Genomic DNA, 67,381 nt, shown 5'->3' on the forward strand with positions numbered 1-67,381 from the left:
CCCGGCCTATAGTTAGGGTTCCTAGGCGTAGGGCACTAGGAGTTAGGGTTAGGGTTCCTATGGGTAGGTGTGACATTATTGATATGAACTGTGCCCATATAGACCATTGTTGCAACCAAGGTCCTATAGTGGTGTTGCCAGCACAGAGTGCCCGAGGCAAGCAACAGCAGGGTTCGTTGCCCAGCGTGCGTCGTCCAATAACCACAACGGGGTTGAGAAGAGGAAAAGTTTATTTGAAGCTTCAAGTGGTGCAGGAAGACATTAATCTCAAATCCTGCAAACCGAGCAGGAAGTTACACAGACTTTTATACATCCTTTCTTCAGCATACTTATCTGTCAAGGTTCCTTCCCCACTCTGAACTCTAGGGTACAGATGTGGGGACCTGCATGAAAACCTCCTAAACTTACTTTTACCAGCTTAGGTTAAAACTTCCCCAAGGTACAAATTATTTTTCCCTTTGCCCTTGGACTTCCACTACCACCACCAACCTTTATCTGGGTTCCTGAAAAAACAGAGTTTGGACACGTCTTTCCCCCCAAAATCTTCCCAACCCTTGCACCCCACTTCTTGGGGAAGGTTTGGCAAAAATCCTCACCAATTTGCATAGATGACCACAGACCCAAACCCTTGGATCTTAGAACAATGAAAAAGCATTCAGTTTTCTTACAAGAAGACTTTTAATAGAAGTAGAAAAGGAATCACCTCTGTAAAATCAGGATAGTAGATACCTTACAGGGTAATTAGATTCAAAACATAGAGAATCCCTCTAGGCAAAACCTTAAGTTACAAAAAAGACACACAGACAGGAATATTCATTCTATTCAGCACAGCTATTTTCTCAGCCATTTAAAGAAATTATAATCTAACGAATCTCTAGCTAGATTACTTACTAAATTGTAAGACTCCATTCCTGTTCTGTTCACGGCAAAAGCATCATACAGACAGACACAGACCCTTTGTTTTCTCCCTCCTCCCAGCTTTTGAAAGTATCTTGTCTCCTCATTGGTCATTTTGGTCAGGTGCCAGCTAGGTTACCTTAGCTTCTTAACCCTTTACAGGTGAGAGGATTTTTCCTCTGGCCAGGAGGGATTTTAAAGGGGTTTTACCCTTCCCTTTATTTTTATGACAACAGACTTTTATACATCCTTTTTCCTTCAGCATACTTATCCAGGAGCAAGCTGCCCTAAGCATCCATACAGCCAGCCAATCCGGTATACCAGTTAGTGCCCTTTTTCTTTGTACCATCTGTTAAACTATATATGGAGTTGTTTTGTTCAGCATTGTTTTGCCATATCTGCCCTGTCTGTCCAGTTTCAGACAGTCTGCGCTTGCAACATGTTGTTGCAAAATCCTCAGCATGACTGTTGCGAGTGCCTCTGGGTGGGGGGGCCAAGGTCACTTGGGCCTAGTGTGAGGGGGCTTCATTGACATTCGTGGTCTTCCATCCCCTCAAGTTACCTAGTGTCCCCGCCTAGTGTCCCCAACAACTCCCTCCTTTGAGAACACTCAACAGCCTTGGCTCTGAGTTTTCTCACTTGGGCTACTTAATTCTTTACAATAGGACTTTGCATAAGCACTTTGTGATAGCCCTGAAGAGAATGACTTATTAAATTTTGCAAAAGGGCCCTGACACATGAGACTGCACAGCATAATACCATTAATACAAGCAATACAGGAAAGAGAAGTTTCAATAACAGGCTAAATAAACCACGAAGCCAAAACGACAAACCCCAGCCTGAAAACAAGGTTTGCAACCAATCGCTCTCAGGGGGCAATATAGGGAACCTGTGCTCCAGCTCGGGCATGGGCCTCAGCCTGTACCACCTTGTCATAGACCTCATAACTGCTATCATTTACATATACACAACATCGGGGCCCAACGAGGACACAAACCCCGCATTGGGATGCCAAGAGATAGTCCAAAGCCAGCCTGTTTTGGAAGGAAAACGTCCTGAGCTGCTGTACCTCTTTATTTAATGTTTTTACTGCTGACCCTAAATCACTAATTGAGTCCTCTAACTGGAAGGCAACTTTCTCAAGTACCATTTGCAGCCTTACAGTATAGCGGCCTATGCATGCCATGGCTGGCCCGGTAAACAGTGGCGCTATTCCCAGTACAGAGCACCCTACAAGCTTTTCGGTTGTGAGGGGATTCTTTATATTGCCCTCCAATGCCGCAGTTAGTCACCGCAGGGTCTCTTCTCGTGACTCAACAGAGGTATCTCGGGCATTTCTAATCTTTCCTTTGGGCAGTGTGGTAGTTATGGAAAGATGAGGAACATCTCAGGGGGGGAAAGATAGCTCAGTGGTTTGAGCATTGGCCTGCTAAAGCCAGGGTTGTGAGCTCAATCCTTGAGGGGGCCATTTGGGATCTAGGGCAAAAATTGGGAATTGGTCCTGCTTTGCGCAGGGGGTTGGACTAGATGATCTCCTGAGGTCCCTTCCAACCCTGATATTCTATGATTCCATGAGCTATATAACAGCTACCTGTCCAATTGGCTGGCAGCACCTGGTAAGCCTTTCGGCCACATACGAAATAGTGACCCTATAGGGCCCAGTAAGGACTGTTTCTTAAGGGGATTTCTGGGATATTTAAGGCTGCTTTTCCAAACAGTTCATATGCCCCAAAGGGGGCTTCCCATCCTCCTGATTGGGTACAAGTGGGAGTGTTTCTAATTGTGCCATTCAAATTACACTCGCCATAGGGACCACTACAAACCCACCATTGGCTTGCTACATTAGAGATATTAACTGGGCGGCAAGTTATGTTTCCAAACTCTCCTTTTGTGGTAAGATTATTCGTAAGAGTTTCCCCAAAAGGGGAGGAACCATTACACCCACACTGCTGACCTCCCCTCTTGGTCATACCCATCAGCCCACTGTGTAATAACACAGAAGCTCTTTCCCACAGGCCGCCCATAGTAATCAGATTGGTTTTAGGTAAAACATAACACTTCCTCAGTCAGTACTGCAACTGAATACTCCTGGTCCTGGCAAGTGGCTTGCTGCAAAGAGGTCTTGTTCCAGAACGGTGAGTCCGTTCTTTCCTGCTCTTTGGTGGTGGCTAATTCTGCTAGGGTCAAGGGCAGCATGTCAAGGGGCATTCCCGTTTTGGGGACAGTGGAGTCGGAGCACATACCCAGCAATCAGTCTGGTTTGTTAAAGTAGCAACATGGTGCGCAAGCGAAACAAAGGAGTTATGCTCCCGATATGCACAGTTTGGAAATACCAATACAGAGAATAACAATGTTACCCAATTAATTATGACCAGAGTCTTCCCAGCCCAGGGTCTCCAGTACCTGGGTGGGCCCATTTTAGCATTAAGGTGCCCGCTATTTGTGTCTCTTAAACAGTAGCTTTAGCCCGAGATTGTCACTAGATGAGGAGTCAGCAGGCTGGACGGTCCACTGTTCTGCTGACGAGGGGGCGGGTACTGCCTTCAGATGAGAGTGATGGATCCAGTTTTTGTGTCCCTCGACCTTTGCCGCCGTATGGGAGATCAGCAGGACAGTATAGGGTCCTTTCCACTTTTCCTGGAGAGGCTCGTCTTTCCAGGTACGAACCAGCACGGAGTCGATGGGAGAGTCCAAAGGCAGAGGCTGGGAATCCTTAGTATACATGTGAAGAGACAAGAGAACAGCAGACAGGGAACACATATACTGAGACAAAAAACCATTACCCAACTCCCATTCCCCTGATAGAACCGGGGTGCCTTTCACAGGCCATGCCCTTCCAAACATAATTTCAAAGGGACTAAGCCCTAATCTACCCTTCGGGAGAACGCAGACACAGAGCAGGACGAGGGGCAAAGCATCAGGCCACCGTAGGGAGGCTTCTTGGTGCACTTTTGAGAGATGCCGTTTAAGGGTCTGATTGGTCCGCTCCACTACCCCACTGGCTTGCGGTCTCCAGGGCGTATGGAGTTTCCAGGGGACCTGTAAGGCATGTGAGATGCTTTGAATGATTTTTGACGTGAAGTGTGTCCCGTTGTCAGATTCCATCCACAGGGGGAGTCCAAAGCGAGGAATGATCTCCTTAACAAACTTGAGGGCCACTGTTCTGGCAGTGCAGTTACGGCATGGGAAGGCTTCTGGCCATCCGCTGAACCGATCCACTATGACAAGGAGATATTTGAACCCTTGGGTCCGGGGAAACTCAGTAAAGTCTATTTGCCACACTTGTCTGGGGCCCGGAGTGGGTTCTAGGGCAGCTGGTGGCACAGGATGTCCCGGTCGGGGGTTATTCTTTTGGCAGACTAAGCAGTCCGCTTGTACCTGGGCAGCCAGGGGTCGGAGTCCGGAAGTGATAAAGTATTTTCCCATTAGCTGGATAAGTGCTTCCCTGCCAGCATGAGTGGTTTGATGTAGTTTCTGCAGCACTGGCCGGATTAGGCCCTTTGGTAAGAGGACCTTCCCTTCCGGGGAATGGAGCCATCCCTCCTTTTCCCGGAGACTGAGTTTGTCAGTTAGCTGTCTCTCCTCCCCAGAGTACTGAGGGGTTGGAAGCTCCCCTACTGATGGGATAAGGGCATGCATATGGGCGTTCTCAGTCTGAGGGGATGGCAGGGTGGCAGCATGCTTAGCCTCTCTATCTGCCCGGGCGATACCCCTGGCCACATCTTGATCTTCCCTTTGATGGGCTTTACAGTGTACCGCTGCCACTTCCGAGGGGAGTTGTACGGCTTCTAGGAGCCGGAGGATTTGGGGCCCGTACTTGACTGGGGAGCCTTGGGCTGTCAGCATTCCCCTTTGCTTCCATAGGCCAGCATGAGCATGGAGCACCCCAAAAGCATATTTTGAATTGGTAAAAATGTTGACCCGCTTTCCTTTGGACAGTTCGAGTGCACGGGTCAGGGCTACTAGTTCGGCAAACTGGGCAGAGGTCCCTGCGGGCAAACCTTCGGCTTCCACAGTGTCATGGAGGGTCACAACAGCATAACCCGCCCTCCTTTGCCCATCTATTACAGTACTGCTACCATCAGTGTACCACTCATAATCTGCATTTGGGAGGGGTACATCCTTTAAATCCGGACGGCTGGAGTACTGGACATCTATGATCTCTAAACAGTCATGTTTCTGTTCCTCTGTTTCTGGCAAGAGAGTGGCTGGGTTAAGGGAGGGGCAAGGCTGTAAGGTGACTTCAGAGTTCTCTAACACCTTAGCCTGGTACCGAGCAATCGGAGCCTGGGTGAGCCAGAGCCCTCGCTTTGTATCCAATAAGGCTCAGACCATATGGGGAGTATAGATTTGCATAACCCCTCCCAATGTTAGCTTCTCGGCTTCCTCAAGCACTAGGGCAGTAGCTGCGACCGCCCGTAAACATGCCGGCCAACCCTTTGCAACCTGATCCAGTTGCTTAGAAAAATAAGCCACGGGACGTTTCCAGGTCCCCAACAACTGGGTTAACACTCCCAGGGCCACCCCTTTTCGTTCGTGTATATACAATTGAAATGGCTTAGAGAGATCCGGCAGACCCAGGGCTGGAGCTTCCATCAGCTTCCTTTTTAAGATTTTAAATGCCCTGTCGGCTCCTGGGGACCAGTGAAAGGGGTCGCGATCCGTTCCCTTGACACAGTCATATAACGGTTTAGCCCACAGTCCAAACTCTGGGATCCAGATTCTGCAAAAGCCTGCCATACCCAGAAAAACTCTGAGCCGTTTACAAGTGTTTGGGGTAAGGACTTGACAGATAGCTTCCTTTCTTTCGCTTGAAAGCTGATGCTCCCCTTGCCTTAGCTGTAACCTGATCCCGCTCCACCTCAGACAACAGGGTTCTCAGGAGGATATTACAGTCGTCCCAATCCGGCTTGTGACTACTGATCTCCTTGATAGCTGCTTTCAACTACCTGAAAGGGGGTTCCAAAGAGGATGGCTCTAGACTGTTCTCAATGGTAGCAGATGACAGAACGAGGAGTAATGGTCTCAAGTTGCAGTGGGGGAGGTTTAGATTGGATATTAGGAAAAACTTTTTCACTAAGAGGGTGGTGAAACAGTGGAATGCGTTACCTAGGGAGGTGGTAGAATCTCCTTCCTTAGAGGTTTTTAAGGTCAGGCTTGACAAAGCCCTGGCTGGGATGATTTAACTGGGAATTGGTCCTGCTTTGAGCAGGGGGTTGGACTAGATGACCTTCTGGGGTCCCTTCCAACCCTGATATTCTATGATTCTATGATACTGAGGCACCCCTCGAAGACTGAAATAAACCAGCATGGGTTTGTGGAGAATTCCCCAGCCTGTGTTTTAAAAGCTGCTAGGTCTATTGGATTGAATGGCACATGGGTGTAAACTTGCATGGTGGTAGCCTGACGTCCGTGTGCCCCTGGGCAAGCCACAACAGTCTCGGTAATCAAAGGATAGAATCCCACAGAGGGGGCAATCTCTGTAACCCGAGGCATCCTACCCTTATAAGGTGGGGGTGTGGGGGCCAAAGGGGACACCGGCTCTGCCATTGCAGTGGGGGTGGGGGTCTGGGGACTAACAGTAGCTGCTACCAAACCAGTCGGAGTCAGATTACAGCGCTGTAAAATATCTGGTCGAGTACATAAAGCCAGAAACAAATGTGCATTCATATGTTCATTCCATTTCCTTGTTCTCTGACAAAACAGGAGTAACTGGAGGATCGTGTTGTAATTAATTGACCCTCCCGGTGGCCACCGCTCCTGGTCCTCTAGTTGATATTGAGGCCAGTCAACTGTACAGAATTGTTTTAATTGACTCTTAGTCATCGGATCCGAACCAAATACCTTCCAGTTTGCTAGGATACACTCTAAGGGCGTACACTGTGCCCTACCTCCCGAGCTCTGTCCCTGTCCCATGCCTACAGGGTAACCCTGGGCGTCCCCAGGTTCCAACAGAGCATACAATCCAGATTTCAAGAGGTTCCTACCTTATCCAAGGTACCGGTTCCCCACCGTCGCCCGCAGCTGCTTCTCCACTATATGAGTGCGTTGCACCGTTGTGCCCTCCGGGGTCGATCAAATCGCGTCTCCTCCGAGGCCCCCGATGAACTCACCGGCGTGTACTGGGCGTTGGTTGTCGCCGTAATCCTCAACCGCTGGGAGGGGTCCAGGAAGGCTAAATAGCAGCCTCGAGCCCACCCAGGGACGCCAAAAGCTGTTGCCGGCGCAGAGTGCCCGAGGCAAGCAACAGCAGGGTTCGTTGCCAGGTATGCATTGCCCAATAATCACAATGGGGTAGAGAAGCGGAAAAGTTTATTTGAAGCTTCAAGTGGTACAGGGAGATATTCACCTCAAATCCTGTACACAGAGCAGGAAGTTACACAGACTTTTATACATCCTTTCTTCAACATACTTATCCAGTAGCAAGCTGCCCTAAGTATCCATATAGCCAGCCAATCCAGTTACCAGCTAGTGCCCTTTTTCTTTGTACCATCTGTTAAACTGTATATGGAGTTGTTTTGTTCAGCATTGTTTTACCATATCTGCCCTGTCTGGCCTTGTTCAGTTTCAGACAGTCTGCGCTTGCAGCATGTTGTTGCAAAATCCTCAGCATGACTGTTGCGAGTGCCCCCGGGCGGGGGGGCCAAGGTCACTTGGGCCTAGTGCAAGGGGGCTTCATTGACACTCGTGGTCTTCCATCCCCTCGAATTACCTAGTGGCCATGCCCAGTGTCCCCAACAGTGGCACCAAATCTTGTACAAAGGAGGTCAAGTGTGGTGTCCATGGAAAGGTTATGATCTGCTAGTTATGATTATGCTGACTGTATGCATGTATCATTTTTGTTTTTAAAGTTATAAATATTGGCTCGATACTGTCTGTATATCAAACTTGTGCTGTGCTTCTGGGTGATACCCCAGACAATTTGGGGTCAGCACTGCCTAGCCTGCTTGATGGCCCATTAAGGACCATCAGCTATACAACTGACCCATTGAGAGAAGGCAGATACACGTTGTAACTCAGCAAGACATGCAGGGACATGCCTATGGACAGAACTCTAAGGTTTTTCCAAACCATGTGCTGGGTAGCTTGTTTTTGGAACAAAGGAAGCACAGGCCGCATGCCAAGTGACTAGAAAAGGCAGCTGCATCTCCTCCATCTTGTCTTCAGTCCTGCTCCTTACCTCTGGAGGAACTTTGCTACAAACTGAAGCTCTGAACAATGGACTGAATGACCCATCCCAGCTGTGGATGTTCTCCAGAGACTTGATTTGAACCTGCAGTTTATTCCATCACTGCTACAAGCCTGAACCAAAAACTTTGCCATGACTGTATGTAATTGATTCCATTTAACCAACTCTTGCGCTCATCTATATTTCTTTCTTTTTATGAATAAACCTTTGGATTTTAGATTCTAAAGGATTGGCAACAGCATGATTTGTGGGTAAGATCTGATTGGTATATTGACCTGGGTCTGGGGCTTGGTCTTTTGGGATTGGGAGAACCTTTCTTCTTTCACTGGGGTATTGGTTTTCATAACCAGTCATCCCCATAAGGAGTGGCACTGGTGGTGATCCTGGGAAACTGGAGTGTCTGAGGGAATTGCTTGTATGACTTTTGGTTAGCCAGTGGGGTAAAACTGAAGTTCTCTCTGTTTGGCGGGTTTGAAGTAAAGGAACCCCAGCCTTGTGCTGTGGCTGCCCTGCTCTAAACAATTTGTCCTGAAGTGATACTCTCAGTAGCGTCCCACCAAAGGCCACTTTGTTACAGTTGCGTAGTCGTGCTAGGATCCACAGAACCAGATCAATTAAGCTTTGGATCAGAACTGCACGCTATCCAAATTGGAATTTTGGTATTGAGAGTTTGGTTGGTTAAAGAGCAGTTGCAATGGGTGAGCAGAGAGCATATGAGGGCCTTGACAAAAAAAAGCCCTGGAAGATTTGTGTTCAGAAAATTTGTGAGCAGCTTTAAAAAGAAAGCTACAAATCAAGAACTGAGAGATCTGTTAATGGCCAGTGATCAGAAAGCAGGAGCACAGCCCCTACCTGGTACTACAGAAACTGCAAAAGGAATTAGAATGCAAAAGGCAGCAAATAAACTGCAACTTGAGCATGAACAGAAACAAGCAGATCTTCAATTGCTGGAAAAGCAGAAGACAGCTGATATGGAACAGGAAGCTAATGTAAGTGGGGGAACAGTTCCGCTCTTGTGGGGAACTTTCCTGGTTTCTGTACTACCCCCGGTGAAGTGGGCTAGCAAAAGGATCTGAGTCCTCGCTCCCACTTCCTTTACCCAGTGGCCTCCCTGCCCTTGAGGACTCCCCTTCCACTCTCCTGTCTGGCAGAATCCTCGCAACCCCAACAAGGCTGGGCCCAGGATTCCCGGGGGGCTCAACCCCCAACCCTGCTCTGGTCACCTAGGACAGGGGCTAGGGTGTCCCCACTCCAGGGTACTCTCTCAGCGCTGGGCATTTCTCTGACCCACTGACCATTACATGTATTTGCTTTAACTTGTAAGTTATCTAATCAACAATTAATTTTAAAAAGAATAAGGAATAATGGGAAAGGTTAAAGGAAACACATCACCCCGCTCTGTGGCAGGGAACATCACAAACAGCATCTCTGGAACATCAGGGCAGTTCCCAGTCTGTTCCTTGTACGTCCCAGGCCTCCTGCTCAGGCCCTGGCTGTGCTGCAGGGATGCTGTGGGTTGGACACTCGCTCTGGTGGTGGCCACACGCTCTCAGGCTCTAAGTGGTAGGACCCTTCTGCCCAGTGTCGCCCCCGCCCTGGCGGGGTTACGATCCAAGCCTGGCCTGCAGAGCCTCTTGGCTGAGGCGTCTCCCTGTGCTGGGCCCACTGCCCAGGGTCCCCCTCGCTCTCCCCAGCTGCTCTCCGCACCCGGCTCCGGACGGCTCCAGCCCCAGCTCCACCGCTCGGCCTCAGCACGGCTGCTGCTGCTGCCTCCAGCTTCCTGGGCTGCTTCTCTGGCCCCTCTGGCTCTGGTTGCTGCAGCTCCGCTCCCAGGACAGGTCTGCTCCACAGGCTGCTTCTGTGACTCTGCTCCCAGCACTGACCTGCTTCCTGGGCTGCTTCTCTGGCCCCTCGGGCTCTGGTTGCTACAGCTCCGCTCCCAGGGCAAGTCTGCTCTCTCTGGGCTGGGCCTCTGCCTTTGGGGCTGCAGCTCTGCTCCCAGGACAGGGTCTGATCTCTCTGGGCTGCTTTTCTGGTTCCTCTGGATCCGACCCAGCTCTGCTCCCCAGCTTCGCTTGGGCCCCTGCTCTCTCCTGAGCTCGGCCCCACTCTGTCTGACCCAGGCAAATCCAGCTCACACGGAGGACGAGGACGGGGCCTCCCTGGCCTCCTGACTCCCTGATTAGCCTGCTCGCCCTGTCATTCAGGCTGACCTGGAGCATTGGCCTCTCCCCATTGCCCCTGGGGACTGTCGGTCTCAGGGTCCTGATTCCCCATCGACCCTTCCCCCCTTTTTAGTGCTGGGAGCTAGGAACCAAAACACCCCCACTGACTGTTAGTAAGGGGGCAACAGTCCCCTTGCACTAAGGAAAGGGCCGCTGAAAGATAGAGAGAAGCTGCTGAGAGAACGGCTGAATTGGAGGAAAAGGCTCCTAGAAGGCACATGGCGCGTATAGCTGCTGAGGAGAAGGCTCACCAGATGCAACAGGAGACTGCCAGACTTCAGCTATGAGTATTGGAAGAGCAGAGAAAGTCCCCACCGCCTGGTGCTCCAGTTCCCCACCACCAGGAGAAAAACTGGGGAAGTATTTACAATGATACTGAGGATATAGAGGAGTTTTTGCCAACCTTTGAACGCCTCTGCAAGCTGCACAAGATCCCCGATGGTCAGCGAATGCCTGTCCTGATGAGCAGACTGACTGGAAAAGCCAGGGAGGTATTTAATGAATTGGGGGAACAAGAAGCCTTAGATTATGAGCTGTTTAAAGATTCTGTGTTAAGGCAGTTCAAGGTTACTCCTGATTCTTACAGAATTAAATTTGGAAAGTTTAGAATGTCTAATGATTGTACTTTTGTGGAATGTGCCCATAAACTGATGGGTTTTCTTAAAAAGTGGGTTGTGGGAGCGAAAGCGCAAGGGAGCTTTGAAAAACTGCTGGATTTAATAACTTTGGAACAGTTCTTAGACGTTGTGCCTAACCAGGGGAGAGCAGCTGTGTGTGATAGGGACCCTGAGTCAGTCCTGCAGGCCGCAGAGATTGCGGATGCCCATACTCAAAATAGGGCTCGAGAAGGGTGTAAACCCCAGGGGAAAGTTAATCACCATTCGCCCCAGTTTAAGAGGCGAGGAGGATTTAAAAGTGGGACCAGTCCCACTTCTGTGAGAAAAGCTCATGGGGGCCCAGAGCAGAAAAACTCCTACTCCAAGTGGTATGTCATTTGTGTGGTACACCTGGGCACATCAAACCAGAGCATCCAAACGTAAAAAATAAAACCCCAAACCCAGTAAATGCTTAATCCTGTTATTATAAACTCACAGGCAAGCCAACAGAGCCCACCACTGGTGCCCTGTGTACAAATGCTGTTTCTGTGGTCTCTGGAGAATTTGACCTTAAAACTCTTATTAAAGCTAAATACGGGGGAAATAATATAGAGTTTGTTAGCAGTGCAGAAGTGAATGGAGTAAGGTGTATGGCATGGAGGGACCCCACAGCAGATATTACTTTGGTTAAAGCAAGTCTTGTCAGGGAGGAAGATTATTTGCCAGGTGAAAGTGTAACTGTTGTAGCCTTATATGAGTATTTTGTCAGGGTGCCTTTGGCTAAAATCCGCCTTACATGGAAGGGATTTGATGGCACCATAATTGTGGGAGTGAAAAACACAATCCTTAAGGATCTTATGATGGGAAATGATATTAAAATTATGTTCAGTCAAATTAACATAAACCGGGCACAGGGGAGGATTAATCCTGAGGCTCTGTCTATGGAGGGTTTTGCCAAAAGTTTGTCTTTGGGAAATAGCTGTTTGTCTGTGCAAAAAAGCAGTTTGTCTGTGAATGAAGTTGCTGAATGTCTGTCTGCTGTCTCAGAAGTGACTCTCTGAAATTAGATCAAGCACAGAAAAAACTCATTGGTCAGGAAAATGTTTCTCAGGAGCAGATTAAAGTGGATGGTCAGGTTAAAGCCCTGTCTGAGGAAGGAAAGGGTAGATTTTTGATGGATTGTTGGCTAGTACAGCTTGTAAAAGCGAACCTGGAAAAGGTAGCAGTGATTTGCTGGAAGTAGCTCAGTGTAATGTGAAGAGCAGCAGATTATCTGTTGGCTCGCCCAGCCCTGGGATGCAGCCTCCTCTGGGGCAGGGCAGCTGGGGAACAGCCACACATAACGATGCACAGAAACAGCTTGCCCAGCCCTGGGATGCAGCCACCTCTGGGGCAGGGCAGGGCAGGTGGGGAACAGCCACACAGCGATGCCACATAAGGATGGGTTGCCTGGTGTGAGGTGCAGTCAGGATTTCTGGCTTCTGTTGCCAGCTCTGGGAGGGGAGTGGGGTCTGGTGGGGAAGGGGCAGGGGGAGCTGGGAGTCAGGACTCCTGGGTTCTATCCTAGCTCTGGGATAGGAGTGGTGCCTAGTGGTTAGAGAGCTGGGAGCGGGGAAGGGGGCTGAGAGCCAGGACTCCTGGGTTTTATTCCCAGCGCACTTTCAGTGACTCACCTCAAAGAAATTGTTGTAATGCTCCTGCACTTCCGCATCGCTGACATGACCTGGAGGAGAGAGACACAGACTCACTCTGCTGTCGGACAATGGGAAAACTGCATGCAGTACCCCCCATGCCTCCTGTCGCCAGGAGTGAGGGGCGTCTCCGGAGGCTGCGAGCTTCCTCACAAGCAAGGCAGAGCCGAGGCTCATGAATAGAGGCCCAACCAGGGCGTTAAGGGACAGGAAGGGCTGGGAGGCTGAGCACTTCCCCAGACAGTGTCCCATGCAGCTGGGCCAGGAGGGGGTATCGGGTACTCACAGTGCGAGCCGTCTGCCAGCTGGGCTGTGTTCTGGGGGTTCCGGTACAGATTCAGCAACATGACGGTCTACAAAGGGATATGCAGACACAGTGAGGTGTCCGTGTTCCCCAGCTGCCCCACCCCAGAGCGGGCTGCATCTCAACGCCGAACGAACCCTCCCCATGCAGCGTTATGTGAGGCTGTTCCCCAGCGGCCCCGCCCCAGAGGTTGGCTGCATCCAGATCCCCCAGACTCTGCGCCCCGGAGCTCCCCTGCCTGAAGGTGGGTCTGTTCTGGAGGTGGGAACGCCTGTCTCCGAGGGTTGCTGTGCACTGGCCAGCACTGCTGACCAGACTGTTAAAAGTCTGGTTGGTGGGGCTAAGGCAGGCTCCCTGCCCGCCCTGGCTCCTTGCAGCTCCTGGAAGTGGCCGGCATGTCCCTGGGGCCACTGGGTGGGAATCTATGTATCTATCTATGCTCCACGCACTGACAATGAAGCTGTTACCCATCGGGGTGACGGGCAGGCAGGCGAATCAGTGGGGCAGGGTCCATGGATGGGGCACGATCCATTCACTGGCCAGGTGCTGAGTCATCAATAGCGACTCACCCCATCACTGGGGAATCTGCGACAGACAAATCATTGGGGTATTTCCCCCACCCCATACCCCTCTTCTGGGCACAGGGTGTTATGAAGGTGGGGCTCTGTGTGCTCTGGGCGGGGAGTGGGAGCTAGTGGGTGATAGCGGGGGTAGTGGGGAGCCAGGACTCCTGGGTTCTATCCCCAGCCCTGGCTGGCAGGAGTGGGGTCTGGTGGGTCAGAGCAGGGGGAGCAGCTGGGAGCAGAACGCCTGGGTTCTATTAACTACTCTGCCTCTGAAGACATAGAATCATAGAATATCAGGGTTGGAAGGGACCTCAGGAGGTCATCTAGTCCAACCCCCTGCTCAAAGCAGGACCAATCCCCAACTAAATCATCCCAGCCAGGGCTTTGTCAAGCCTGACCTTAAAAACTTCTAAGGAAGGAGATTCCACCACCTCCCTAGGTAACCCATTCCAGTTACCACCTCACCACCCTCCTAGTGAAAAAGTTTTTCCTAATATCCAACCTAAACCTCCCCCACTGCAACTTGAGACCATCACTCCTTGTTCTGTCAGCTACCACTGAGAACAGTCTAGATCCATCCTCTTTGGAACCCCCTTCCAGGTAGTTGAAAGCAGCTATCAAATCCCCCCTCATTCTTCTCTTCTACAGACTAAACCATCCCAGTTCCCTCAGCCTTTCCTCATACGTCATGTGTTCCAGTCCCCTAATCATTTTTGTTGCCCTCCGCTGGACTCTTTCCAATTTTTCCACATCCTTCTTGTAGTTTGGGGCCCAAAACTGGACACAGGACTCCAGATGAGGCCTCACCAATGTCGAATAGAGGGGAATGATCACGTCCCTCGATCTGCTGGCAATGCCCCTACTTATACAGCCCAAAATGCCATTGGCCTTCTTGGCAACAAGGGCACACTGTTGACTCATATCCAGCTTCTCGTCCACTGTAACCCCTAAGTCCTTTTCTGCAGAACTGCTGCCGAGCCATTCGGTCACTAGTCTGTAGCTGTGCATTGGGTTCTTCCGTCCTAAGTGCAGGACTCTGCACTTGTCCTTGTTGAACCTCATCAGATTTCTTTTGGCCCAATCCTCCAATTTGTCTAGGTCCCTCTGTATCCTATCTCTGCCCTCCAGCGTATCTACCACTCCTCCCAGTTTAGTATCATCCGCAAATTTGCTGAGAGTGCAATCCACACCATCCTCCAGATCATTTTTGAAGATATTGAACAAAACCGGCCCCAGGACCAACCCTTGGGGCACTCCACTTGATACCGGCTGCCAACTAGACATGGAGCCATTGATCACTACCCGTTGAGCCCGACAATCTAGCCAACTTTCTATCCACCTTATAGTCCATTCATCCAGCCCATACTTCTTTAACTTGCTGGCAAGAATACTGTGGGAGACCGTGTCAAAAGCTTTGCTAAAGTCAAGGAACAACACGTCCACTGCTTTCCCTTCATCCACAGAGCCAGTTATCTTGTCATAGAAGGCAATTAGATTAGTCAGGCATGACTTGCCCTTGGTGAATCCATGCTGACTGTTCCTGATCCCTTTCCTCCCCTCTAAGTGCTTCAGAATTGATTCCTTAAGGACCTGCTCCATGATTTTACCCCACACACACACACACACTAACCTTTAGACCCCACTCCCCTCCTAGAACTGGGATAGAATCCAGGAATCCTAGATCCTAGCCTGCCACTGTAACCACGAGACCCCACTCTGCTCTGAGAGCTGAGAATAGAACCCAGGAGTCCTGGGTCCTGGTCTGGTCTCCCCACTCCCCGCCTCTCACCACTGGCTTTTCTTGACATGTGAAGATCAGGACTGGTGCCATTAAGAGCCAGGAAGTCTTTATCACAGTTCCTTTTCCTCCCCTGAGCCCCAGCCCCTGCCAGCCCAGCACACAGGCTCGTGGGTTACAAATACTTGAGCAGGGATGTTTGTCTCTCTGCCGTAGCCCACTGCCTCCCTGGTTACTGTCCTCGGTGAGATCGGAAGGGGCTCCCAGTGTCTAACGCAGCCCCAGGACCAGGGTAAGTGCTGTGCTCCTGAGATCTCACACTCCCGGGAACTTCCATGATATTGTGTGTGTGTGTGTGTGTGTTTTGGGAAAGAGTCTGTGTTTAGAGTCTCAAAGCAGCTTAAATTGAAATGGAAGGTGTTGCTCTTAGTTTAGTATCAGTTGCCCCACCCCAGAGGTGGCTGCATCTTAGCGCTGGGTGAGCTATCCCCATGGGGCATTATGTGCAACTGCTCCTCGGCTGCCCTGTGCCAGAGGCGGCTGCATTTCAGCACCCGGTGAGTCATCCCTGTGTGGTATTATGTGTGGCTCTTACCCAGTTGCCCTGCCCCAGAGGTGGCTGCATCTTAGCCCTGGGTGAGCCATCCCTGCCTGGTGTTATGTGCGGCTGTTTCCCGGCTGCTCCACCCCAGAGGAGGCTGCATCTCAATGCCAGGGGAGCTGTTCCCGTGCAGCATCTTCTGCAGCTGGTAACTGGGTTATATGGTGTTTGGATGAAGGAGTAATTGAAATTTTAAATAGAGGATCTTGTAGGTTTATTATTAGTTATTATTTGCACTGTAGTAGTGCTGAGAGCCAAGCCTGGGCAAGCACCCCAGTGTGCTAGGCGCTGCACAAACACGGGAATATCGCTGCCCCTCTGGGGAGTGGGAGCAGAATCCAGGGCTTTGTAGGTCAGTCACCTGAAGGAGGAGAAACTAGCGCCATGGAGGCTGGGTATATTCTCAGTGCAACTTGCGTGTTTGCTGTACGTGCACCAGTCCTGGACAGACGTGGTCGTAAACAGCATCCAGGGAACTCCCTCTGTAGGGACTCTCGGCAGAAACCACCAAGGCTGGGTTCCCAGGGGGCCAATAACTCTCCACAGACTGAGGGATTGAGGCAGCAAGCACCCCGGAGAGAACTAAAGTGCAAAAATGAGTGAAAAACAAATTTCTTCCAAACCCTGAACAGTTGCTTGCACACTAAGGGCAAATTGTAACAGCACCACCTGGAGGCTGCTGGCAGAACAAAGATAAGGCCCAGCTCATGTGCCAGGGAGACTGAATTCCCTTGGGGTCTTTGCTGAGCCGTTCTGTACCCCATACTCATGCTCCCGCTCCCCCTCCCCCGTTAATGCCCACCTCTCCTCTAGGGGGCAGAGGAGAGCTCAATCCCCATGGTCTGTTCAGCCAGCGAGGGGCTGGTTAACGCCATCTGGGGTGTCGATTTGGTGCTTCAGACACATGTTTGCTAGGAACAGGTCTGAGATGCTCACAGCACCCAGCCGCCTACCAGGGAAAAGCCCCTGTTGATCTAACCATTAGATCCCACAACCCTCCCCAAGCCAAGACTGGAACCCAGGAGTCCTGATTCCCAGTCCCCCCTGCTCTAACCCACTGGACCCCCACTTTCATCCCAAAGCCAGAGATAGAACCCAAAGTCCTGACTATCCATCCCCCTGCTCTAACTACTAGACCCCACTCCCCTCCCAGAGCCAGGGAGAGAACCCAGGAGTCCTGGCTCCCAGCCCCCACCCCTGCTCTAACCTGTAGACCCCACTCCCCTCCCAAAGCTGGATAAAGAACCCAGGAGGGCTGCTTTCACCACTAGCCTTGGCGCAGCAAGCTGCAGACTGCAGATAATCGCTGGCCCCTTCCGCCTTCTCTATGAGATCCTGTGTCACATCACACATCACACGAGATGAGATCTCACACGAGGTCATTGTGTCACATCAGATCTTCCGAGACACAAACTCAGCATCTCTGGCCCCAGTGGGGCAGAGGGAAGGGCCCAGCTAGAGGAACTGTGTAGAGGAAGCGTTGTGCCAGGCGCTGCCCATGGGACACTGGTGAGCCCATCATGACGAGGCTGGGGGGGCTGAACCTGCTCAGCAGTGACCCAGGTGTCCTGGTGGAGCCAACTGTCCATGAGCTCCCCAGGCAATGCTCTGGCTAAGAGGGCGAGTGTGACCCTGGGCTGGAGACACAGGGGAATAGCAAGTAGGAGCTGGGATCCCCACTGGACGTGACATTGGGGAGATTGTGCCTAGCTCTGGGGGGCCACATGGCAAACAAGGTATCCAGAAATGGGGGAGGGGTCAGAGAAGAGCAGCAGGGACAATCCGAGGGCTGGAAAACCTGCCCGACAGCCAAGCACTGAAGGAGCTCAATCTAGTGAGTTTAACCTGGGGAAGGCTCAAAGGGGACTAGATCCCTGACTGTCAGCACCTCCCTGGTGGGCGGGCGGGGGAGGTTTCAGAGGGCTTGTTAACCCAACAGACACGGACAACGTGAGAGCCGACAGCTGGGGGATGGAGCCAGACAAATCAAGACTGGGAATAAGGGGCAGATTTTCCCCACGGAGGGGAAGTGACCCTGGGAAGGACTGCCCCAGAGACAGGGCAGAGTGTCCAGCCCTTGGAGTCTTTCTATGGAGATCAGATGTCCCTAAAAGCACTGCTCTAGCTCGACCATCAGATCTGGGCTGGAGGTCGGGATCCCTGGGGCGGTCACTGGGCTGGGCAGACTGTGTGGGCATAAAGGTCCCTTCTGACATTAAGATGGGTAGATCAGTGAACTCAGCAGTAAGCGGCTGGGCTGGTAGCTTCTCAGGTCTCCTCAGTGTCACGGAGTGTGGGGGAGTCCAGGCCCTGCACCCCTCTTCCTGGGATCCACTGAGACTCTCAGCCAGCCAGTAAAACAGAAGGTTTATTGGACAACAGGAACAGTCCCAAACCGAGCTTGTGGGTACAACCAGGACCCCTCAATCACGTCCTTCTGGGGGAGCAGGGAGCTTAGACCCCAGCCCTGGGGTTCCCTGTGTTCCTCCACCCAGCCCCAAACTGAAAAACTAAACCCACCCAGCAGGTTCCCTGCTGCAGCCTCTGTTCACATTCCTGGGCGGAGGTGTCACCTCCCCCTCCCCCTCCTGGCTCAGGTGACAGGCTCTCAGGTCTCCCCTCCCCAGGGCACATTCCCAGGTCAACACTCCCCCCTCCCTGCTGAGTCACATCGTCACATCTCTCCCCCCTTCGAGACTGAACTGAGCGGGGTCACGCTGACCAGTGACCTGGGGAAGTTCGGGGCCCCCTCTCCGGGACAGCGCATCCGCTATCAGGTTGGCACTTCCCTTCACGTGGACCACGTCCATGTCGTAATCCTGCAGGAGCAGGCTCCATCTCAGGAGCTTGGCGTTGGCTCCTTTCATCTGGTGCAGCCAGGTCAGGGGAGAGTGGTCGGTGTAGACGGTGAAGTGCTGCCCGAAGAGATAGGGCTCTAGTTTCTTGAGGGCCCACACCATGGCCAGGCACTCCTTCTCGATGGCCGCGTAGTGTTGCTCCCGGGGTAGCAACTTCTTGCTCAGGTACACGATGGGGTGTCTCTCCCCCTTTTCATCCTCCTGCATTAAGACCGCCCCCAGTCCCGTGTCTGAGGCGTCGGTGAACACCACAAAGGGCTTGTCAAAGTCTGGGTTTGCCAGAACTGGGCCACTGACCAGAGCCTCCTTCAGCGCCCGGAAAGCCTCCTGGCACTGCTCGGTCCAGACCACCTTGTCTGGCTTTCCCTTCTTGCATAGCTCAGTGATGGGGGTGGCTATGGCGCTAAAGTGGGGCACAAATCTTCGGTAGTATCCTGCCATCCCAATAAAGGCTTGGACCTGCTTTTTGGTGTGGGGAGCGGGCCAGTCTCTGATCACCTCCACCTTGGCTGGTTCCGGCTTTAGGCGGCCGCTCCCCACCCGATGGCCCAGGTAAGATACTTCCGCCATCCCCACCTTGCACTTCTCCGCTTTTACAGTCAGCCCAGCCCCCTGGAGTCGGTCCAGCACTTGTCTAACCTGGGACACGTGGTCCTCCCAGGTCTGGCTAAAGACACAGATGTCATCAATATACGCCACGGCAAAACTCTCCATCCCCCTCAGGAGCTGGTCCACTAGGCGCTGGAAGGTGGCCGGCGCTCCCTTGAGGCCGAAAGGCAGGGTCAGGAACTCATAGAGCCCCAGAGGGGTGATAAAGGCCGATTTCAGTCGGGCATCTGCATCCAGCGGCACTTGCCAGTAGCCCTTTGTAAGGTCCATGGTGGTGAGGTACCGAGCTCCTCCCAGCTTGTCTAGGAGCTCGTCCGGCCTGGGCATGGGGTAGGCATCAGATACAGTGATGGCATTGAGCTTCCGATAGTCCACACAGAACCGGACCGACCCGTCCTTTTTGGGGACCAGCACCACCGGCGAGGCCCAAGGGCTGGCAGATGGCTGGATCACCCCCAAAGCCAGCATGTCCCGGACCTCTCTTTCCAGGTCCTGAGCAGTTTTCCCTGTGACTCGGAAGGGGGAGCATCTTATCGGCGGGTGTGACCCTGTCTGCACCCGGTGGACAGTCAGATTAGTGCGTCCAGGCTGGTTGGAAAACAGCTGTCGGTACGGATGCAGCACCTCCCTGACCTCAGCTTGCTGGGCAGGGGTTAGCTGATCCGAGAGGGGAATTGTTTCCAGGGGGAAACCAGCTCTGGTCCCAGGGAATAGATCTACTAAAGGGTCATCTCCCTGCTCTTCCCACTGTCCACACACGGCCAACACCACATTCCCCCTGGCATAATATGGCTTCATCATATTCACATGGTACACCCGGCGGTGGTGCGCCCGGTTTGACAGCTCCACCACATAGTTTACCTCATTGAGCTGCTTGACGACCTTGAAAGGGCCCTCCCAGGCGGCCTGTAGTTTGTTCTTTCTCACTGGGATGAGAACCATCACCTGATCCCCAGTGGCGTAGGCACGGGCCCGTGCCGTGCGGTCATACCAGACCTTCTGCTTCCTCTGGGCTCTGGCCAGATTCTCCCTGGCCAGGCCCATGAGTTCAGCCAGTCTCTCTCGGAAGATCAGGACATACTCCACCACTGACTCTCCATCGGGAGTGGCCTTCCCCTCCCACTCGTCTCTCATCAGGTCCAGGGGGCCCCTCACCCTCCTGCCATATAACAGTTCGAAAGGCGAAAATCCGGTAGACTCCTGGGGCACCTCCCTGTACGCGAACAGCAGGTGAGGTAAGTACTTGTCCCAGTCCTGCGGGTGCTGGTTCATAAAGGTTTTCAGCATCATCTTTAGCGTCCCATTGAACCTCTCCACCAGCCCATTGGACTGGGGGTGATACGCTGAGGCCCAGTCGTGCCGGACCCCACATTTCTCCCACAAGCACCGGAGCAGGGCCGACATGAAGTTGGAGCCTTGGTCTGTCAAGACTTCCTTGGGGAACCCCACTCGGCTGAAAATGGTCAGGAGCGCATCGGCCACGGTGTCGGCTTCAATGGAAGCTAAGGGCACTGCCTCGGGGTAGCGGGTGGCAAAATCTACCACCACCAGAATGTATTTCTTCCCCGACCGGGTCGTCTTGCTGAGAGGCCCCACGATGTCCATGGCCACCTTCTGGAAAGGCTCCTCTATGATGGGCAAAGGTCTCAAAGCCGCTTTCCCCTTGTCCCGGGCCTTCCCCACCCTCTGACAGGGGTCACAGGATCGGCAATACTGCCGGACCGTGGTAAAGACCCCGGGCCAGTAAAAGTTCTGTAGCAACCTCTGCCGGGTGCGCCGGATTCCCTGGTGCCCTGCGAGGGGGATGTCATGGGCCAGGTGCAGGAGCCTGCGGCGATACTTCTGGGGGACCACCAGCTGCCTCCTGATCCCACAGGACTCTACTTCCCTTGTGGGAGCCCATTCTCGGTACAGGAACCCCTTCTCCCACAGGAACCTCTCCTGGCAGCCTCTCCTCATGGTCCGTACCACCCTGAGGTCGGCCAGGTCCCTGAGCTTCCGCAAGGAGGGGTCTTTCCTCAACTCGGCCTGGAACTCAGCAGCTGGGGCAGGGACGGGGCCCGGTTCCCTCTCGCTGGCCAGGTCTGAGGCCTCCGCCTCTCTAAGCCGTGCCCCTCGGCCCTCCCTCCCCACCAGGGTAGGGTCCTGCGCCTCCGGTGTGATACCCTCCCCGAGGTCAGGGCGCAGTGCCCCTCGCCGGCTCTGGCTACGCGTCACAACCAGGGCGGCCTGGGGCTTGCTTGGCCAGTCCTCTAGGTCTCCCCCCATCAAAACTTCAGTGGGCAAATGGTGGTGTACCCCCACATCCTTGGGGCCCTCCTTGGCCCCCCATTTCAGGTGTACCCTTGCCACGGGCACCTTAAATGGGGTCCCGCCCACCCCTGTCAGGGTCAGATAGGTGTTGGGCACCACCCGATCTGGGGCCACCACCTCGGGCCGGGCCAGCGTCACCTCCGCGCCCGTATCCCAGTATCCATTGACCTTCCTCCCATCCACCTCCAGGGGAACAAGGCACTCTCTCCGGAGGGACAGCCCCGCGCCCACCCTGTAAACTGAGCACCCTGAGTCCAGAGCCCCCAGCCCTCTGGTGGAGCTGGCCTGGGGTACTCTTCCCTCCGGGGCAGGTGGTAAACTGGTAGGCCCCCTTTCCTGGGTCGTCTGCCCCTCGTCCAGCTGGGTCCCTACCCAGTTAACCCTGGGTAGGTTGGGTCTGCTCAGTCTGTCCCTGAGCCCGGGGCACTGGGACCGTACGTGGCCTCTCTGGCCACAGTGATAGCAGCTCAGGTCACGTTGGTCCCCTCGAGCAGGTCGGAGGGGCCCGACGCCAGGCGTTCCCCTTGGGAGGGGGTTCTCCCTATTTCCCCGCTGGGAGGCCCCCTGGTGACTCTCTCTCTGCATCGGGGGGGGCCTGTTCTTTTGGGACTCCTCCCGGCTACCCCCTGACCGACTGTTCACAAACTCGTCGGCCAGCTGCCCTGCGTGCTGGGGGTTCTCGAGCTTTTTGTCCACCAACCACAGCCTCAGGTCGGAAGGGCACTGTTCATACAGCTGCTCCAGTACGATTAGGTCCAGCAGGTCCTCTTTAGCTTGGGCCCCAGCTGTCCACTTGCGGGCATACCCCTGCATCCGGTTGGCCAGTTGTAGGTAGGTGACCTCAGGCGTTTTACGCTGACTCCGGAACCTTCTCCGGTACATCTCGGGGGTCAGCCCAAACTCACGGAGCAGGGCCTGCTTGAACAGTTCATAGTCCCCTGCCTCCGGCCCTGTCATTCGGCTGTACACCTCCACGGCTTTGGGGTCCAGTAAGGGGGTGAGAAACTGGAGCCTGTCTGCAGGGTCAACCCTGTGCAGCTCACAGGCATTCTCAAAGGCCGTCAGGAAGCTATCCATGTCCTCCCCCTCCTTCCGCTGGGCCAGGAAGCACTTATCAAAGCTCCTTGCAGTCTTGGGTCCCCCCGCACTCACCGCAGCCGGGGCCCCACTGCTCCTCAGCCTGGCCAGCTCCAGTTCATGCTGCCTTTGTTTCTCCTTCTCCTGACGTTCCCTCTCCTTCTCCTCCTGCTCATGTTGACGTTGTTTCTCCTTCTCCTCCTGCTCATGTTGACGTTGTTTCTCCTTCTCCTCCTGCTCATGTTGACGTTGTTTCTCCTTCTCCTCCTGCTCATGTTGACGTTGTTTCTCCTCATGTTGACGTTGTTTTTCATGATCCTCCAGCTCCCTCATTTTCATCTCCCTCTCCCATTCCAGCCGCCTCCGCTCCAGGGATGGGGAGCTCCGCTGGGAGGATCCCCTGCTGGGTGCCGGGGTCAGGGTGCCCTCGGTATTCGCTGGGCTTCCCCCAACCCCTCCCCCGGACATAGGTAGGAAGGGTCTCGGGATGTCCTCAGCAGCAGTCTGACCCCTCCCAGCCCGGTCAGGCCCCAGGGCCCACGCTGCGTCCCCCGGGCAGCTTCCCTCAGGGACAGGGATCGGGTCATCCAAGCGATCCCTCTCCTCCAGCTGGGCAATCAGCTGTTCCTTGGTGGACCTCCCGATGCGCAGCCCCCTCTGCCTGCACAGCTCCACCAGGTCGCTCTTCAGGTGTTTAGCGTACATCTCCCTGCTGGCCACTCGCAGGCCGGGCAGCTTCCCACGGTTTCCAGGAAAAGCCCCTCGTGTGCCCGTCCTTCTTGAGGTCACCGACTCTTTGCCAGGGTCGAGCTGCAGACTCCTCCGCCCCTGGGACCGCTCGCTGCAATCCCCTGGGGGACCCTGTTACTGCAAAAGTCTTTCTCTCTGGTCACACATTCCCAGGGGTTAACCGCCCCCCGAAACCGTCTCTCTCTGAATCTTCAGCACGCCTGGTCCCCGTCAATTCCCCTTCGTTTTACTGCTCCCCAGTCACTTACTGCAGGAAGCGCCGTTCACGGGGTGCAGTACATCCCACCGCTGCCACCAGTTGTCACGGAGTGTGGGGGAGTCCAGGCCCTGCACCCCTCTTCCTGGGATCCACTGAGACTCTCAGCCAGCCAGTAAAACAGAAGGTTTATTGGACAACAGGAACAGTCCCAAACCGAGCTTGTGGGTACAACCAGGACCCCTCAATCACGTCCTTCTGGGGGAGCAGGGAGCTTAGACCCCAGCCCTGGGGTTCCCTGTGTTCCTCCACCCAGCCCCAAACTGAAAAACTAAACCCACCCAGCAGGTTCCCTGCTGCAGCCTCTGTTCACATTCCTGGGCGGAGGTGTCACCTCCCCCTCCCCCTCCTGGCTCAGGTGACAGGCTCTCAGGTCTCCCCTCCCCAGGGCACATTCCCAGGTCAACACTCCCCCCTCCCTGCTGAGTCACATCGTCACACTCAGCAAGGCAGGAAGCTGGGATGCTGAATAAAGCTGAACACTGCGAAGTCGTTATCACTATTTCCCACATGTGTTATGGTCACGTCTAATGGCCCAGCTGAGATCAGGGCCCCGTTGTGACAGGCGCTGCCCAGACACAAAGCGAGAGACAGTCCCTGCCACAAAGCATTTGAAGTCTAAAGAGACAAAAGTAAGATTTTTATCCTCCTTGTACAGGTGGGGAAACTGAGGCACGGAGCGGCGTGGCTTGCTCATGGTCACATGGGGCCCTGTGGCAGCATTGTGTAGCCCATAAAGCTGGCTTTAGCATTTATTTTATGTGGCAGCAATGCAAGGAACCCACAGGCCTGTCACCTGTGAGACGCTGGCATCAGCAGTTAGCATAAGGCTTGGGGCTGTGGACTTTGGCACAGAGAAATGGCCTAACGGTGACCCCTACGTTTTGGGACGTGGGAACAGAGCGTTTAAGGGGGAGCTTTGTCCACAACGACACTAGAAACATGAGCTAACACCAGCTTGCGGATATTTTAGGATGGGCCCATCAGCAGCTGTCTGACCACCAGAGAGCCATGACCTACCTATAGGAGAAGGGCCCCCATCACTGGTAGGGGGAGGAGATACACATAAGGAAGAGGGGAGACACCCCTATGGAACAGGCATTAGGCAGGGTGGCGTCAGCGTAACATCAAGTACAAGTCGCATCCCAGCCTGCGGGCAGGAGAGCGTCGTGTAGCCCTTGGGGGCTGCCAGGGTGACAGCGAGGAAGGTGATGGTGAGGAGGAAGATACTGGCTGACAGTCCGGGTTGTTCTGCATGGGACGGTTCAGAGGGACCCGCTGCCGTCTCTCTGTCTACCTCGCTGGGCTGGAGCCTTTGTGACTTTGTTAAATGTGCTAAGAATTCCTCAAGTGCGAGTGTCACGGCTGTGCCCAAGGGGCTCCCAGCTGAACCCCAGTTTCCATAATCCTGGGCCTGACCTGGGGACACGAACCTGTCAAACCCCCGCGGGATCACTGGGAATTCTGAAGGAATCCAGAGAATGACTATGTGACTCCTACATCGGGCTCCAGCCGTGACTAGAGCCAAGATCTCCTGCCTCAGCCCCAAGCCCGGCATCACTATGGAGCTCGTGGCCTTTCTGGGACACCCTCTGTGCTGAAAATGTTTTCGTAGGAACCTTTCCTGGGCCCAAATCCGGTTTCCCTTTCTTGTAGGCCCTACATCAACGTTCACCCTGGAGGAGATGGAGGCCCTGCTGCTGCTGGCCCTCTCCATCCTGACCGGTACGTGGTGCTGGTTGCGCTGGGGCTGGGATGCGGTAACGGGGAGGCGGGAATGTGGGAGACTCTGCCATGGAGACAGCTCCACCTGCCAATGCTTGAAATCCAGCAGGGGGCATCTGGAATTTCTGGGGTTCAGTTGCAAACTCTAGGGGGCGCTGCGCTGCAGGGGGCAGCGTCGGGACTCTCCCCTGGCAGTCAAGGCTGGCCCCGATGCCCCAGGGCAGCACCAGGGGGCGCTGCGCTGCAGGGAGCAGTGTGGGGACTCTCCCCTGGCAGTCAGGGCTAGGACTAGGGGGCTCTGTGCTGCAGGGGGCAGCGTCGGGACTCTCCCCGGCAGTCAGGGCTGGCCCCGATGCCCCAGGGCAGCACCAGGGGCTCTGTGCTGCAGGGAGCAGGGTGGGGACTCTCCCCTGGCAGTCAGGGCTGGCCCCGATGCCCCAGGGCAGCACCAGGGGGCTCTGTGCTGCAGGGAGCAGGGTGGGGACTCTCCCCTGGCAGTCAGGGCTGGCCCCGATGCCCCAGGGCAGCACCAGGGGGCTCTGTGCTGCAGGGAGCAGGGTGGGGACTCTCCCCTGGCAGTCAGGGCTGGCCCCGATGCCCCAGGGCAGCACCAGGGGGCGCTGCGCTGCAGGGAGCAGGGTGGGGACTCTCCCCTGGCAGTCAGGGCTGGCCCCGATGCCCCAGGGCAGCACCAGGGGGCTCTGTGCTGCAGGGAGCAGGGTGGGGACTCTCCCCTGGCAGTCAGGGCTGGCCCCGATGCCCCAGGGCAGCACCAAGGGGCGCTGCGCTGCAGGGAGCAGGATGCTGCTTCCCCTCCAGGTGCAGGCTGCCAGGACTGGGGAGTGACCCTGCCCGTGGACCCCCTGGCTGGATGGAGCGGCTCCTGTGTGACAGTCCCTTGCTCCTACACCTACCCCGAGGGGCAGCTCGTCAGGGCCGTGACCTGGAGCCGGAACAAGGAGAGAATTGTGCGGCTCACTGCAGCAGCGGGGCAGGGCTATGGCAAGGCCGAGCGCGCCCAGTTCCTGGGCGACCTGCAGCACAACTGCACCCTGCGCCTCAACCCGCTGGCACTCGGAGACGGGGGCGCCTACTCCTTTGAGTTCCAGACCCAGAGCCAAAGCTGGAGAAGCCCCCGAGCCCTGTGCCTCACGGTGTCAGGTAATCCCCAGCTCCTCTTCCAGAAACATTTCCCCAGCAACCCAGCCCGGCCCCGTGCAGCGTTATGTGCGGCTGCTCCCCAGCTGCCCCGCCCCAGAAGTGGCTGCACCTCAGCGCCCATCAAGCTGTCCCCAAGGACGGTTGCTGTACCCCGCTCTTAACATTTCACTCAAATCAGATGGCCACATTCTGCAGAGCTGTGAAGAAACAGTGGAGTCTGGTGGTTAGAGGAAGCCAAACTTGGAGTCAGGACTCCTGGGTTCTCTCCCAGCTCTGGGAGGGGAGCGGGATCTAGTGGTCACAGCAAGGGGGGCTGGGAGCCAGAACTCCTGGGTTCTCTCCCAGCTCTGGGAGGGGAGCCTGGTACAGGTCACACCCCCACCTGGGCTTGAGGAAGCTCTCAAAGAAGGGACAGTGGGTGGTGACTGGAGGTGGCTGGGCCCATGGCCGTGCCCCCAGCAGTGACTGGTTCTCCCCCTCACCCACCCTGTGCAGAACATCCCTGCAGGGTCAATTATGGCATGGCCAGGACCGGGGGAGCCCTGAGCGGCAGCTTGTTCTGCTCCATCTCCGAGCGCTGCTCCTCCTCCGGCCTGCATTGGTACGACAGAGCCGGCGCGCGGATCCTGACGGAAACCGCAGCTGGCCAACGCGAGAGCTGGCTGAGCATGCGCATCGTCTGGCAGCACCGGGGGGCGGCGCTGGAGTGCCGGGTGCGGGGCTACCAGAATAGGTGCCTCCCCAAAGGGTCCCAGCCCCCAGCCACAGGTGAGTAGCATTATGTATGGGGATTTTCCTTTGTAGGGGGCACCGGCTCCCATCAGACCCCAGGGCACGAACTGGGGCGGGGTGGGAAACGGGGCACGGGGCCTTTCCCCTCTAGCAGGCTCTGGCTCTAATCCAGTCCTAGGGCAGGGGTCTGGCTGGCACAAGGGGTGGGGAATGGGACACGGGACCTTTCCCCTCTAGCTGGCCCAGCTCCCATCCGGCCCCAGGATGAGGGACTGGCTGGCTCATGGGTGCAGGGAATGGGGCATTGGGCCTTCCCCTCAATAGAGCGCCGGTTCTGACCCATCCCCAATGGCTTTTTCAGGCTGGACCCCCCACCTGAAGGTCCTGGTGGACACGGACGGCCCGGGCCCGATCAGGGAGGGTGACTCGTTCACACTGAGATGCGTGGAGGACAGCAGGTCGCTGGACGAGTTCTACTTCTGGATTCACAACTATGAGGATCTGCCCGGGGGCCCCTCTGTGCAGATCAAAGGGGCAACCTTGTCTCACGGGGGCAATTACACCTGCATGAAGTGGGTCTCCGGCACCGGGCGTGGCTACCTGGCTATATCCCCCACCACCTATGTGGCCATCCTTGGTGAGTAGCCAGTGCCAGGGTGGGGCCAGAGCTCTGGGGGTGGGGGCCAAGGAGCACAGATGGGAGGGGCCCTTCAGTCACTGACATGTCAATTGGGGGCGGGGCCACAGCCCTGGGGGTGGGGCCAAGGAGCACAGATGGGAGGGATCCTTGTCTCACCTACATTCCAAATGGGGGCGGGACCACAGCCCTGGGGGCGGAGCAGGAGAGCACAGATTGGAGGGGGGGCCTTTCTGTCACTGACATTCCAGTTGGGGGCAGGGCCACAGCCATGGGGGTAGAACCAGGTTCACAAATGGGAGGGTCCAGGGGCCCTCCTTATGCCATCACTTGGATATGGGAGTGGGGCTAGAGCATTGGGGACGGAGCCATGGAGCCCCTCCACCCCATGCCATGCAGCGCCTAAGCCCCCAACTGCCATCCCACAGGGGTGTCATTAGCTCATATCTCATTCGCTTCCTCTGCAGCCCCCCCCGTGGTGCATGTGGTGGCCACCCCAGGCCCTCATCGCAGCACGGGAGAACCCCTGTCCCTGATGTGCCAGCTGGACACCAGCGCCTATGGCGGAGTGGGCTTCTCCTGGTACAAGGATGGCGAGCGGCTGGGGTGGGCACAGCCAGAACTGGCTTTCCTGGGCGTCCAGGTGGCTGATGGGGGAGAATATCAGTGTGAGGTGTACAACACCCTAGGGAAATCCACCTCCCTGCCACTCACCATCACTGTTGTGTGTAAGTACTGGGCGCATTTGACTCCACGTTACGCATTACGTTGCCAGGGAATGGCTTAGAGTCCCCCATGCACCATGGCTGAACCCCGCACCGTCCTTCTGCAGGGCCAACCAAAATAAACAAGCTCCCAGCTCATGCTCCAGCTGGGTCCGCTTTGTTGACCAGGCTCCAGTATCCCTGTCCAGCGCACAGAGCCACCTAGCAGCCAAATGACATTACCAGTCAACCTGTCATCAGGCCGAGAAACACCCATTCAAATGACGTACATGTGGTTGAAATTTAATATTTTTTAATCATCAGGAAAAATGTCTGGTTTGCCACCCTCAAAATTAGCTCTTTGCCGGACTTTTCATTACATTTTTCATCTCAGTTTTTACTTACAGTGTTTTGAAGGAGCAATTCGTGGGCGCTGGGTGAACGAGCTGTTGGGGGAGCCTAGCCCCTGGCCCCTCCCTCTCTGCCCGAGGCCACACCCCTCCCCTTCCACCTCCCCTTCCCCACCGGAGCCCTGGTGGGTGGTTGGGGGGTGTCCCTGCGGCCCCCTGCTGTAGGAGCTGAGCCCTGCTCTGTGTCTGTGTGTCCCTGCCCACCCCCTGCGGCCGCCACCCCCCCCATGTACCCCCAGTTCCAGAGTGCTCCCAACCCCAGTGCCTGGCGGCGTGGCGTGGCCACAACCCCAGGCCTCACGAGCACCGGCCCCAGCCTGCCCGCCCCAGGCTCTCAGCCACGGAAGAGCGGGAAGGGAACTGGGGGCGGAGCGTGGGTGGGGCCATGCCTGGCTGTTTGGGGAGGCACCGCCTTCCCCATCCTACGCTACCCGCCACCCATGGGGCAATTGTTGAAAATTATAATCAATTAAAATTAAAGTTAAATAATCTTTTAAACAGAAAATGCTGGGGCGGGGGGGGGAGGTTGGCAAACAAAATTGTTGAGGATTTTGGGAAACAGACAATTATGATGACTGAACAGAATCATATTTGATCAAAATGCCGATAAAAGAATGGTTGAAAAGTTGGAGGAAGCGTTTGCTCAAAGTCAGATTCAATCTTTGGCGAAAGGGTAGATTCAAAGTTTAGCAAAAGTTTCAATGCCAAATTCCCAAAACTCTGGGGGGAAAGTGGGGGAAATGGCTCCATTTTGTACCCAGCGAAACAGCAACACACACAGGTTTGTGATTGTTCACATTTTTTCTTCCATTGGCCTATGCAGCTGCCGGCACAAGGGGGCTCTGGTCGCACTTGGGGCAGGGTCTGTCTCTTGCTCTGAGTCTGTGGTCTCAGCAGGGACAGGGCCTGTCTCTGGTTGTGTGTCTGGGCAGCGCCTGGCACAACAGGGCCCTGATCCCAGCTGGGGCAGGGCCTGCCTCTGTCTCTGTGTCCAGGCAGTGCTCAGCACAGCGGGGCTCTGATCTCAGCAGAGGCTTCTAGGTGCTATTGTAATAAGAGGAGACTGGAGGTTTGAGGAACCTGGAAAAAAACTCCAATGTCCAATAATCTCTTGGGAGGAAAATTCTCCTGGTTAAAAACCCAGCTTCCTTCCTGCCCCCTCCACTGACACTTGCCTTCATTGTCCCCCCTAGGACTATGCTGCCCCCTCAACCAGCTCCCACCTCCCCATTTCCCCTGGCCTGCCCCACTGCACCCTGCATGACATTGGAGCTAATGACCCTATTCTCCATCTCTCCCCACCACAGACGGCAGTGACTGGTACCAGCTGAGCCCTGGCCCCATGGCAGGCTTCGGAGCAGGGGTCCTGCTGCTCTTCCTCCTGAGCAACCTCGGGGTTTATTGTCTGGCCAGGAGAATCCACCAACGGAAAGAACCAGGGGGGAGTCTGCAGGGTAAGGGACCCCCCTGGGTGGGAATTGGGGGAGTGGCAGGAAAAGGGGGGGCCTCTGGCTGCATTGTGGAAAACCTGGAGTGTGGGCATGTGAAGGAAATCAGCCCACTGCTGTGTGTGTGTGTGTGTGTGTGTCCCTGCCGCCCCCTGCTGGAGGGACTGAGCCCTACACTGTTTGTATGAGGGTTGGCGGAAGCGGCCTGCTTTGTGGGGGGGTTGCCAGAGGGGGGAAACGATCGAATTGGGCGAAAATGTTTAAAGAAGGAAAATAAACAGTGAAAGGGGATAATTGTGTCTCCTTCCCCAGAGGGCAGCAGAGAGGACCCCAGCAAGCCACAGAGAGACTCGCTCTATGAGGTCAGTTGCGGGGGTCTGTTAGCCCCTGGGTCCCCACTGCCCCCATATACTGGCTGGGGTTGAGTATGCAGCTGCAGCCTGTGTACCCCCCCACCATCCCCAGCTGGATGGAATCAGCACTACCTGACCATGCATCATAGACCCCGTCCTGCTAATGGCTATGGGGAGATTCTCCTTCACATCCAATAGCCAGGACTTGCATTGGCACAGGAGGCTGGGAGATCTCTGCCCAAATACAACTGGGGATGCTCGTTAGTCTGCCAGATAACTGCAGTTCACAGCTCTGCAGGGCCATAAAGGTGGGCATGGAACCCAGGAGTCCGGGCTACCAGACCCTCCCCTGCTCGAACCACTAGACCCCACTCCCCTCCCAAAGCTGGGGATAGAACACAGGAATCCTGGATCCCAGCCTCCCCTCCCCCAGCCACTAGACCCCACTCCCCGAGCCAGGGAGAGAACCCAGGCGTCCTGGATCCCACTCCCCCGCCCCGCCCCCATTACTGAAGTTACAGGCAGACATCACACAGAGGTCTCCTGCTCAGGGAGTGTCCCCTCTTTCACACAATCTGTCTCTCTTCCTGTGTCCCCGGCAGGAAATCCCATGTGCCGGGGAGATTCCCTGCCCCTCAGATGACAACGGCGACTATTATAACAGCACCAAGGACTATTGTAACTGAGCACGGCCAAGGCCCCTGCCGACCGTCCATGGTCCCCTCCGTGCCGCCGCAACCCGGATCTCGATGACAGTCCACCGCTCACACCCCAGGCAGCATTTACCCTCCTCCATGAGCTGGGGAAACCCAGGAGAACCCAGGTGTCCTGACTCCCAGCCCTCCTCCCACCCCGCAGCAGAGCCCTGGGGCAAGGTCCCACTTGGGCCACTGGAACTGGGCATTTCTGGGGCAGTTTAATTTGTAGTTCCTATTTTCCAGGCTGTGTTGACTTTCGGGAGGCAGGCTGGCCTAGCAGACAGAGAACAGGACTGGGAGGGAGGTGATCCGGGGTCTGCCTGCCTACAGGCAACTCACAGCCCTGCTCTGTGCCTCAGTTTCCCTGAAATGATCCTGCCCTCCTGTGTATAGTGCTTGGAGATCTCTGGCCGGAAAGCACTAGACATGGACAAGGTGTCATTACCCACCAGGCTGCTGTTTCCCTCCAGGTCCAGCCCCTTTCTCAGCTTTAACACAGTTTTCGTCAGGGAATTGCCTTTGTTTTGTTTATTGTTACTGGATAATAAAGTGGGTTTACAAACCCATCAGCTTGGGTGACTGCCGCGGGACAGGGAGGCTTTGCCGAGGGCAGGGGGCTCCGAGGCTCAAAAGGGAAAAATGACGCAGCAAGCAGCCTTTCGAAAGGGAAAAATGACGCAGCAAGCAGCCTTTCAAAGGTGGATTTTTAGCAGATTGTGCAACCGGGAGCCAGTCGCTCTCCGGCGGGAAATTAAAAACAAACAAAAAACAGAAAAGCAGCAGAAGTCCCTCCCCCCCACACACACCCCCAGAGCAGCAAGGCGCTACTTAATGAAATGAATTGGCAATTACAAATGCATCCGATGAAGTGAGCTGTAGCTCGCCAAAGCTCATGCTCAAATAAATTGGTTAGTCTCTAAGGTGCCACAAGTACTCCTGTTCTTTTTGCGGATACAGACTAACACGGCTGCTACTCTGAAAGAAGCCAATGTACGCTTGCTGGGGGCGGCCTGGGCAGCTGGCCCCCACCCGGCTCCGGCTTCCAGCCTCCCTAGGGGGCGGAGTCGGGGGGAGGGAGAGGAGGGGCAGGGTCACAGAGAGGGGCAGGGCCTTGTGGCGAGAGGGGGGAAGCACCCCACAATTTTCTGTCTAACCCACCTTACCCACCCCCGCAGTGGGAATAGGCGGGCGCCACCCCTGGTCTCCCCCCATCGCAGCCAATCACAGAACACAATCCCACTCATTCATGTGCCAGGCTCTAGTTTCCATCCTCCCGGCTCCTCCGTTCTTCGCAATGAGCCACGCCACGCACCCAGGGGTGCGGACTGGGGGCCAGGATCCCTCACTTTATACCTGCTATAAGGGAGGAGCGATGAGGGGAGGGGCGGAGAGGAGCAAGGGGGGGGCGGGATCTTGGGCGAAAGAAATGGCATGAGGGCGGGGACTCAGGGTGAGGGGGCGGCACGAGGGCGGGGTCTGAGGGGAGGACGCAGGCTGGGGGCGTGGCCTGGGGAAGGGGTGGTGCAGGGGCAGAGTCTCTAGGAGAAGGTAAATGCAAGGGCAGGAACTCGGGGGAGGGGCTGAGGCAAGGGCGGAGCCTCAGGGAAAGGGACAGTGCAAGGGCGGAGCCTGAGGTGAAGGGGTGGGGCAGGGGACGGGGCCTCAGGTGAAGGGGCGGGGCGTCGGAGGAAGGGGCTGACTGGTTACCTCACATTCACACCTGTAAACGTATTTTTATAAAGCATATGCAATGACACCGGGGCAGTGCGTGTGTGTGTGGCTGTGCAGGGGGATGTGTTTGTGTTTGTGTAGCTGGATTTGTGCCTGTGTTTGCATCTGTTAGCAGTTGCGGCGGCTGGATTTGTGCGGGTGTTTGTGTATGTTAGTAAGAATGTGTGTGTGTGGCTGGATTCATGCAGGTGTTTGTGTACGTTTGCAGTTATGTTTGTGTGTGTGCATCTCTGCTGCCCTCTGCCGGCTACAGCGACAACTGCTTCTCCATGTGTCACAGCCCCCATACCGTCAACCTAGGTGGCGATTCCCCCATCTTACAAGGGCTGGCTGGCCTGACCCTTAGCCTGTCTGCGGAGTGTGGTGGAGGCTGCAGCTCACCCCCCCGTGGCGCAGGAGGGCGCAGGTGCGGGGCGCTGGGCTCCGATGCACCTGCCCAGCTGCTTACAGTACATTCATTGATCTGCCCATCTTCATGCCAGAAGGGATCGTTGTGCCCATGCAGTCTGCCCAGCCTGGAGACCGCCACCCAGGGATCCCAGATTCCAGCCCAGATCTGACGGTCGAGCTAGAGCGGTGCTTTTAGGGACGTCTGATCTCCATAGAAAAACTCCAAGAGCTGGAGACTCTGCCCTGTCCCTGGGGCAGTGATTCCCAGAGTCAATTCCCCTTACTGGGGAAAATCTGCCCCTTATTCCCAGTCTTGATTTGTCTGGCTTCATCCACCAGCAATCAGCTCTTGCTCTGCCCTGTCTGTTGAGTTGATGAGTTCTCTGCTCCCCGAAAGCTCCTCCCCAGGGAGGTGCTCACAGACCAGGATCTAATCAGCTTGTCTCCTTCTCTGGGAGAAACTCACAAGATCGAGCTCCTTCAGTCCTTGGTTCTTGGGCAGGTTTTCCAGCCTTCGGATAGTTCCAGTTGCTCTTCTCTGACCCCTCCCCGATTCCCCAAAGTCCTGCTGCACAAAGACCAGTGGTAAAAGCCAGCCACCTGGGTTCTTTATCCAGCTCTGGGAAGGGAGCGGGTGTGACGCTCTGTACCTCAGGGGAACACCCAGCACCCCCATGTTCATCCTTGTAAAATGATTCTGTGATCTCCAATGCAAAGTTTGTCATGTTGGGTGTCTTCGGAAGGCTCATGATGCACTGGGCAGTGTTGTTACAGTAGTGTTATAGTAAAGTTATAGGTTATAATGTCATGTATGTAGTTATGAGCCTGAAAATGTATCCTCATGGCTTAAAATAAGAGCAGAGAGGCAGTTCACACCTCATCAGGGCAGGTATGGGACAAACGCAGCCCAGCCTCACAGGAACAAAGGAAACTGGCCTGGGCAGCAGGTCTGATGGACTCTCGATTGAGTCACCCCGTTTCCTTCAGCCAGTTTGGGACTGCGATGAGGTAATGCTCACCTGACTCTGAAGGGGGGGGGCAAAGCCAAGAGGAAAGAAAGGACATGATAAAAGGGAGAGACATTTGCCACGCTCTTCCTCTCTCTTCCACCTACATCTACAGACACTACACCACGCGACTGAAGCGCTGATCAAAGGGGAGAGGCTGGCTGAAGAGCAACTAGTCAGCCTGTGGTGAGACGCATCGTTAGTCTCTAAGGTGCCACAAGTACGCCTGTTCTTTTTGCTGATACAGACAAACACAGCTGCTACTCTGAAACCTAAGTTTGTAAGGACATTGAAAGTGTTCAGATCAGCTTAGAACGTGTTTTGCTTTTATTTCATTTGACCAAATCTGATTTGTTATGTTTTGACTTATAATCACTTAAAATCTATCTTTATAGTTAATAAATCTGTTCGTTTATTCTACCTGAAGCCGTGTGTTTGGTTTGAAGCGTGTCAGAGACTCCCCTTGGGAGAACAAGCCTGGTACATATCAATTTCTTTTTTAAATTGATGAACTCATATAAGCTTGCAATGTCCAGCAGGCATAACTGGACACTGCAAGACGGAGGTTCCTAGGGTTGTGTCTGGGACCAGAGATATTGGCTAGTGTCATTCAGTTGCACAATCCAAGGAGCAGCTTACATGCCAGAGGCTGTGCATGAACAGCCCAGGAGTGGGGTTCTCACAGCAGAGCAGGGTAAGTCTGGCTCCCAGAGTCAAGGATTGGAGTGACCGAGCAGATCACCAGTCCGGATAACACCAGAGGGGAATGTCACAGCAGGGTCTACAGGTTAGAGCGGGGAGCTGGGAACCAGGACTCCCGGGTTCTCTCCCTCGCTCTGGGAGGGGAGTGGGGTCTCCAGGTGCAGCAGCTTTCATCCAACAGACCCAGACCTTCCAAGGCATTTTGGTGCCTTGCTGCCACTGATTTCCAGGAATGACAGTGGATCAATCTTCATAGCCCTTGTGATGTCCTTGCTGGCTCTGGGACCCCCGCTTCTAGCCCCACTTTTGCTCCCCGCTGTACAAACCGGCTTTAAGCCCCAGCTCTCCCTACTGAGAAACAAATGTAGTAGCCCAGCACGATCCCAAAGCACTAAAATCCTGGAGACAATCAAAGTGGCTCTGAGCCCGAGAAACGTCTTCCCTGCCCCTCCTCTAAGTATTGAAGGCCACCACCAAAATCCAACTGGGTCTTGGCCACGGATCTTGTTCCCTTGACGCCAATGGGTTTTCAGTTTGATGGAGTGCACGAAATTCCCGGCTTTCAGAGTCAGCCGCGCTCCAGTCAGTGGAGCTGCTGCGTAACCCATAATATGGTCCTGTGGTGTGTTTAATCCACTCAGTGGTCAGGAGGGAAACCTGCCCCGAAATCTGTGTGCAAGAAGAACCCACTTGGCTCAGAAGGGAGCGAGGAAAAAGAGCGAGTGAAAAAAATAACCAGCAAGAGAAAAAAGAGCATGAAAGGCAGAGAAACTGACTAAATACACATGCAGGTCTATGGCGGGGACTGGGACATGAGGCCTTTCCCTTCTGGGGGACCCCATCTCCGACCTGCCCCAGGGCAGGGACTGGCAGGCTAAGGTGGGTGGGGAATGGTCCCCTGCTAGGGGGCACCAGCTCTATCTGGCTGCTCCAGGCTGGTGGCCTGTGGTTCTGCCTGGACCATCCCACCCTCCCTTGTGCCCTGCCCTAGGGGCCAGTAAAGACGGCCCTGTCCCGGGCACCTGAGCCCAGGGGTTTATTCCTGTGCTGAGGTAGCAACAGCCCCTGCTGCATCTTCCTTGCTTGTCCTACCCAGCGCAGCCCCCCTTGGAGCAGGGATCCCACCCCTGAGCTCACAGCCCTGGCTGCGGCCATCCCCTCCTTGGCAGAACCACCTCTGAAACCTTTGGGGGGCTTTGGGGGCAACTTTGTCCTTATCCCTCTTCCATGGAGAAACTGAGGGATGGAACAGGGAGAGGTGAGTGGCTTGAACCCAGGAGCCCTGGCTCCCAGACTCACCCCCTCCCCCTTCCTATTGGAAATCAAGTGGAGGGAAGCTTTGCTGGGGGGGGGGGATCCCCAGCTAGGAAGTGGAGGTAGACAGCACCTATCAGTGGGTGGTGGGGGGCCCCCTCTCAGGCTGATCCCTCTGACTCCCTCAGACCGGGCCCTGGGAGTATCTCAGAGCTGGCCACCACCTGGGTGATTTGCGGGGGGAAGGAGGGTGCCAGCACTCTACCCATCTCCTGGGAGCTGAGGGGGTCTGGAGTACCCTCAGCTGGTTGGGGTGACACGGGCTCCCGCTGCCCAACGCTGCCTGATGGCATATACAGGCTTTGGCTGATCCCCAGGGCACCACCCCAACAAAGCCCCGCAGCACCCTGTAAATCAAACAATCCTCCTGGGCACAGCCAAGATGCCGCTGGCCAGGGAGCCAACGAGACCCCACTGTCATTGCCAAGGCTGCTAATTCCCCTCAGCTCAGTCGCAGCCCGGCTGGTTAAAACATCCTCTTGCCGGACTGTGCTTAACGTGGCCGCAGAACCGAGGAGGACCGAGCATTCTCTGGGTGCAGCAGCTTTCATCCAGCAGGCCCAGACCTTCCCAGGCATTTTGGTGCCTCGCTGCCCCTGATTTCCAGGAATGACGGTGGATCAATATTAATAGCCCTCGTGATTTCCTTGCTGGCTCTGGGACCCCCCTTTCAGCCCTGCTTTTGCTCCCCAATGTACAAACTGGCTTTAAGCCCCGGCTCTCCCTACTAAGGAACAAATGCAGTAGCCCAGCACGATCGCAAAGCCCTAGAATCCTGGAGATGATCAAAGTGGCTCTGAGCCCGAGAAACGTCTTCCCTGCCCCTCCTCTAAATATCGAAGGCCGACCCCAAAATCCAACTGGGTCTCGGCCACGGATCTTGTTCCCTTGATGCCAGCGGGTTTTCGGTTTGATGCAGGTTCCCAGCTTCCCGGGCCAGCCGTGGTCCTGTCAGTGGAGCTGCTGGGTAACCCATAATACGCTCCTGGGGTGTGTTTAATCCACTCGGTGGTCAGGAGGGAAACCTGCCCCGAAATCTGTGCGCGAGGAGAACCTGCTTGACTCAGAAGGGAGCGAGGAAAAAGATCAAGTGAAAAAAAATAACCAGCGAGAGAGAAAAGTGTGTGAAAGACAGAGAAAGAAATAAAGGGAGAGGAAAAACATTAGAAAATGAAGGACAGAAAGAGTGTGAAAGGTAGAGGGGGAAAAAAGCAAGGAAGAACCTGCAAGCTAAAGAAGGAAAGGAATGAAAAAGAACAAATGAACAAACACAGCAGCACTGAGAGTAGAACCCAGGAGTCCTGGCTCCTCCTGCTCTAACCAGCAGCCTCCACTCCCCTCCCAGAGCCCGGATAGAACCCAGGTGTCCTGGCTCCCAAAATGGGCGGGAGTGGGGTTTAGTGGTTAGAGGAAGGGAGGCTGGGCATCAGGACTCCTGGGTTCCTTTCCCAGCTCTGGGGTTAGAGTGGGGTCTGGTACGTTAGCACAGCTGGGGCTGGGAGCCAGGACTCCTGGGTTCTTCCCATCCCCCCCTTAACCATCTCACACAGCAGGAGCGGGCTGGGCAGGAAGTGGTGATGGGGTGAAAACTACCAAGAAATGCAAATTCTCCAAAGAGCCTGTGCCAGGAACCATGTGGTGCAGAAACCACGGCCCCCTCCCCACCTCGAACCCCCCCTTGGCTGACATTGGATTGTGCCCCCTCGGTCCCCAATCCGCCCCCTATGAGCCCTAGGGGGGCAGAGAATAGCCACAACATAGTGTGCCCCGGCCACACCCCCAATCCTCCCCCTATGGGCCCTGGGAGACAGAGAATAGACACCCCCGTCCAACTGAAGTGTCGCAGTGACCCAAAGTGTGGGTATAGGAGGGGAAGGGGGGGGTGAGTGTATGGATTTGTGCACATGTTTGTGTGTGAATCGGGTTCTGCAGGGGTTTTGTGTGTGGGCGGGTGTTTGTGTAGCTGTAAGGCGGGGGGTTGTGTGTGTGGCTGTGCAGGTGTGTGTGTTGATGTGGCTGGATTTGGGTGGGTGTTTGTGTACGTTAGTAATAATGTGTGTGTGTGGCTGGATTCATGCATGTTTGTGTATGTTTGCAATTGTGTACATGCATGCTCTGCTGCCCTCTGCCGGCTGCAGCAACAACCGCTTCTCCACGCATCACAGCCCCCATAGCGTCAATTCCAGTGCCGATTCCCTCATCCTAGAAGGGCTGGCTGGCCTGACCCTTCGCCCATCTGCGGAGTGTGGTGGGGGCTTCAGCTCGCCCCCTGTGGCTCAGCAGGGTGGAGGTGCGGGGCGCTGGACTCCGGTGCACCTGGAGGGCAAATCAGGCGGGGCAGGGCCTGTGGTTTCCGTGCCGCGTTGCCTGGTGCTGGGTCATTGCACCATCCCCAGCCACGCCGCACAGCGCGCCCCGAGAGGGAGTGGGGGGCCTAGCAGATGATCCAGTACCAGGGGGGAGGGGATATGTGGTTGCGGGGAGGGAAGGCCTTGGGCTGCACTGGAGGAGCGCAGAGTAGGGGTGACACCCCAAAAACCTGCAGCAAAGGGATGGACAGATGGAGAGGGATAGAAGAGGCAGCGAGCCTAACATCTAAAAGGGGAGTGGGGTCTAGTGGTTGGGGGTGGGGGCTGGTGGTCAGAATTCCTGGGTTCTATCCCAAGCCCTGGGAGGGGAGTGGGGTCTAGTGATTAGAGTGGGGGCACGGAGAGGGGCAAGCCAGGACTCCTGGGTTCTCCCCCTGGCTCTGACTCTCTCCTGTGTAATCCCTCAGCTGTCGGTGGGCGGGGTTATGCAGATCAGCGCGCTGAGTGACCGCATCGGAGTCACTCCGGGGCAGTGATTGCCACTTAGCTACGAAGTTATCAGAGTAGCTCCTGGGGACGTGAACAGCTGTGGGGGCGAGAGGGCAGCGCGGTGTCCCAGGCTCCCGGTATCGCTTCTCGGTCTCTATGGCTCAGATCAAGTGTAGTGTCTGGTCTTCTCCGTTTAATCTCCGGTGTGTTCTCCAGGCGAGAGCTTCATATTAAATGGAGTTTTGGAACAGGGAGCGGGATGAGGAGCTCGCTCCCTCCGCTCCACGCATCAGCCCGGTGTTGCGTTGCTGCCGGGCGCGGTGCCCTTCCCCGGGGCGGGGGAGAACCTGCTGCTAGAAAAAAACCAGCTGCCTCGTGCGGCTGCGGGTCTGTTCCCGGGAGCTGGGGGGTCAGCGCGTCAATCCCCGCCCCCGGCGCCCGCTGCTTTCTCCGTCCGCACGAGCTGCCTCGCTCCTCTCGCCGCTGCCGCCGGACGCGGCTGATCTGCATAACCCCGCCCCCCGACAGGGGCCCCGCCCCGCCCCCTCGTCTCCCCGCCCCAGGCGCTGGGTGCCGCGCTCCGCCGCAGCCCCGCTGCCCCTCTCGGCCCCGGCCCCGGGGGGAGCCTCCGGCCGCCACTGGTCCAGCCACCGCCCCGTCCCTGCCCTGAGCTCCCCCAGCTTCCGCACTCGGCTCGGGGAGCCCGGCAGCGAGAGCCGGGCTGTGCATGGAGGGGAGTTTCTGGGGGTGCGGGGCGCGCGGGGGCGACGGAATTTCCGGTCCCTAAAAGGGGGGGGCCACCAGCGCCGGAACGTGGCCACCCCCCTCCCGCGGCTCCCCTTCCTCCGAGCCCCCACCCTTGCCCCTCCCCATCGCTCGAGGCCCCGCCCCTTCCCCCCGAGTTCCCCCCTTCACTTTCTCCCCGATCTCCTGCTCTCATGCCGCCTCTTCCCCGCAATCCCCGCCCCCGCACCGCCCCTTCCCCCAAGGCTCTGCCCGGTGCCACCCCTTTCCCCAGTTCTCCAACCCCGCAATGCCCCTTCCCCCTTGTGCTTCCCCTTCTTCCTGCAACCCTGGCCCGCCCCGCCCCTTCCCCAAGATTCCCCCCCCACACCGCCCCTTTCCCCAAACCCCGCCCCCACACCGCCCCTTTTCCCCATCGCCGCTCCCGCACGGTCCCACCCCTCCAAGGCCCGCCCATGCCCCGCCCGTTCCTGCAAGGCCCCGCCCTCGCACCGCCCCTTCACTCTAGGCTCCGCCCCAGACGGCCCCTTCTCCCCAGGCCCCGCCCCTGCATCACCCAGCGGCCCAGGAGCAGGGCAGAGTGGGGAGGCGGGAGGGCAGAAACTTCCTGAGGAAAAAGAATCCGGTCCCAGCCCCCTGTTCTGCCCCACACTTCCCGGGTGCCCTCGGGCACATCACTCAGTCTCTCTGGGCCTCAGTTCTCCCATCCGGGAAATGGGGCTGGTGGCGCTTCCCGCCCTCGCCGGAGCCTGGGAGGAGAACTACCCTGCGGGTTGGGAAGAGGCTCGGACCCTGGGGTAATGGGCGAGGGGCGCAGGGGGAGTGTCTTAGCACCATCGTTTGGTATCTGGAGTCTGTCTGGAAACAAAATATTTCCCGAAAGTCATTCCAAAAACCTGTATCCAGCCACAGCCTTGGGAAATATTAAACAAAGCCACACGTTTTTCCCTCGTGTAGCCTGCCCCCGACCTGGCACCAGCCCCCAGTTCTGCCCCCTTCCTGCCACCGCAGCCCCATCTCACCTCCTGACCCTCTCTGGGTGCCCTGGGCCCCTCGTAACAGGGGGCTGTCCAGGGGGGTGCAGGGGGGGTCTCTCCTTGCAGCCATGGGGGGGGGGGGCTGGTGGATGTCCAGCCCCTCTGGTTTCCTCCACATCTGGGGAGGGGTTCCTACTTTCTGACTTGGGCTAGAGATATGGAGAGGGGTGTTTCCGTGATGTCAGAGCTCCAGGGCTCAAATCATGACTCTGAAGTGGCAGGGCAACCTCCCTCCCGCCCCCCAACCCCGCTCACATTCGGCTAGGGGGCTGGGCTGGGATCTCTACTGCGGGAGACACATGAAAAAACAGCTGCCACTATGGAACCCAGGAGTCCTGGATCCCAGTCCCCCTGCTCTAACCTCTAGATCCCACTCCGCTCCCAGAGCCAGGGAGAGAACCCAGGGGTCCTGGCGCCCAGCCCCCACCCCGCTGTGACCACTAGTCCCCACTCCCCTGCCTGGCTGCTCCAGGGGTAACTGTGTCTGTGTCCCAGCTCTGCTCAGGGCCTTGACTGATTTTCCCAAAATGCTTCCTTCTGAATCTATCACATCTGCCCCCCCACCCCTGGCCTGTCACTGCCCACCCGTGTATGGGGGCACCAGCACCGAGCTGCTTCGTGATGGGAAATCATGCAAGCTGGCCCTAGGGAGACGTCTGTGCCCCGACACACCCGGGGCACACACTAGCCCACCCCCGAAAGAGAGGGACAATCACCCCCCACACACCGCAATATTCACAATCGTTCTCAGAGACATAACCGCACACAGTTCACTCCCACTGCTCCCAACACAAGGACCTCTTGCCCCATGCAGCATGTGCTGAGGCCTGTGGAACTCACTGCCACTGGACAGCTACTTATGGGAATGGACCTTTCCAGGAGACCCATAGACATAGCCGTGGTGACAGATGAGGATGGACTCCCAGGGTCTGACCCAGGCTGAGACTGGGCTAGAGGGGTCCATGGCTCTGATCTAGAGGGGTCTATCCAGCAGGGGGCAGCGTGACCCACACAAAAACCTACTGGAAGCACCTTTCTTAGCGGATCTCCCAGGCCATCTCCCACCCTGCCCCTGGTTGAGTAACTAAGGGGGCCGCACGGGACTCTGGGCTGTGTTGCAACCCGGCCCCACCACTCGCTGAAACCCAGCCTCCCTTCCTCTAACCCCTAGACCCCACTCCCGCCCATTTTGGGAGCCAGGACGCCTGGGTTCTATCCAGGCTCTGGGAGGGGAGTGGAGGCTACTAGTTAGAGCAGGAGGAGCCAGGACTCCTGGGTTCTACTCTCAGTGCTGCTGTGTGACACCGAGCCTCTCTTTTCCTCCCACTTTTTGGGTATGGAGACTGCAAGCTCTTTGGGGCAGGGCCTGTCTCTCGCCTCGCCCAACAGGGCCCTGATCTCAGCTGGGGCAGGGACTGTCCTTCTGTCTGTGCAGCCCCCAGCACAACGGGGGCCCTGCTTCTGCCCCGGTCTCTTTAGATGCTGCTATGTACGGATCAATAGACCTGAATACTAAAAGCCATGGCACCGCCATTGCCCTGCAAGGGCTAAATGGGATTCTTACCCCTGTGACCCTCCGTACATCCCCCCCGCGACAAGTTCCCCGAGTCTCTGCCCTGAGGCCCTTGTGCTGCTCAATGGCAGTGAAGAAAGCCGCCCAGCCCTAGCAACGAAAGAAAACGGGGATGGAAAAAAAAAAAAAGGCTTTACAAAAATTGGTCACACCAATAGGAAACCGGCCGCAGCGGTTTGCGACTACACCCACCCCCCTGCGCTTATCCGTCCCCCTGGGCGAGCAGCAATGGACGACACCATCCAAGTAGGTTCTGGAGATGTTCCTCCAGCTGCCGGCGTCTGGGCTCCAGCCGGTGCTGGGCTGCATTCAGTTCCTCTCTGTGGTGCGTGCCCCGGCTCCACACACGCCACCCCCCCACATACACACACACACACAGACGCTCAGGACTGAGCTTAAATAACCCAACCCAACCCAAACCGCCCCAGGGAGAGACACCCACGGCGCTGCTCAGCCGGAGTCCCACAAAGGAAGATGCCTCCCCCTACCCATTCCTGAGCGTGTGGGAAGGGGGTCAGGATTGGGAAGCATGGGGCACCTATGGATGGTCAACCCAAGCAGGGGAGAAAGGGTCTCAAGCCAGAAGGGATGTGGGAGGGCCTGTGCCCCCAACATGGAGAATCTGGGGTGGAACCTTGCTTAATAGGTCAGTCTGTCCTTTCTGTTACTGTCCCCTTCTAGCTTTATCTAGCGCTCCTGTTTGTTCATTTGTTCTTTTTTGTTCCTTTCCTTCCGTAGTTTGCAGGTTCTTGCTTCCTTTCCCCCCCCCCCACCTTTCATGCTCTTTCTTTCCTTCACTTTCTAATGTTTTTCCTCTCCCTTTATTTCTTTCTCTGTCTTTCACACACTTTTCTCTCTAGCTGATCATTTTTTTTCACTTGCTCTTTTTCCTCGCTCCCTTCCGAGCCCAGAGACCCAGGAAGCTGGGAATCTCGTGCCCTGCATCAAACCAAAAACCCGTTGGCATCAAGGGAACAAGATCCATGGCCAAGACCCAGTTGGATTTTGGGGGCAGCCTTTGATATTTAGAGGAGGGGCAGGGAAAACGTTTTTCGGGCTCAGAGCCACTTTGATCGTCTCCAGGATTCTAGGGCTTTGCGATCATGCTGGGCTACTACATTTGTTCCTCAGTAGGGAAAGCCGGGGTTTAAAGCCGGTTTGTACAGCGGGGTGCAAAAGGGGGGCTGAAGGGGGGGTCCCAGAGCCAGCAAAGAAATCGCAAGGGCTATTAAGATTGATCCACCATCATTCCTGGAAATCGGGGGCAGCGAGACACCAAAATGCCTAGGAAGGTCTGGGCCTGCTGGACGAAAGCTGCTGCACCCAGAGAATGCTCGGTCCTCCGCACTCGGTTCTACAGCCACGTTAAGCACAGTCCGGCAAGAGGATGTTTTAACCAGCTGGGCTGCAACTGAGCTGAGGGGAATTAGCAGCCCTGGCAATGACAGTGGGGTCTTGGCTCCCTGGCCAGCAGCATCTTAGCTGTGGCCAGGGGAATTGTTTGATTTGCAGGGTGCTGCGGGGCTTGTCCTGGGGATCAGCCAAAGCCTGCATATGCTATCAGCCAGCACGGAGCAGCAGGAGCCCATGTCCCCCCAACCAGCTGAGGGTACTCCAGACCCCCTCAGCTCCCAGGGGATGGGTACAATGCTGGCACCCTCCTTCCCCCCTGCAAATCACCCAGGTGGTGGCCAGCTCTGGGACACTCCCAGGGCCCAGTCTGAGGAAGTCAGAGGGATCAGCCTGAGAGGGGCCTCCCGCCCCCCACCGATAGGTGCTGTCTACCCCCACTTCCTAGCTGGGGGTCCCCCCAGCAAAGCTTCCCTCCACTTGATTTCCAATAGGAAGGGGGAGGGGGTGAGTCTGGGAGCCAGGGCTCCTGGGTTCAAGCCACTCACCTCTCCCTGTTCCATCCTTCAGTTTCTCCACGGAAGAGGGATAAGGACAAAGTTGCCCCCAAAGGCTTCAGAGGTGGTTCTGCCAAGGAGGGGATGGCCGCAGCCGAGCTCAGGGAAGGGATGGCCGCAGCCAGGGCGGCGAGCTCAGGGAGGGGATCCCTGCCTGCCCCAAGTGGGCTGCGCTGGGTAGGACAGGCAAGGAAGATGCAGCAGGGGCTGTTGCTACCTCAGCACAGGATTAACCCCTGGGCTCAGGTGCCCGGGACAGGGCCGTCTTTACTGGCCCCTAGGGCAGGGCACAAGGGAGGGTGGGATGGTCCAGGCAGAACCACAGGCCAAGCCAGCCTGGAGCAGCCAGATAGAGCTGGTGCCCCCTAGCAGGGGACCATTCCCCACCCACCTGAGCCTGCCAGTCCCTGCCCTGGGGCAAGTCGGAGCTGGCGTCCCCCAGAGGGGAAAGGCCCCATGTCCCAGTCCCTGCCATAGACCTGGATGCGCATTAGTCAGTTTATTCAGAACAATGGGAATTACAGAACGCCACAAAACCCACGTGGGATCCCCCCCACACCTGACACTGCTCCCCCACCTCCGCTCAGCCCCACCAACCCTCCCACCACCAGCATCTGGGTCACCCCCCTTACACTGACCCCCCACCTTGCGGAAGAGGGGACAGCTGGGTTAGGCCCCCAATAACTGCACCCCAGATAGGCGCGTCCCATCCACACTCCTTCCCTAACATGGGTGTGGCTACCTACAACTGCACCCCTTTGGGGGCGGGGCTCCCCGAGCCCCTCTCAGGCAGGACGGGGCCATCAGGCCCAGCTGTGCTGCTGGAGGGTCTTGAGGGCCAAGGTCCAGCGCTCCAGCCACTGCTGCAAGGTGAGGCCCTGGCGGTGCTCCGCCGGCAGGGAGAACTGCCCCGGCTGCTCCCACCTGAACCCAGGGACGGGGAGAGAGAGGGCAGCAGGTGAGATGGCTCCTTCCCGCCCCCCGCCCCAGTTCCCCCCCCAGCAGACACCACCACGTCCACACTCAAAATCTGCCCCCCCCCACATCATCCATTATGGCATATGCCCCCCCCCCCCGGCCACTCCCTAGGTACACCCATTCTCCAGAGGCACCAGACCACCCCCTTCCTTCCCACCCCAGCCTCCAACCCCCCCCCAATCAGTCCCTCCTGTGCCCCCCCTCCACTTGGGCAAGCCCCCTTCTTCCTCACAGCCCCCACCCCACCCCTGGCAGGAGAGAACCAACCCTGGACCCCCTCCCAGCACAGGATGGGCAGGGCCTCCCCCCTCTGGAGAACAAGGCGTCCCATAAACCAGGTGGGCGGGGGCTCCTCACCAGGCGTCGATCGTGGCCTGCACCTCGGGCCAGCGCTCCATGTGGCGCTCGCACTGCTCGGTCACCAGCTGGATCCGCGGCCCCAGGGCTCCGGCCTGCTCCCGGTCGTGGTCCCGCAGGGCCTGCAGCAGGACTGGGGGAAGGAGACATTGGTGAGGCCCGGAGGAGTTATGGCTGGGGGGGGTGCTGAGTTGTGCTGGGCGGATGCCATGGTCCTGCCACCCTTCAGGCCGGCTCGTGTGCCAGTAGGGTGCCCCTCGCAGACCCTGGGAAGGGGCCGCAGGCTGGGGGTCGCCCCCCTGGAGCCATGGGGAGAGCTCACCTTGCACGTCGGTCCCCTGGCGCTGCTGCAGGCTGGCTAGCGCCTGGCTCTTGTAACTCAGCTGGGCACGCAGGGCCAGCAGCTCCTTCTTCAGCTCAGCCATGTGGGGCAGGAGGTGCTCAGGGGCCTGGGGCAGAGACAGATAGACACAGGGACTGCCCCCTCTCCCCCAAGATCACCCCCCAGGGAGCTCTGAGGAGGTTTAATGCAGAATAAACTTGGGGGATGCTCCTGCCCCACCCCCTCCCTGGGGCCCCCCATCCCATCTCTCCCCAGAAGAGGGTCTCAGAGGAGGGGTTCACTCCCACCCTGTGGGGAGACATTCCTGCTCCCTGCCCCATTGCTCCACCAAGTGTGCGTCTCACCTTGAAGAGAGGGAAGCCGGCAGCCTGGCACACAGTGAGGAAGGCCCGGTGCTGGGCGAGCCCCGTCCGGTCCAGCCGATGGATGGAGAGCTCGTGGGCCTGGACCTGCTGGGACCTGGAGGCGGGGGACGACCGGGTCAGGGCAGCTGAGGATCAGCCCCTGAACCCCTCACCCTCAGGCATCCCCCATCCCCACCGGGCACCCCAGCCCACATCCCTCCCGCTCCCCAGGAAGGGCTGGCGGGGCCCTGTCCTCACAGCAGCCTGCCGGCATAGTACAGCATTGGTACCCCCAGGAGAGCAGGTACCAGTGTTCCCAGAGTATTAATACCCCAGAGAGTATCAATGCTCCTCTCACCGCTATAGGCTACCGACGCTCCTAGAGCATTATCAGCCCAGAAAGTATTAATCCTCTTACCACAGATCTGGGATACCAAGGCTCTCAGAGCATTACCCTCCCCCCGCCCCCGGAAAGAGTATTCATGCTCCCACCAGAGTATTAAAGCCCCTGCCCTATTCTCAGGGTATTAGCTCTCCGCCCAGAGAATACGGGGTTTTCATTAGTATTCCCCAGCACCAACGCTCCTGCTTGTCTCCGTGCCCCGACTGCAGCATTAATCCCACTGCCTAAGTACTCCCAGAGGACCAGCGCCCCCAGCTTGGGGCAGAGGAGCAGAGTACCAGTACTGCTCTGCGGGCATCTCCCTCCCTCCCTCCAACCGGCAGATCTCAGGGTGCTTTTCCCAAGGTGGGTCTCAGCCCCGTTTCAGTGGGACACAGGTGGGGAAGGAAGGGGGGGAGAAAATCCCAGGAATCCTGCATACCCCAAGTCCAGTAGTGCAGGAGGGGGAGCACAGGTACACCCCCAAGGCCAAGGGGCGCCCCCCCATATGGGGACCCAGCCCCTGGGGCAGCCTAAGAGGGGACAGTTGGCCCCAGGACCCTGCTCGCTGTGGGGGAGAGCAATCAGACAGAGCAGGAGGGTGGGGGGAGACTCACCCAGGGAGGCTGCGGTGCAGCAGGCAGGGGAGGGCGATGGCCCCCAGCTGCCGGACCTCGCGCTCCACCCCCCCGTGCAGCCGCTGCGACTCCAGGGTCACGTCCTGTTCCGGGCCCAGCAGCTTCCTCTGCACGAAGGCCTGGACCTGAGAGAGAGAGCGGGGTTTGGGGGAGATCATGCTGGTGCCCCGCCCTCCCAGCCCTGGGCCCCACTCCCCCAGCCCTGCCGGTGCCCCTCAGGTCCGACCCACAGCCTCCTGGTATCCCAGCCCTGGACTCCCCCATCCTCTGTCAGTGCCCCTTGATCCCGCCCCATGGCATGGGAGGGTGTCTCACCTCGGCCTGGTCCTTGCGGAGCTGGCATTTGATGTAGGAGGTGCCTTTGATCAGCGCCCGGACGTGCTGCTGCTTTTCGCGCTGGGGGCGAAGGAGGGAGAGAAAGTGTCAGTCCTGGGGATGCTTCAAGACAGTGTCCCTGCTCCCCCCGGGGCAGCAAGGCACCCCATATTCAACCCCGCAATCGCTCCCTTTCCCACAGAAGGAACCCCCCCAACCCCCAACTTGTTCACTCCTTCCTTTCCCTGTCTCCCCTCCCCCCCATCATCCCCAAACCCATATACTCCCCCCAGCATGCACCCCCTCTACTTCCTTCCCCCCAGCCAGGTACCCTGTGGATCCCCCTCCATGAAACCCCACCCACGGGCACCCTCCCAGCCAACCCCACCTCATCCTCCTGTGTGCCCTACTGCCTCCCCACCCCCCAGGCAGGTCCCACGTCCAGAGGTTGCCCTGCTCTGGCCCCCAGATTCCCCCCCGCGCTTCCCGCACTCACCACCAGGTGGCGGAAGTCCAGGATGCGCTGACGCTTGCTCTGCAAGGCCTGCAGCTCCGCATGGCGGGCACTTGCCTCCTGCTCCAGTTCCTGGCAGCCTCGACGCAGCCCATCCCGCAGCCCTGCCAGCCGCACAGCCCGCAGCTCCAGCTCCAGCACCGCCCTGGGGGCCAGGCGGGACAGGCCAGTTCAGTGGGGGGGTGGGGGGGAGTCTCCCCAGCAGGGGGTGCTCACCACAGGGCCCCGAGAGCGCAGGGGGACCCCACAGGACAGGGAAGTCTCCCCAGCAGGGAGCGTGCTCCAGGGGGCCCTGACAGAGCCGGGTTACCCCTGGGGTGGGAAGTCCCGCCAGCAGGGAGCGCTCTCCCAGCGGTGGGTGGTCACGAACTGTGCAGGGCTGAGTCCAGGGGGCGGGGTGTCTCCCAGGGCCTGCGGCAGCTACCTAGCAAGGATCGCGTGCTCCGAGCCGTCCGCCACCAGCCGGTGCATCTCCTGCAGGAGGGAGGCCAGCTGGGCCGTGCTGCGCTGCTCTCGGGCCTGTAGGGGGAGCCGCTTCACCCACAGCTCCTCACACCTGCTCCAGCCTTCCTGCAGCCGGGGGAGGGAGCAGGTAAGGAGGGGCCAGGGGACTCTGCCCCCTCCCCCCACTATAACCCAGCTGGAGATATGGGCCCTGTTGTCCCTGGGACCCCCCAGCACCGAGATGCAGCCCCTTCCCCCTGGTATATCCCACACTCCCGGAGCCCCGGATGTGGCTCCCTCCCCCCCACTATATCCTAGCCACTGGCACTGCCCAGCCCCCACATGCGGCCCTGCCTGCCCCTCCCCATGCCCCCACTCACCTGTATGAGGCCCCGGACTGAGGGCAGGGCTGCTGGTGGCCCCGCCAGGTCTTCCAGACGGGAGCTCTCGTAGCGGAACCTGCAGGTCAGAGGGCAGAGATACAGGTCCCAGCATTGCTGCCATGGGTCACTGCAGCACCACTGGGGTGACAGGCCCCAGAGCCCCGACTCTGCCCCCTGCAGTACAAGCTGACACCACCAGGGGGCCAAAGACCCACAGCACCCCTCTCTCTCGAGCTCTGACTCTGCCCCCACCCCCAAGTACAAGCCACCACCACTGGGGGGCGATAGCTCCGTACAGCACCACACCCCCACACTGTCAGCCCCTTAGCGGTACCCACTTGAGGGCCTCTACGTCGCGGGGAATGTCAATGCGGCTGGTGAGCTCCTGCATCTGCAGGGTGTTCTCCAGGGCCAGGTGCTCCAGGGCTGCCAGGACATGGTTGGGAGGGTGGGAACCCACGATGGCCTGCGTGAGCAGAGAGGTGGGATGAGCCACAGTGGGCCAGTGATGCTGTACCTTCCCTCACGGCTGGCTCCAATGCCCCATACGGGGCTAGAGGGCGCTGCGCTGCAGGGAGCAGGGCAGGGGGCTCTCCCCTGGCAGTCAGGGCTGCCCCAATGCCCCAGTCCAGCGCTAAGGGGCTCCCAGCTGCCCCTTCCAGAGGTGGCTGCATCCCTGCAGCAGGCGAGCCGTCCCCAGGGTCCCTACCCCATTGCTCCTCCCTCCCCCCCCGTTACCTCCACGGTGCTCAGCCAGTGCTGGTAGGACGTGTCCAGCAGCTCCTCGCTTGTCCCGCTGCTAAGAGAGAGACACATGAGGCGGGTCAGAAACAGAGCACGGGGGAAGGAGAGGGCAGGGGAGCTCACAGGGTCTTACGGGACGGCCGCAGATGTGCTGTGCTCGAAGAGTGACTTCAAGAAGTGGAAGCGCAGCTGGCAGGCCGACCGCACGTCCCGCTGCGGAGACAGGGACAGACACGCGGACGGGTTACTGGGGTGGGGAAGACACGACGGCCCTCAAGAAAGCTGCAGATCACCAGGATCTACTGGATCCTCCCCCCTTATTGGGATCCAGGCACCAGGCTCAGGGAGATCCCTCAGGATACCAAGACCTGATTGCCAATGGCCCGACAGACTCTCCCCGGGGCCCAGTCCAATTCCCTCCTCCTTCCCAACCAAACCCCATCGCCAGATCCCACAGGGAGATCTCCAGAGCCCCATGCTGGCATTCACAGGGCTCAGATTACCGTGTACCCCTTGCCACTAGATCCTGCCTTGGCATCTCCAGATCCCCCCCCATGAGATCTAGGACTGGGATCCCCAGATCACCACCCCCAACTAGCACAGGGGAGCAGGATTCTCAAATTCCTCTCCCCCTGCCCAGGATCTACCCACTATCCTCTCCCCAACTCACCAGTACTTCAGGCTCCAAGCCAGCAAATCCGAGGGCAGGCAGCTTCCCTCCCACCGTCAGCTCCACCTTGGCCTTTCTGCAGAGACCAGAGGAGGCTGTGAAAATTGGCGGGGGGGGGGGCGGGGGACAGGGGGTGTGAGGGGCAGGAGAGGAAGGGGGAGCACAGTTCAGGACATCCCACCACCCACCCCCCCATCCCCAGCAGGACCCTGCCATGGAGCAAAGGCTACTGAGAGATGCTACCCAGGATAGGCAATCCCCAATCCCTAATGCCACCTGCCATGGAACCCCCTACCAAGGAGCAAAAGATTCTGGGAGCTACTGCCCAGCAGAGATGTCCACCGGATAGTGCTTCAGAAGCAAAGGATTCCGGGGGACGCGACCAGGAGCAGTGGGGACCCCACGCTAAGGACGGAACCACCCCCCCCACACCTGCTGATGTCCTTCAGCTGCTCCAGCCGCCCCCTCAGCTGTGCTACGCTGCCCTGCAGCTGCTGGCGTTCCTCGGCCAGGCGGGCCGCATAGGCCTTGAGCAGCAGGGAGCGGCGCTGGGCGTCACGGATCCGCTCCTGGGCCGCCTCCAGGGAGACCTCTGCGGGGTGGGAGCAGAAAGACCATCAGGGAAACCTCACCGCAAGCCCCAGACGCTAACTACAAAGGCCCCACTCCCCTCCCAGAGCTGGGGATAGAACCCAGGAGTCCTGGCTCCCAGCCTCTCCCACTCCCCTGCCCCGCTCCCAGAACCCAAGGAGTCCTGAGCTGACGGGTGTGAACCCCACAGGTGATTGTCTGGGGAGGGACCATAGGGGGAAATCAGCAGCCCCAGGGGCCACGGGAACTTTGCGGATGGAGAAGAGACCACATGGGGGGATGCTGCCCCCAAGGACGGCAGGGCAGTGTAACAATCCTACCCTGCCCCCCACAAAGAAGTGGGGGGAAATGGATTTGGGCTGCAGGGGGACGATCCCACTGGGTGTTGGGGGAGAACAGATGGGAGGACTGGGGTGGACTTTGTACCCCCCAGCCCCAGAGCAATGGCCTGGGGTAGAGCGCTGGAGGCACAGACTACGCCGCCTCCCAGATCCTTGGGGCTCCCCCCTTACCGTCAGCCATGACCTCACGCTGGGCTGTCTCTATCTGCAGGTCCAGCTGCTGCAGCTCCCCACGCAGGCGGGCCACGCCCTGGGCAAGCTGCTGGCGCCGCTCCTGCTCTGGTTCCGACCCACTGGGCTTTCCCTGTGGGGAGGGGGAGACACCGACTGCTGTAGACCCAGGCATCCTGCTCCCCCCACGGCAAGGCCCCTGTTCCACTCTGCAGCACCCCAATCCCAATCCCCCACCCTCATCTCCCAGATCCACAGCTCAGCAACAAGGCACCCACTCTCCCCCACCCTATCCCATGCCATAGGACCCCTCTGCACCACGATCCCACCCCGACTCACTTCCCACCCACTGCTCCCACCGTATTCCACCCCGCAGCACCACCTGATCCTCACCTTGCCCCACGACCACATCCCCTACCCTGACCCACTCTATCCCATCCCACAGCACCCCGATCCCCTTCCCCGCCCCTCCAAAACCAGATTACCATCCCCTACCGACTCCCCCACCCACCACAGCAACACCCAATCCCATCCACAACACCCGTCCCATCCCACCCACAGCCCTCACCCACACGCCCCTATCCACCCAGCAGTCTCCACAGGCCCCCTCACCTCTGCCTCCTCCAGATGCTGGTACCTGACGCAAGGCCTGAGTAAAGGAGGCTGAACGTAGAGAGTGACAGAGGCCTGGACAGACGGACAGACACACAGACGTCAGGGAGAGCTCGGAGCCAGCAGGCTTCGAGGTCCAAGGCCAGGAGACAGACGCCAGCCAAGGGTCGGCAAGGAAATTAAACCCGCTCCTATAGGGCATAGGGGACACCGGGCTGGATGGGCCCAGGGGCTTGGTCTAGGCAGGGACGGGGCAGGACACTGGGCTGGATGGGCCCCTTGGTGAAAATGCTGCCCATAGTAACAAGCCCCCACGGCAAAGGGGAACGAGGAAAGGATACCACAGCAAGTTCCCTCGGATCTTCTTCACATTCCTGTGAGGAAAGAGAGAGGGGTGAATCTACTGCAGAAGCAGCAATGGCTCTGGGAAGGGAGGGGGTCCAGTGGTTAGAGCAGAGGAGGACGGGAGCCAGGACTCCTGGGTTCTACCCCTGGCTCTGGGAGGAGACCTGAAAAGCAGAAGGCCCCATGTCCGATTCCCCGCTGCTGCCCCCCTGAGCCAGCCAGTCCCCCACCCTGGGGCCGGGTGGGAGCCAGCGGCCCTTTGAGGGGAAAGGCGCCGCACCCCATTCCTCTCACCTCTGGTGGTGCACGTGCCGGGTGACGTATCTCCAGATCTCCGCACACTGGCCTGAGCACATCCTGGGGATACAGAGCAAAAGCATCAGCCCCACGGGGACGCGACCGGAAACCCCTACGAGGAGCATGGGTGGCCCTTGGTTGAGGGCCGTATACCCCCCCCCCACGTCCCTGCCCCAGGGCTGGATACCCCCTTTTCCTTCCCTCCCCCCACCGGGCTCATCCAGGTAACCTCACAGGGCTTGGGGGTAACCTGGCAGGGGGCTGGGAGGCCCTTTTATGGGGGAGAGCGGAGTGTGTGTGTGGGGGGCGCCTCTGGCCCCACAGCTGGGAGGGATATAATCAAGGGGCAGTGAATGGGGATGTGGGGGCAGTAGGGCAGTCAGGGAACCCATGGGGAAGAAGTTGGAGGGCTGGGGGCTGGGGCAGGAAGGTACCAAGGAGCAGAGAAGGCAAGGGGGGGCAAAGGGGGGAGGAGGACCGGGGGGCAGGACGCGAGGAGAGAGGGAGGCCGCCCCCGCAGCGGGGACCCCGAAGGAGCAGGGGAAAGGTGGCCGGGGGGGAGCCGCAGGAGCCCGCGGACAAGGAGGGAAACGGGAACTCGCGGAACAGGAGCCGGGGGGTCCCCGCGCTGGGGGGGATGGTCAGGGGGGGCGGGAGCCGGGGGGGGTCCCCGCGCTGGGGGGATGGTCCGGGGGGGCGGGAGCCGGGGGGGGGTTCCCGCGCTGGGGGGATGGTCCGGGGGGGCGGGAGCCGGGGGGGGTCCCCGCGCCGGGGGGGATGGTCCGAGGCGGGGTCCCCGCGCTGGGGGGGATGGTCCGAGGGGGGGTCCCCGCGCTGGGGGCCCGGGGCTCTCACCGGCGGAAGGCCCCGTCGGGGGGCACCTTCCCGGGGGGCAGCCCCATCTCCTGGGCCGCCCAGAGCTTCAGCTCCAGCGCGGGCCCGCCCCGCTCCATGCCGGGACCCGAGCCCGAGCGCGCCGGCCGCTGCCGCAAGGCCCGCCGGGAGCTGGGGGCGGGGCCTGCCGCTGCTGGGGGGCGGGGCCTGCCGGCAGCCGCAATTTGCTGTTCCCCCCCTTCAGGTGCGGGTCCCAGCACAGGCCCCAGGGTGGCCCCTCCCCGGTGTGTAACAGCGCCACCTGCAGGCTTCCGACAGGACGAAGAGAGGCGCAGCTCATGTGCCCTGCGCACTGAATTCCCGCGGGTCTTTGCTGAGCCCTTCTGTACCCCAGGGGTTCTCAAAATGGGGGTCGTGAGGTTATTACGTGGGGGGGGGGGTTGCAAGCTGTCAGCCTCCACCTCCAAACAGGGGTGGGGATTAGAGGGAAGGGGCAGTGAGGGGGCAGGGACCCGGGGGCAATGGGCAGCGTGACAGTGAGGACTCCGGGGAAGGGGCGGAGTGGGGACGGGACTGGGCGAAGGGGCGGTTCGGGGCGGGGCCTCGGTAGAAAGGGCGGGGCGAGGGCGGGGCCTTGGAGCAAGAGGCGGGGTAGGGGGGGGCCAGGAGGGGTGGGACCGTGCGGGAGCGGCGATGGGGAAAAGGGGCGGTGTGGGGGCGGGGTTTGGGGAAAGGGGCGGTGTGGGGGGGGAATCTTGGGGAAGGGGCGGGGCGGGCCAGGGTTGCAGGAAGAAGGGGAAGCACAAGGGGGAAGGGGCATTGCGGGGTTGGAGAACTGGGGAAAGGGGCGGCACCGGGCAGAGCCTTGGGGGAAGGGGCGGGGCGGGGGCGGGGATTGCGGGGAAGAGGCGGCATGAGAGCAGGAGATCGGGGAGAAAGTGAAGCGCCGGGGGGAACTCGGGGGGAAGGGGCGGGGCCTCGAGCGATGGGGAGGGGCAAGGGTGGGGGCTCGGAGGAAGGGGAGCCGCGGGAGGGGGGTGGCCACGTTCCGGCGCTGGTGGCCCCCCCCTTTTAGGGTTCGGAAATTCCGTCGCCCCCTGCGCGCCCCGCACCCCCAGAAACTCCCCTCCATGCACAGCCCGGCTCTCGCTGCCGGGCTCCCCGAGCCGAGTGCGGAAGCTGGGGGAGCTCAGGGCAGGGACGGGCCGGTGGCTGGACCCGTGGCGGCCGGAGGCGCCCCCCGGGGCCGAGAGGGGCAGCGGGACTGCGGCGGAGCGCGGCACCCAGCGCCTGGGGCGGGGAGACGAGGGGGCGGCGCGGGGCGGGGCCCCTGTCGGGGGGCGGGGTTATGCAGATCAGCCGCGTCCGGCGGCAGCGGCCAGAGGAGCGAGGCAGCTCGTGCGGACGGAGAAAGCAGCGGGCGCCGGGGGCGGGGATTGACCCGCTGACCCCCCAGCTCCCGGGAACAGACCCGCAGCCGCACGAGGCAGCTGGTTTTTAATTCCTTTAACCAGCAGGTTCTCCCCAGGGGCACCTCTCAGCCCGCTGCCGGTCTCGGGTTCCGTCCGCCGGCTCCTGCCAGCCAGGGTCCCGGGTGCCGGCCCCACTCATCCCGCTTCCAGTCTGGGATCTGGGTCCCGCCCACACAGAGTGGGTACCTTCCTTCTCCCTGGTTCTAGCCTATTCGCTTCCTCTCTCTGCACTGTGAAGATGGACCTGGGAGTTGAAATTCATAACTTTGCTAGACACTGAAAAGCACAGATGGAATAAAGATACGAGATTTATTGTTTATTTACAACAATCTGTACACCACTGACAACCTCCCGCAACTGCTTTCTTCTCTGCAGGGGTGAAAGTAACTCCACCCTCCAGATCTGAAAGTATCTTGTCATCTATCTCATTGGTCATTTTGGGTCAGGTGCCAGCTAGGTTACCTTAGCTTCTTAACCCTTTACAGGTGAAAGGGTTTTGCCTCTGGCCAGGAGGGATTTTATAGCACTGTATACAGAAAGGTGGTTACCCTTCCCTTTAGATGTATGACAAGATGATACCTCACAAGGCATACTTTGTACAACGATTATTACAACAGTGTTTAGGGTGCAGACACGGGTGCATTCTGTCACATCTACCCAGAGGTGACAGCATTTCAGTGAAAAGAAAAGGAGGACTTGTGGCACCTTAGAGACTAACCAATTTATTTGAGCATGAGCTTTCGTGAGCTACAGCTCACTTCATCGGATGCATACCGTGGAAACTGCAGCAGACTTTATTTATACACAGAGAATATGAAAAAATACCTCCTCCCACCCCACTGTCCTGCTGGTAATAGCTTATCTAAAGTGATCATCAGGTGGGCCATTTCCAGCACAAATCCAGGTTTTCTCACCCTCCACCCCCCCACACAAATTCACTCTCCTGCTGGTGATAGCCCATCCAAAGTGACAACTCTTTACACAATGTGCATGACAATCAAGTTGGGCTATTTCAGTGGTGGGTGAAGTGATCCCGACATACCCCTTACCTTCTTCACCAGGACATCATGACACTTAGTGGTTTTATAGCCTTCGGATATTCCCAGATGAAAGGTGCTAGAGGAGGGCAAGGGCTTGTTATTATTATTGTTGCTACACAGAATATATGCAAGTTTCAGCTTTTTACAGTCTGAGCAGGACTATGGCAGTCTTGCGGTAACTTTTCCAAATTCTCAGCAGAACCAGTTAGAATTTGGGGGGAAATTTCCCCAGTGTGGACCGGCCTTTTGTTGTCTTCTTTAATAGCTCAAATCTACTGTGATAAAACCAGCGTTGCCAACTCTTGCCATTTTTTCCACACATCTTAGGTATGTTCCTTAAAGCCCCTGTGACTGAAGTCATATGAGTATGTGAGAATATTAGCTTCAATTAAAAAAAAAAAAATTCTAGCTCTCATGATTAGAGAAAAAAGCTTAAAAATGTTCCCTGAGTATGACCTAAAGGCTCAAAAACCAGAAGACAAATAAAAAGAATGCTAAATGATTGGCTTATAAGTCACTAGATTGTAGATAAGCAATCTCATGACTTTTGGAGGCCTGACTCATGTTTGGAGCACCTCCTATAGCGGATGGGCAGGGTTGGACTGTGGTACCTGTCCTTCAAGGGCATGCTGTCCAGAGCGCTCCAGGTTTCAGCAGATCGTGACCTTTCCTATGATATCTTACATGGCACGCTTTGTATGAAAGATCACTACAATATATGAATGATGGATGGGGGGGATTACAGGGTGCTACTTCATGGTACAGTGTGTCACAGACAGCCATTCAATTACCCTTCCTTCAGGGTTCCAGCTTCTCCCATCTCTTATTTTTTGCTTTGTTTTATTAAAGAAACAAAGTGCGTGGTGTTCTGCGTTACTCCCTGCCACGAGAGGAGACACCACGTTCAGTAGAATTCCAAAAAGGTTCAGAAACTTATATATGAAAAACACAAACAAAAACTGTTATGCCATCAAGCGTATAAATCCAAGGATCCCAAAGTGCTTTATAGGCATGAATTGATTAATCTTTACAATACCCCTGTGAATATTATTCCCATTTTACAGATGGAAAACAAAGGCACAGAAGCACAAAGCAGGTCAATGGAAGAACCATGTCACCTAATTCCCACTGGAGTTAAATGATTTGTGGGTTCAAAGTCCCATTTTCAACGATGCAAGTCCACTGACTTTTAAATGAGATTTAGGGTTTGTATACACAGGGTGTTCTTTTGGAATAGCTATTCTGGATGAACAGCCGCATAGATGCTCTTATTCTAGAATTGTCCATTTTGGAAGTGGCTTCAGCTATTTCAGAATAAAGTGCTGATACCCACACACTCTAGGACACCCTAACTTTATACTTCCATGGTCTCAAGGTGTAAGCCGGTTAATTTGGGTACCCCCACCCTTTCCCAGTTCCTAGGGCTCAGGGCCACCCATACCCAGTTCCTAGGGCTCATGGTGTAACCTATTTAATGTAAGTACCCATTCTTACCCAGTTCCTAGGGCTCAGGGCGTACTCTTCTGCAGGTTTGCAGTGCCTTTTACCAGTGAAAGAGCTTTACGCAGTAATATCCTTAACCTCTACTTATTCACAGTTACTAAAACAGAAGGTGCACGCTAAGCACACAGTTCTCACCACCATAGACGCCGACTTCCCCTCTTTCCCATGCGTGCTTGACCCCCCTCTGTCCCCGCCCCTACTCCACTGCTGCCATGAAGACCCGCCCTGCCCTGCCCCGCCCCCATTCCAACCCCTTCCCCAAAGTCCCTGCCCCAACTTCCCCCCCGCCCCTATTCCAACTCCTTCGCCAAATCCCCGCCTGAGCCCCACCTCGTCCCCACCTCCACCCCTGAGCGTGCCACGTTCCCGCTCCCCCCACCTCCCAGAGCGTGCTAATGCTGCCAAACAGCTGTTTGGCGGCAGCCAGGCAGGAAGCACTGGGAGGTAGGTGGAGGAGCGGGGACGCAGCGCGCTCAGGGGAGGCGGTGGGGCTGGGGGTGAGGGGAGCTTGGCTGCCGGTGGGTGCAGAGCACCCACTAATTTTTCCCCGTGGGTGCTCCAGCCCCGGAGCACCCATGGACTCGACACCTGTGCTCACCACTCCCAATACGGCAGACAGAAGTTTCTCGGTGGCTAGTCAAGATTAGATCATCTGAGGCCTCAGACAGCTGCTTCTGCACAATATAGTTGGCCGGGTGCTGAGGTCTGTCAGCTCTCATCTTGGCCTGTGTCCTGGCGTTAGGTTCCAAAGAACTTCCTTTTGGACCCCAGTTTATTTACGTAGCGAAACTTGAGTCCTGCTTAGCTGCACCTTAACCAATCATTTTAAACTCAAGTACTACAAGACAGTATTTTTCACCAATCTTAGCCTGTTATGAAACAATTCTTTAACAAATCCTATCCCACCACCTTAGTTGATTTACATCTGGCAAGATTAGTTGGGCAACTTACAGAAACAATTAAAGACTCAGAGACCATACAGCTAAACAATAGAGAAGTAGGGCCCGTAAAGATACAGCAATAAAGTAGTAGAGATTTCACACCCACAACTGTCCTAAGGGATTCCTTGCCAGAGACAATGCCATCAAACAAAGTTTTCTGTCAACATCTTAAGATCTCTTTCTTTGTCTGGTGATGGTGGGTGCTATTAAGACAGGAGCGCCTTCTTAACAGCCTGTTGTTATACTGTTTTGATATAATTTAGATGGCATGTGAGGCTGTGGCTTTCTGCTCCTTAGCTCATGCTTGCTGCTCTCCTAAGGTGGCTGCTGCTACCTCTTACTGTAGGAAAAGGTAGAGCTTACCCTACTTTTATTCAAGAAAGAGAGCATCCACACAGAGAGTTAATCAGGAATAGCTATTCTGCTTTGAATTCACATCCTGTCTTCTTCCGAATTAACTTCTCAGTGTAGACAAACCCTTAAGCGACTGAGTGCCTTTTGGACATGGGATTTAGGCACTTGTGAACGTTTTCTCCTTGGGAATATTTCCCACTACATTAACCACCATCAAAAGGCCAGGGAAAACACAGATAGTTTAAAGTGATTAATTTCCGTGTGGTGCTCTGCAGTGTGCAGGCAGTAAAAGCACCCACAGCAGAACATTTCCACGAGGCCGAGGAAACGGAAACCCATACCGTCACCCTAATTTTTCCCAGACTGATGGTCTCCCTGAAGGGAGCTGCACCGTTCCCCCCAGGCCTGCCGCACCAGGCCGGTGCAAGCCTCCCATTCCATGTCCCGATGGCAAAAATCCATTTAATACGCAGTCCTCAGAGAGAGGAAGTACCGGATATTGAATGGATAAAAACAGATTTATTTTTAAGCTGCTTTAAGTCAACCTTTTATTACAATCCTTACAAAACCATAGAAAAGAAGTCAAGTTCACTGGGATGACTGGTCCAACGCCAAAGGCCGCCTTAAATGTTTTTTGCCAGCGAGTTACTTAGAAGTGATCTGTTCATTTAAAAAGCGTCATAGTACCGTTAGTGCAAGATAAACCTTAGTTCTAATAAAAAAGATCCAGTGTTTTGATTTATCTCGAAACAAACTACAACCAGATGGCCAGCCACAGAAATACAGCTCCACAACCCTAACCATGATCTGCTTAGGTACGGCCCGTCTAGAGACAAGTACAGGTTGAGTAGGAGTTAACTGTCCACATAGTGACCGCCACCGCACCGGGCAGCAAGAATGCAGAAAGTAAACAAAAATCTATCAGAAAGGAAACAAGAGCAAAGGGTAGATAGATCTGGTTAGCGCCACCACATGATCTCCATTTAACTGTGCAAGAGATAATCTTGGCAGATTTCCTTTTAGATATCATTTGAATAGATGACATGAATGTACCATGCATCAGGACATTTATCCTGTACATGAACATTTGTAGAAGGGTTCAGTTTTAACCCACCACGTGGTGGCTTTAATAGTAGAAAAATATCAATACAGAAACAGCGCACACAGGGCCGAGAGCCCTATACATCAAGGAAAAACAAAATCATCATAAACTGTGTCACGAGCAAAGGATACGTTGCCCGCTAACCAGACGCAAATATATTCCCATGCACAACCCCACAGCAAAAAGGAGCATACAGCGGCTGACGAGGACAGATCAGTTTCCCCATCGCTAAATGGAGCGCGGCGCATCCTGGGATGTGCAGAATGTCCCATCATGCACCGCTTTGTGTCCCAGGCTTCCAATGGTTTCTGGCTTCCTTTCGCACTGCTTTGGCTTTCCCTTCGCGCCGTTTTTCCGACTGTCAGTCTTTGTAGTGCGTGCCAGCATCTACAGTGAGAGAGGATGGATCCCACACTTCTCTCCTGTGCGCTGTTAATTGTCACGAGGACCTTGCACGTGGCAGCAGAGTTGCTCGCAAAGTTACTGACAGAGGATGAATCGCAGGCTCCCGAGCGTGATATGGACAGCAGCAACTTATCAGTGCCTTTGGCATTCACAGAGCAGCTGCATACGGTAGACCGTCACTTTTGGGCTAGGGAAAAAAGCACTGATTGGTGGGATCGCATTGTCGTGCAGGTGTGGGATGAGGACCAGTGTGTACAGAACTTTAGGATGCGTAAAGCAACCTTCCTGGAGCTATCTGCTGAGCGGGCCCCCGACCTGCGGCGCAAGGATACCAGAATGAGAGCTGCCCTTTCGGTAGAGAAGCGTGTTGCAATCGCTGTGCGGAAGCTGGCAAATCCAGACTGCTACCGGTCAGTTGCAAATCAGTTGGGAGTGGGGAAGTCCATTGTTGGGGCTGTATGACTCCAACAGCGTGCTCTGTTTGCTTGAGGCACCGTGTGCTGAGCCTAGCAGCCTGCTAGGCAAGGCTGAGAGCTTCTTTACCAGGCTTGGACCCCCAAGCCCCTTAGCGCTCATCACCCCTTAACGAGGGGGCGGGGCTACTGAGGGAGAACAGGGCTTTAAAAAACCTGCTCCTGAGCAGCCAGAGGAGCTAGTGAACAGAAGCAGCTAACAGGGGAGTTTTGTTAGGGAGGGGGTGGAGGGGGCGAGATACACTTAATTAACGTTCTTTAAACTTAAGGCAATAAAGAGCCCCGATAAAAACAACAATAAAGGAAACAGCTGCAGGAGTAAAAAGAGAATGCAGGCAGAAGTCCAGCCACAGAGTGGGGGCTGTCCAGTTTATTGCACTGAAGGCAGCATGTATGATTATCTGCCCAATGGGTGGGTGGCGTATGTGTGCATTCAGTGCAAGGAGCTCCTGGCCCTCAAAAGAGGCCGCGTATGGGCTTTGGAGGCCAGAGTGGCTGACCTGGAGGAGGTAAGGGAGACAGAGAGGTACATACATGAGACGTTCCGGACACAGTAGAATGGTCCCACCCCGAGTCTGACAGCCCCCGTGCTATTGAGGAGGATGAAAGACTCAGGAAAGGAGAACATCCAACTGGAGCAGAGGGAAATGATCCCATAGTTGGGACCCTCCTCCCAGATGATGTCATGGTATCCTGTCACACTGAGGACTTGATGTCATACTGAGGATACCCCTCTGGGGGAGGGAACTCCAGTTATTAGGAAGAGACAGGTAATGGTAATGGGGGATTCGATGATTAGAAACATAGATAGCTGGGTTTGCGGTGACCGGGAGAACTGCCTGGTGACTTGCCTGCCTGGTGCAAAGGTTGCAGGTCTCTCGAGACATCTAGATAAACGTTTGTGCAGTGCTGGGGAGGAGCCGGTGGTTGTGGTCCAGGTAGGTATCAGTGACATAGGGAAGGATAGGAGAGAGGCCCTGGAGGCTAAATTTAGGCTGCCAGGTAAGAGATTGAAGTCCAGGACCTCCAAGGTAGCATTCTCTGAATGCTTCCAGTTCCACGCGCAGGGCCAGTTAGACAGGCAGAACTGCAGGGGTCTCAATGCGTGGCTGAAACAACGGTGTAGGGAAGAGGGGTTTAGATTTATTAGGAATTGGAAAGCCTTTTGGGAAAGGGGGAGCCTATCCAGGAAGGATGGCCTCCACTTAAACCAAAATGGAACAGGACGGCTGGCATGTCAAGTTAAAAAGGTCGTAGAGCAGCTTTTAAACTAAGGGCTAGGGGAAAGCAGACAGGCGCGGAGGAGCATGCGGTTCGGATAGAGACTTCCCTTAGGGCAGCGTTTCTCAACCAGGGCTACGTGTACTCCTGGGGGTACGCCGAGGCCTTCCAGGGTTTACATCAAACTCATCTAGATATTTGCCTAGTTTCACCGCAGGTTACATAAAAAGCACTAACAAAGTCAGTACAAACTAAAATTTCGCACAGCCAATGACTTGTTTACACTCCTCTCTACACTCTCCACTGAAATGTAAGCACAATATTGATATTCCAACTGATTTATTTTATATTTGTGTGGTAACAATGCACAAGTCAGCACTTTGTACTGGGATGCTTTTGTATTTTTATGTCTGATTTTGTAAGCAAGTACTTTTTACGTGAGGTGAAACTTGAGGGTACACAAGACAAATCAGACTCCTGAAAGGGGTACAGTAGTCTGGAAAGGTTGAGAGCCAATGCTTTAGGGGAGGATCTATGAATGGAAATTCGCTATATCCAAGTAAGGAGGAGAGGATGGAATATGATAACATACGGGTAGGATCTGATGAGAAACGGTGAAATGAAAGAGTTCCATTCAATTATATCACATAATGGCAGATGGCCAAAAAGTGACAATTTTTTTAAAGTGCTTATATACAAATGCTAGAAGTCTAACTACTAAGATGGGTGAACTAGGGTGCCTCCTATTAAATGAGGATATAGATATAAGAGGCATCACAGAAACTTGGGGGAATGAGGATAATCAATGGGACACAGTAATACCAGGGTACAAAATCTATCGGAAGGACAGAACTGGTCACGCTGGTGGGAGAGCGGCACTATATGTGAAAGAAAGCATGCAGTCGAATGACAGAAAAATCTTAAATTAACCAAACTGTACCACAGAATCTCTATGGATAGTAATCCCATGCTCGGAGAAAAAGAATATAGCGGTAGAGATCTACTACGGATCACCTGACCAGGATGGTGATGATAGTGACTGTGAAATGCTCGGGGAGATTGAAGAGGCTATAAAAATAAAAACCTCAGTAATAATGGGGGATTTCAACTGTCCCCATATTGACTGGGTTCATGTCATCTCAGGATGGGATGCAGAGAGAAAGTTTCTTAACACCGTAAATGACTACTCCTTGGAGCATCTAGCCCTGGCACCCCTAAGAGGAGAGGTAATTCTTGATTTAGTCCCAAGTGGAACACAGGATCTGGACTGCTCGGTAACAGTGACTATAACATAAAATTTAACATCCCGGGGGGGAGAGAGGGGGAGAAAGCACAGCAGCCCACCACGGTAGCATTTAATTTCAGACAGGGGAACTACACAAAGGAAGTTAATTCAACAGAAATTAAAAGGTACAGTGCCAAAAGTGAAATCCCTACAAGCTGCATGGAAACCTTTCAAAGACACCCTAATAGAGGCTAAATTTAAATGTATAGCCCAGCTTAAAAAACCCAGTAAGAGAACCAAAAAATTGCCCTTGTGGCTAAATAACAACGTAAAAGAAGCAGGTAGAGGCAAAAAGGCATCCTTTTAAAAAAGTGGAAGTTAAAGCCTATTGAGGAAAACAGAAACTTTGGCCAGCGAAGTGTAAAAAATATAATTAGGAAGGCCAAACAAGAATTTGAAGAACAGCTGGCCAAAGACTCAGAAAGTGACAGCAAAAAAAATGTTTCTAAGTACATCAGAAGCAGGAAGCCTGCTAAACAACGAGTGGGGTACTGGACAATTGAGATGCTAAAGGAGCACTCAAGAACGATAAGGCCGTTGCGGAGAAACTAAATGAATTCTTTGCATCAGTCTTCATGGCTGAGGATATGAGGGAGGTTCCCAAATCTGAGCCATTCTTTTTAGGTGACAAATCGGAGTAAATGTCCCAGGTTGAGGTGTCGTTAGAGGAGGTCTTGGAACAAATTGATAAATTAAACAGTAATAAGTCACCAGAACCAGATGGTATTCACCCAAGAGTTCTGAAGGAACTCAGATGTGAAATCGCAGAACTGCTAACCGTGGTATGTATCCTATCAGTTAAATCAGCTTCTGTACGAGATGACGGGAGGGTGGCTCGTGTGATGCCAATTTTTAGAAAAGGTTCCAGAGGCCATCCTGGCAATTACAGGCCAGTAAGCCTAACTTCAGTCCCAAACAAATTGTAAAGAACAGAATTATCAGACACATAATTGCAGATGAAATTCTATATTGATAAATGCAAGATAATGCTCATTGGAAAACATAATCCCAGATACATGTACAAAATCATGGAGTCTAAATTAGCTGTTACCTGGAATCACTGAGAGCTGCGTTATGTAATAGAGCCTCAGAACTCAACCTTTATACTGTGGCTGAAGACAGTAGTGGCTGTGAGAGATGCTGTCCTGGAGGAGCAGTACTAACTTCTGACCGCAAACCATGAGTGGAGGACAGCAGGAGCGGTGTGCTAAAGGAATATTTGTTCATAGGACTGTCAGATCTGCAGGCGGGGAAACTGAGGCAAAGAACATTGCCCAACGTACTGTGGAAGTGGGGATTTTGCTTTGTATTCATTCACCACGCAGCTGATTTATTGCGTCCTACCTTAATGCTGTTCCTTTTCTCGTATAAGTTTTCTTTGTTTCAATGACACAGTTACTGAGGACTTGCGAGAGAAGATTTGCCTGTTAAGGGTGCCTAAGGAGGGGGATTTCGTTTTCCCCAGGCTTCTCGGTGGCCAGCGCGTTTGTTCATTTCACGCAGAACCTCTAGATATTTCAACCAGGTCCTTGCTGCTACTGACAACACCTGGCAGAAGGAGTCCCTTAGTAACTGGTCTCTATGGAACGATCACAGGACTTCAAGGGGGTATGTATGACTGTTTTCTATCATTTAATTAAAACTAGGGCTTTCGTTTGGGCCTCATTCTGTTAAATAGATTGAATAATTATACAGTTCATTTTCCTTCTGCCACCAAAGCTCTCATTAAAGCCACGGGGAGCCTGAAATGTCACTACTATCTTATTCCTTCCCAAGTACCTGCAGATTTAGGATCCCAGCTGTGGGCTCTGCACCATGGTGCACAGAGGCCCCGTTCCCTCCCTGCCTCCATGGCTATTGTCTGGCTGCATTAATTGTGTTCCAGTAGGGTGTGGAGCTCTGTGGGGCAGTGACCCCACTGGCCCCAGACAGGGCAGAGCCCAGATGGCGGTGCTGGCCCAAGAAAGAGAGAGCCTCCTGCCCGGTGGAGAAAGAAGCCCGGATGTTCTGAGCCCCTTGGCCGAAGGCTGGACAGCGCAGGACACGATGCTGCCTGGCAGCGGAGGGAGACTGGACTCTGGGTTGAGAGAGAGCGAGGGGGAAAACGAACAGCGAATGGGGGCCTCTTCTCCTCTGCAAGGATCTCTTATGTTGACCCTAGGGAGAGGTCTCGTCCCCCATCCCACAGGTGGATTCTCACCCACCCCGGTCCCACCATTCCTGGGCACTTGCAGATGACCTTGCTCAGAACCCTCTCGGACAGCCTCGGTGGGCCTGAAGCACCCAGGCTTTCCCCTACAGCGGGATTCTCACCCCGCCCCAGTCCCTACACACTAGTACCTGTAGCGTCCCCACGCAGAGAGTCCCACCGCTTCCCCGCAGAGGGAGGGTGGGGTCCTTAGTTTTCCCTAGATAGAGGGTCACCCTGCACAGAGCCACCTGCTGCCCACCAGTGTCCCCTGAGCAGCCCCGAACCGGGGTCTCCGCAGTCCCTTGGTTCCGACAGACCCTTCACGGGCGCGGACCCGACCAAACCCGGCGGCCTCCCCGCCCCCTTTTCGAGCCGCAGGCAGGCTGAGCTCCTACTGCTCCGGGCGGCGGAGGGGCGGAGCATAACACGAGTCCTGAACCCGGCCACGCCTTTGGAACCGGGGGGAGGGGGAGGGCGAGTGGGCTCCTGCCGGGCTTGCTACGCCCCGTGCGCCGCGAGGGGAGGGGTCAGACCGACTGATCCGCTGCCCCGAGCGGCTGAGCCCCGGGCTCCCCGCCCTCTGAACCCGCCCCCCTCCCCCGCCGGCTGCCTGAGCCCCGGGCTCCCCGCCCTCTGAACCCGCCCCCCTCCCCCGCCGGCTGCCTGAGCCCCGGGCTCCCCGCTCCCTGAACCCGCCCCCCTCCCCCGCCGGCTGCCTGAGCCCCGGGTTCCCCGCCCTCTGAACCCGCCCCCCTCTCCCGCCAGCTGCCTGAGCCCCGGGCTCCCCGCCCTCTGAACCCACCCGCCAGCTGGCTGAGCCCCGGGCTCCCCGCCCTCTGAACCCGCCCCCTCCCCCGCCGGCTGGCTGAGCCCCGGGCTCCCCGCCCTCTGAACCCGCCCCCCCCCGCCAGCTGGCTGAGCCCCGGGCTCCCCGCCCCCTGAACCCGCCCCCCTCCCCCGCCGGCTGCCTGAGCCCCGGGCTCCCCGCCCTCTGAACCCGCCCCCCTCCCCCGCCGGCTGGCTGAGCCCCGGGCTCCCCGCCCTCTGAACCCGCCCCCCTCCCCCGCCGGCTGGCTGAGCCCCGGGCTCCCCGCTCTCTGAACCCGCCCCCCTCCCCCGCCGGCTGCCTGAGCCCCGGGCTCCCCGCCCCCTGAACCCGCCCCCCTCCCCCGCCGGCTGCCTGAGCCCCGGGCTCCCCGCTCCCTGAACCCGCCCCCCTCCCCCGCCGGCTGCCTGAGCCCCGGGTTCCCCGCCCTCTGAACCCTCCCCCCTCCCCCGCCAGCTGCCTGAGCCCCGGGCTCCCCGCTCCCTGAACCCGCCCCCCTCCCCCGCCGGCTGCCTGAGCCCCGG

At 56.6% G+C, this 67,381-nt stretch overlaps 2 protein-coding genes and 1 non-coding gene across 3 annotated transcripts; 2 read left to right on the forward strand and 1 right to left on the reverse strand.

Annotated features, from left to right (window-relative positions):
- The first annotated feature begins 15,404 nt into the window (after window positions 1–15,404).
- On the forward strand, window positions 15,405–32,399 carry LOC140902573 (B-cell receptor CD22-like). The gene is made up of 9 exons (XM_073322788.1): window positions 15,405–15,498; window positions 25,327–25,395; window positions 26,215–26,556; window positions 27,052–27,324; window positions 27,650–27,925; window positions 28,393–28,653; window positions 30,347–30,493; window positions 30,800–30,849; window positions 31,443–32,399. Exons 2-9 carry the CDS (start codon window positions 25,356–25,358, stop codon window positions 31,524–31,526), a joined length of 1,473 nt encoding a protein of 490 aa, XP_073178889.1. The 5' UTR covers window positions 15,405–15,498; window positions 25,327–25,355; the 3' UTR covers window positions 31,527–32,399.
- A 7,220-nt stretch (window positions 32,400–39,619) lies between these two features.
- Window positions 39,620–39,811, forward strand: LOC140903022 (U2 spliceosomal RNA). Its single transcript, XR_012156148.1, has one exon. It is a non-coding gene; the product is annotated as a U2 spliceosomal RNA (small nuclear RNA).
- A 5,414-nt stretch (window positions 39,812–45,225) lies between these two features.
- Window positions 45,226–54,213, reverse strand: LOC140902570 (HAUS augmin-like complex subunit 5). The gene is made up of 19 exons (XM_073322785.1): window positions 54,066–54,213; window positions 53,208–53,270; window positions 52,910–52,942; window positions 52,569–52,593; window positions 51,957–52,089; window positions 51,286–51,445; window positions 50,854–50,929; window positions 50,317–50,396; window positions 50,178–50,238; window positions 49,778–49,905; window positions 49,437–49,515; window positions 49,037–49,182; window positions 48,595–48,757; window positions 48,099–48,179; window positions 47,763–47,908; window positions 46,764–46,878; window positions 46,399–46,525; window positions 46,077–46,209; window positions 45,226–45,665 (listed from the first exon to the last, which is right to left on the reverse strand). The coding sequence occupies exons 1-19, from the start codon at window positions 54,161–54,163 to the stop codon at window positions 45,545–45,547; spliced, it is 1,968 nt and encodes a 655-aa protein (XP_073178886.1). The 5' UTR covers window positions 54,164–54,213; the 3' UTR covers window positions 45,226–45,544.
- Window positions 54,214–67,381: the final 13,168 nt, after the last annotated feature.

This window comes from Lepidochelys kempii, chromosome 24 (assembly GCF_965140265.1).
Source record: "Lepidochelys kempii isolate rLepKem1 chromosome 24, rLepKem1.hap2, whole genome shotgun sequence".
NCBI classification, from domain to species: Eukaryota; Metazoa; Chordata; order Testudines; family Cheloniidae; genus Lepidochelys; species Lepidochelys kempii.

What these genes read in the sequence shown, in the direction of transcription:
- LOC140902573 (XM_073322788.1), top strand. Translation starts at nt 25,356, where the DNA reads ATGGAGGCCCTGCTGCTGCTGGCCCTCTCCATCCTGACCG. An exon ending in GGCCCTCTCCATCCTGACCG is followed by an intron (nt 25,396 to 26,214) that starts GTACGTGGTGCT and finishes CTTCCCCTCCAG; the next exon opens with GTGCAGGCTGCCAGGACTGG. An exon ending in AGAGAGACTCGCTCTATGAG is followed by an intron (nt 30,850 to 31,442) that starts GTCAGTTGCGGG and finishes TGTCCCCGGCAG; the next exon opens with GAAATCCCATGTGCCGGGGA.
- LOC140902570 (XM_073322785.1), bottom strand. Translation starts at nt 54,163, where the DNA reads ATGGAGCGGGGCGGGCCCGCGCTGGAGCTGAAGCTCTGGGCGGCCCAG. An exon ending in ACTGGCTGAGCACCGTGGAG is followed by an intron (nt 49,906 to 50,177) that starts GTAACGGGGGGG and finishes CTGCTCACGCAG; the next exon opens with GCCATCGTGGGTTCCCACCC. An exon ending in CCGGCTTCCCTCTCTTCAAG is followed by an intron (nt 46,526 to 46,763) that starts GTGAGACGCACA and finishes TCTCTGCCCCAG; the next exon opens with GCCCCTGAGCACCTCCTGCC.